General features: G+C 42.4%; 1 protein-coding gene across 1 annotated transcript; it reads left to right on the top strand.

Moving 5' to 3' along the window:
* Positions 1-11,459: 11,459 nt before the first annotated feature.
* Positions 11,460-57,175, top strand: ITK (IL2 inducible T cell kinase). Its single transcript, XM_038739874.1, has 17 exons — positions 11,460-11,646; positions 32,311-32,415; positions 33,694-33,775; positions 36,371-36,499; positions 38,813-38,853; positions 40,097-40,248; positions 41,737-41,802; positions 45,501-45,555; positions 49,451-49,533; positions 50,089-50,222; positions 51,109-51,183; positions 52,093-52,264; positions 53,376-53,592; positions 54,031-54,095; positions 54,188-54,306; positions 55,589-55,746; positions 56,962-57,175. Exons 1-17 carry the CDS (start codon positions 11,509-11,511, stop codon positions 57,031-57,033), a joined length of 1,863 nt encoding a protein of 620 aa, XP_038595802.1. The 5' UTR covers positions 11,460-11,508; the 3' UTR covers positions 57,034-57,175.
* The last annotated feature ends 2,987 nt before the right edge of the window (positions 57,176-60,162 follow it).

Below are 60,162 nucleotides of genomic sequence, written 5' to 3'. Positions count from 1 at the left end.
ATTGATGTCCATCTCCCCACCTCCTTCTCCCCTCCCTCACCCCCCGCTCTCCCACTCTCCCAGACTGTAAGGTTGTCTGGGCAGGGAATGTGACTTTATTGTTGTATTGTACACTCCCAAGTGTTTAGTACAGTGTTCTGCACAGTAAGCACTCAATAAATATGATTGAATGAAGAAGGGCTTTGAATTTGGGGAAGCCAGAGGAAATTCCAGGCAGAAGGGAAGGCAGGAGCAAGAGTTTGGCAGTGGAAGAGAATAAGGCGCAGGGAGTAGATTGGTTTGTGAGGAATAAAACGGATGAGCTGGGGTAGTTGAGGGAGAAGAACAAGGATAAACAGGAGAGACTCCTGATTGTCTCAAAAAGCACTCTCTTCACTAAGCTTCTGAATTCCTTCTCTTTTATTTCCCTTGATCGAAGCATTCCACCCTGAAATATAACTCACATTATATCCTTTAAAGTTTCTTTCCCGAACTTCTTTTAGTTCCTTTTAAGTCAGGAATATGAGACTGGGATGCTGAAGCTTGGGTTTTCTAATGCAACAGTTACAGGGAGTACCCAGCATGATTTTCTTTTCTTTTACCTTACCTTGTACTGAAGCATCCCACTCTGAAGTGTACTTCAGTACTGTATCCTTAACATTTTCTTTCCCAAATCTTCTTTCAATTCCTTTTTAATTGTGGCTGCGATGCTGAAGCCTGGGTTTTCTTAGCGTAGAACTACAGAGCGCACACAGCGGGACAAACTGATGGTACCTTAAAACTTCCAGTATGCTTTAGGTAGACTATTCATTCAGTCATTGTCATATTTATTGAGCACTTACTGTGTGCAGAGCATGGTATTAAGCGCTCGGGAGAGTACACTACAACAATAAACAGACACAGTCCCTGCCCACAGTGAGCTTAAAGTCTAAAAAGGGGGCAAGATAGGATAGGTTTTAATCCCGGTTCCGCCACTTGTCTGCTGTGTGACCTTGGGCGAGTCATTCACTTCTCTGGGCCTCGGTTACTTCATCTGTAAAATGGTGATTGAGACTGTGAGCCCCACGTGGGACAGGGACTGTGTCCAACCCGATCTGCTTGTATCCATCACAGAGCTTCGTACAGCGTCTGGCACATTGTTAAGCGCTTAACAAATACCATTATTATCATTATTATTCTCAAAGGGCCAGAAAATAGAACACCTAATGCAGTACTCAGTAAACTCTCAGTTACAAATGTGGACTAACAAGTGCATTGGCCGGAAACAGGAAGGAAAGAAGATTTTGATCATTTTTTGATCTTTAAATTTCTGGTATTAGATATGAAATAGAGACGAGACTGATCAATGTGATAAGCCGATGAAAAGTTAGTGAGGCTTTGGAACCTCTTAGCTAGGCTAAGCTGCTGGAACAGAAGGTGGATGGAAGCCTGGACCCACTCAATCAATCAGTTTTATTTATTGAGCTCTTACTGTGTGCATAGCACTGTACTAAGCTCTTGGGAGAGTACGACAGAATAGAGTTGGTAGACATAGTCCTGCCCACAGAGAGCACCCACTCATCTTGAGCCTCGCTATGGGCAGGACCTGTTCCTTACGGTCACGAAACCCTTGTCAGAGACACTTTTCATTGGTTCCAAGGTATTAGGCCTCTCTTGGATTCCCTAACACCCTCCCTTCCACAGACACAAAGATCCATGCTTTCAACTGCTCTCTCTCTAAGCTCAACTCCCTTGCTTTCTTGTCTCTCCTCACTTTTGCAGTTTCCCGGCCTGGATCACCTCCACAGATACTTCCTTTACTCCTGCACTTGCAGGAACAGCTGAATCTTGCTGGCATCGTTGAAAACTTAGGCTCTGTTGCTTTAATACCGCCCTTTCATCATCTCGACACTCCTCCTATATCTCCCTCATTGACTCCCATGAGCACAACCCCCAGTGACTTTTTCTTTTAGACTGTGAGCCCACTGTTGGGTAGGGACTGTCTCTATATGTTGCCAATTTGTACTTCCCAAGCGCTTAGTACAGTGCTCTGCACATAGTAAGCTCTCAATAAATACGATTGATGATGAACCCCCAGTGACTATTTCAAACCTTTAGCTCCCACAGTGGTCACATTTTCTCCCTCTCTAAAGGCTGATGACCTTGATAACTACCCTGCTGAGAAGAGAGAGGACATAAATCAAGCATTCAATCAATCAACGGTATTTACGGAGCGCTTAATGTGTACGAAGCACTTGGGGAGTACCACACAACAGAGCTGGTTGGCATGTTCCTTGCCCACAGCAAGCTCACAGTCTAGACATGAACTTCCCCAAGGGCCTCCTTCACTTCTTCAATGTTTTCCCACACCCTTGTCATTCATTCATTCAATCGTAGTTATTGAGCGCTTACTGTATACAGAGCACTGTACTAAGCGCTTGGGAAGTACAAGTCGGCAACATATAGAGGCAGTCCCTATCCAACGACAGGCTCATAGTCTATAAGACAGGCCTTTTCTAGCTGAGTTCTCCTTTAGACTTTTCAAACAAAGTGCCTCTCCTTGCACTTTGATTTTTTTTTTAATGGTATTTGTATAGTGCTTACAATGTGCCTGGCACTGTACTAACTGCTGAGGTGGATACAAGATAATCAGTTTGGACACAATCCATGGTCCATATGGGCCTCACGCCTTAATCCCCATTTTACAGATGAGCTAACTGAGGCACAGAGATGTTAAGTGACTTGCCCAAGGTCATACAGCAGACAAGTCGTCCGGGCTCTTTCCACTAGGCCACGCTGCTTTTCCACCCACTCTTGAGCACTGTACACAGCGCTTGGGGGAATACACTAGAAGCAAAAGGCAAGCTCCCTGCCCTCATAGGGGCTTGAAATCTACTGGGATAGGCAGGCAGACAAGTTATTTACAAATACGATCTCTCTGTCTGTCTCTGTGCATGTGTATGTATATCCATATACATCATCCATATACATGTTTATTTTGTTATTTGTAAAGAAATATACGTTTCCCTAGGTAGAGAAATATGAAAATGTCCCACTTGTGGGCCTTCCCCCAAGTGTAGCCAAGTGTGACACCTTTGTTCCATTCCATGTCTGATATTAAAAAGTGAAAAAAAGTGGGAAATCTGGGAAAAATGTCAGCCTAGTCCACTCTGGCCTCCAGCAAGTCAATCTTCTGAGAAGGTTCAGGGATTTGTCCTTATCACTCCACTTTCGTGCCATTCTGTTTATCATCATCTCTACACGTAGGACCTGTAGACTGTAAACTCGTCTCTAGACTATAAACTTGCATGTGTGGGGAATGTGATTCTGACTCTGTTATACTCTTTCTAGTGCTTAGTATAGTGCTCTGCACACAGTGGGTGCTCAATAAATACCACTGATTAATTGATTGACTTTGTTCACTCTACGTTGTTCTAATAATCAATATTTGAACAGTGGTTCTAACTGGTATTTTTTGAGTGCTCACTGGGTGCAGAGCACCATACCAAGTCTGCGATAATTCTACGAATTACATTTCTGGCTAATTTGAGACAGGGCTTTTTCTTAGCCTTACTCATGCTTCGTGGTAGAGGCGCTCATGCAGTAGGATTGCAATTTGCTTTGCCTTCACAAATTCAGTAGCCCTACAGTTTCCTTTTAAGGATGTGGTCATGGTTCCCTCTGAGATTGGAGAAAGGTCCCCGAGATGAGGTCTTTTTGATTCCACCCAATTTAAGGAAGGCACGTCTCCCCTGCAAAATGAGGCTAGTCCACTTAGCTCACTTTTTTATTTATTAGTCAATCAATCAATTACTCAGTCATATTTCTTGAGCATTTACTGGGTGCAGAGCACTGTACTAAGCTCGCTGTGGGCAGGGACCATGTCTACCAACTCTGTTCCAGTATATTCTCCCAAGCACTTAGAGTAGTACTCTGCACACAGTTAGCGCTCTTGTTAGTATGTTTGGTTTTGTTCTCTGTCTCCCCCTTTTAGACTGTGAGCCCACCATTGGGTAGGGACTGTCTCTATATGTTGCCAATTTGTACTTCCCAAGCGCTTAGTACAGTGCTCTGCACATAGTAAGTGCTCAATAAATACGATTGATGAATACACACTTCCTATGTGCCAGGCACTGTACTTAGCACTGGGGTACATACAAGCTAATCAGGTTGGACACAGTCTATGTCCCACATGGGGCTCATAGTCTTAATCTCCATTTTACAGATGAGGGAACTGAGGCACAGAGAAGTGAAGTGACTTTCCCAACGTCACACAACAGACAAGTGGCAGAGCTGGGATAAGAACCTAGGTCCTTCCAATTCCCAGGGCCGTGCTCTAACCACCAGATCATGCTGCTTCTTAATGACGTATCCCCTTGGGTGCAGACAGAGTCATTCTTAGTTAATAGGAAATAAGTCCATCATTCCCACTGATGCTCCCTGTTGAGGAGGGATAGCCCAGTTCAGCTCCAACCTGGCTGATCCAAAATGACTCGGGGTGGCAAGGAATCTTGAATCTGGAAAAGGAAAGAGTTATATGATTTTGCCAGATCCTGGCAGACTATTCCTCTTCCCGTGGATTCCATCGGCCTACAGTCCTGCTCCGAAAGTACATAGTTGTTGTAGAACGGCCCTCCAGCAAGAATTAGTCACGGTATTTATGAAGTGCTTACAGCGTGCTGGGTAGATACAAACGTTACAAGATACATTACGTTATATTGAAAGATAACGGAAACAACACATTGCAAACAACAAGCGACAGAGTCAATCAATAGTGACCACTATATCAAAACAAGTAAAAGAATGGATCTTGTTGGCGGGAATCTTTAAAGACGCTTTACTGCTCCAAGTGAGCAGTCCTTTGTTGTAGTAATAATATTTATTAAGTGCTTACTGTGTGCTTTGGGAGAGAACACACAGGTGGGGACATGGTACAGTGTCTGCCCCTCATGGGGGCTTCTAATCTAAAGAGACCGGCAGCCTCCCTAGGGTTCCAGTGGTTTGTAATCGGAATCATCTGGCTCGTGGTATCCTGGAGGAGGCTGCTTTGAGCGGTGGTGGCGGTGACGGCAGACTTCAGAACCCCAATCTTAAGGGAGGAACTTATTCCCTGCCCAGCTCCTGTCTGTGCAGAAATGGGGCTTTCCACTGAGCTTTTTTTCCTCAAAAATCTCCAGTGGCTACCAATCAATCTGCGCATCAGGCAGAAACTCCTCACCCTGGGCTTCAAGGCTGTCCATCACCTCGCTCCCTCCTACCTCACCTCCCTTCTCTCCTTCTCCAGCCCAGCCCGCACCCTCCGCTCCTCCACCGCTGATCTCCTCACCGTACCTCGCTCTCGCCTGTCCCGCCATCGACCCCCGGCCCACGTCATCCCCCGGGCCTGGAATGCCCTCCCTCTGCCCACCCGCCAAGCTAGCTCTCTTCCTCCCTTCAAGGCCCTACTGAGATCTCACCTCCTCCAGGAGGCCTTCCCAGACTGAGCCCCTTCCTTCCTCTCCCCCTCGGCCCCCTCTCCATCCCCCCCATCTTACCTCCTTCCCTTCCCCACAGCACCTGTATATATGTATATATGTTTGTACATATTTTTTACTCTATTTATTTATTTATTTGTACATATCTATTCTATTTATTTTATTTTGTTAGTATGTTTGGTTTTGTTCTCTGTCTCCCCCTTTTAGACTGTGAGCCCACTGTTGGGTAGGGACTGTCTCTATATGTTGCCAATTTGTACTTCCCAAGCGCTTAGTACAGTGCTCTGCACATAGTAAGCGCTCAATAAATACGATTGATGATGATGATGATGATGAGCGTGTCCTGCATCGCTGGGGATGACCGTAGTCAGTTAGTCGGTCAGTGGTATTTATTGAGCACTTGCTTATTATTCTGAGATCCAGGCCCTGTATCCACTCGTAGCTCAGTGGAAAGAGCCCGGGCTTGGGAATCGGAGGTTATGGGTTCTAATCCCCGCTCCGCCATTTGTCAGCTGGGTGGCTCGGGGCAAGTCACTTAACTTCTCTGGGCCTCCGTTACCTCATCTAGAAAATGGGGATTAGGACTGTGAGCCCCATGTGGGACAACCCGATCGCTTTGTAACCTCCCCAGCATTTAGAACAGTGCTTTGCACATAACAAGCACTTATTAAATGCTATCATCAGCGCTTAGAACAGTGCTCTGCACATAGTAAGCACTTAATAAATGCCATTATTATTATTATTATTATTATTACTTACTGTGTGCAGAGCACTGTACTAAGAGCTTGGTAGAGGACGGTACAACAATAAACAGACACATTCCCTGTAGTGCAGCCATTGACATCTCAACATTCAAAGAGGAGCAAAGGCCTTGTGCTGCTGTCCCATCTTCAAGTGCTTAGTACAGTGCTCTGCATGTAGTAAGTGATCAGTAAATATGATTGAACGAATTAATGAATCCTCGGTAGCCCTGGGTAAGGGGCTGCTGGGAGTCCTGCATCCTCCCTCTGCCACGATGGAGAAGGGGCTACCGGTAACCCGGATGGGGTTGGGGGTGGGCGGTCTCGCTCTCGAGTGGCGGCCTATTTATTTAATTAAAAACAACACCACACATATAGAAATCTTTGGCTTCATTATTCCAGTAAATCCAAAATAATATAGACAAGATATTTAGGCTTATTATCCACGGGTCTCTGCTTGTGACAACATACCAAGCAGCTGTGTATCCTCACCCATCAACCATGTCTTCCTTGGGGCCAGATTGAGGGTTTTTTCTTGTTCATTCGTTCATTCAATTGTATTTATTGAGCGCTTACTGTGTGCAGAGCACTGTACTAAGCGCTTGAGAAGTACAAGTTGGCAACATATAGAGACGGTCCCTACCCAACAGTGGGTTGTTTTGAATGGTATCTGTCAAGTGCTTACTATGTATCAGACACTGTACTAAGTACTAGAGTAGATACAAGAAAATTGTGTTGGACATCATCATCATCATCATCATCATCATCAATCGTATTTATTGAGCGCTTACTATGTGCAGAGCACTGTACTAAGCGCTTGGGAAGTACAAGTTGGCAACATATAGAGACAGTCCCTACCCAACAGTGGGTTGTTTCGAATGGTATCTGTCAAGTGCTTACTATGTATCAGACACTGTACTAAGTACTAGGGTAGATACAAGAAAATTGTGTTGGACATCATCATCATCATCATCATCAATCGTATTTATTGAGCGCTTACTATGTGCAGAGCACTGTACTAAGCGCTTGGGAAGTACAAATTGGCAACACATAGAGACAGTCCCTACCCAACAGTGGGCTCACAGTCTAAAAGGGGGAGACAGAGAACAAAACCAAACATACTAACAAAATAAAATAAATAGAATAGATATGTACAGGTAAAATAAATAAATAAATACATAGAGTAATAAATATGTACAAACAGTCCAGGTCCCACATGGGGCTCCTATCTTAATACCCATTTTACAGATGAGGTGACTGAGGCCCAGAGAAGTAAAGTGACTTGCCTGAGGTCACACAGCAGACAAGGGGAGAGCAGGGATTAGAACCCGGGTCCTCTGACTCTCAGGCCCATGATCATCATCATCATCAATCATATTTATTGAGCGCTTACTGTGTGCAGAGCACTGTACTAAGCGCTTGGGAAGTACAAATTGGCAACATATAGAGACAGTCCCTACCCAACAGTGGGCTCACAGTCTAAAAGGGGGAGACAGAGAACAAAACCAAACATACTAACAAAATAAAATAAATAGGATAGATATGTAAAGTAAAATAAATAAATCAATTTATGATCTTTCCACAAGACCAGAATTTATTCGGAATTTGGGGAAGAAACATTGCAGTGCTCCCTAGGCTCTAGTCATTGGTGTGGCAGACCTAAAAAGGGTTAGGGGAGAGCAAAGAGAGGAATCGGAGGCTCATATGATTACTGTCCAGTAAGCAGAAGGAGGTGGTGGTGGGCATACATCTCAGCATCTTTGCTGCCTTTCTCCCTTTCTTCTGTTGCACCCCTCTCTCACTTCTAGCGTATCTTCCACCTACAAACCAGCTGAAGAATGGAAACAAAGAGGGGAGGCTGATTATTGCTGATAGCAACAATGGGGATTAAGACTGTGACCCATGTGGGACAGGGACTGTGTCCAACTTGATTAGCTTGGATCTATTCCAGCACTTAAAACAGTGCCTGGGGCAAGTGAGTGCTTAACAAACAACTTTTTTTAAAGGCTCTGTGCCCCCCCTTACCTGCAATTGGTTTTGGGGAAAGCATTTCAGAAGCCTCCACTCCAGTGGGTACTATTTGTAGCAATTACCATTGTTGTGCTACTGCGAATCAGACCTCTCTGTCTACAGAGCATGTCTCCACTGTAGGAGCCATATTGCAATTCCATCAAGAAGGAAGTAGCTAAACCCGCATAGTGCATAGTCACGTCCGCAAATCCTATCAGTTCTACCATCACAACAGCTCTGGACTCCACCCTTTCCTCTCCACACTGCTACCAAGTCGATCCAAGCACTCATCATATCCCGCCTTGACTCAATCCAACCTCTCTCCTCTCCTCAAAATTCTCCATTGGTTGACTCTGTGTCAAACAGAAACTCCTTACTATTTGCTTTAAGGCACTCAGTCAGTTCTCCCCCTCCTACTTATTTACCTCGCTAATCTCCTACTATAGCCCAGCTAGAACACTTCGGTTCTCTAACCTCAAACTTCTCACTGTACCACGATCTCGTCTGCCTCAACGCCAACCCCTTGCCCTCTCCTCCCTCTGCCTGGAATTCCCTCTACTTTTATGTCAAGCAGATCACCATTCTCCTCATCTTCAAAGCACTTATAAAATCATATCTTCTGCAAAAGGTCTTTCCCAACTAACCTCTCATTTCCCCACACTATTCACCTTCCCCTCCGCGTCGTCTGTGCCTTGGCTCGATATCCCTTAAATGCTTTGATTCTCATTCCGCCCCAGCCTTACAGAGCTTATGTACTTACACTCTATTTCCCCCCCACCTATAATTTATTTTATTGTCTGCCCCACCCTCTGGACTGTAAACTCCTTGTAGGCAAGGATCATGCCCTCCAACTCCATTGTATTGTACTCTCCCAAGTACTCTGTACAGTGCCCTGCCCATGGTAAGTGCTCAATAAATACCAATGATTGATTGATTGAAAAGGTTTGTATGGAAAAAGAAATGAAGCAAAAGAGAAAACAATGCCGGGCGCTACGAACATAGAGACAACTTTTTAGTGCTTCCACTGTGGCTGCATTGGCCTTTCCAATCAATCAATCAATCAATCGTATTTATTGAGCGCTTACTATGTGCAGAGCACTGTACTAAGCGCTTGGGAAGTACAAATTGGCATCACATAGAGACAGTCCCTACCCAACAGTGGGCTCACAGTCTAAAAGAGTGGGCTCACAGTCTAAAATCTTTCCAGTCACACGCATAGTCGTAGAGTGGTAGTAGTAATAGTAGTCGTATTTACTAAGTGCTTCCCCTGTGCAGAGCTCTGAACTAAGTGGTGGGAAAGAATTCTCCAGTGGGAACTAGACAGAGCTCCCTCGGGAAGGGCTCACAATCTAAAAATAAAAAGGGGACGAGAGGATTGGAGACAAATACATAAGCAGAGATGAAGCAAAACATTCAGACAGCATAAAGACAGACACGAAGATCAGTAGGGCGCTGTGGCAGAAGAAGCAGAATCTCAGGCTCCTCGAGGCTGAGTCCACAGTCACAACTGCAGCCTCGGTGACGCTTACGGCAGCAGCTGCCACCGTCTTCCCAAGGTTTTGTGGAAGCCTGATGCTACGGCTGTGTTTCTCTTTCTCACAGACGGGGTGGAAAGCAGGTCGGGATGGAGGTTCCTCAGTGATGCGGAAGAGAGCTGGTGCAGTTTCCCAAGGTGGGAGCAGAACCCTGGGAGCTAAGATGGCAGCAAGTTCACTAATAGGAGAATTTCGCCGGCAGTGGGATCTTCTTCCAGCATGGGTGATTCATACATATATGTATATTATTATATGTTAAGCCATGTGGCTGAGCGGAAAGAGCTTGGGAGTCAGAGGTCATGGGTCCTAATCCCGGCTCTGCCACTTGTCTGCTGTGTGGCTTTGGGCAAGTCTCTATGCCTCAGTTCCCTCATCTGTAAAATGGGGATTAAAACTGTGAGCCCCATGTGGGACAACCTGATTACCCTGTATCTACCCCAGTGCTTAGAACAGTGCTTGGCACAAAGTAAGTGCTTAGCAAATACCATCATTGTTATGAGAAGCAGCGTGGCTGAGTGGAAAGAGCCCGGGCTTGGAAGTCAGAGGTCATGGGTTCTAATCCTGGCTCTGCCACTTGTCTGCTGTGTGACTTTGAGCGAGTCATCTAACTTCTTTGTGCCTCAATTACCTCATCTATAAAATGGGGATTTAGACTGTAAGCCCCACGTGGGACAACCTGATTACCTTGTATTAGATTCCCCAGTGTTTAGAACAGTGCTTGGCACACAGTAAGCACTTAACAAATACCATTATTATTATTATTATTATGGTAATTGTTAAGCACTTACTATGTGCCAGACACTGTACTAAGCACTGGGATGGAGACAAGCAAATTGGGTTGGGCACAGTCCCTATCCCTTGTGGGATTCACCATCTCATCTCCATTTTAAAGATGAGGCAACTAGGATATAGAGTAGGGAAGTGACTTGCCCAGGGTCACACAGCAGACAAAGTGGTGGAGTCAAGATTAGAACCCATGTCCACCAATTGTCAGCTGTGTGACTTTGGGCAAGTCACTTAACTTCTCTGGGCCTCAGTTATCTCAACTATAAAATGAGGATTAAGACTGTGTGCCCCACGGGGGAACAACCTGATCACCTTGTAACCTCCCGAGTGCTTAGAACACTGCTTTGCACATAGTAAGCGCTTAATAAATGCCATTATTATTATTATTACTATTATTATGCCCTTCTGACCCCCCAGGCCCGTGCTGTAGCCCCTAAGACATGTGTGTTACAGGTCACTATGGGACACTTTAAATGGGCAATGTGTTGACACATTACATTGTTGTTAGATTACATGCTCCATGAATCTAAGAAAGTAATGGATGGATCAGAAATCTTCTTTCTTTGCATTATGAAGACTCTTCACATTAGCTGGACCAACCAACTGATGGTTGGCCAAATGGTGGAAGATGAGGAAACTAGTGGGCTTTTGTGAAAATCAATCCTTACGATCCCTTTGATCGCGCCGTCGTCTCCAAGTGTGTTTTACTTTTCCAAAACATTTAGCAAAGGGTATTTTTGTTCAGAGTGCACTGCTTACTTTTGTGAATTTTGAAAGGATGTGGTTATTGCCTGACATCAGAGAGGAAGCTGTGCAGAGCTGACTGAATGTAGATAGAGAGATAAAACTGGAGGCACCTATCTTACCTTTGAACTACTCTCTGAAAATCAACTGCCTGCTCTTAACATTCTTTTGCCCGAACTCACTCTGGGTGTTCACATCCCCAGGTTGTGTCGCGGGGTTATGTCTAATTAGAGCAGTTGGCAACCTTCCTTGGACTAGACCATGAATAACTATATCCTCCTGGAAGAGCAGCTGATCAAGAAATCCCAACAAAAAAGAAGGACCTCTCCCTCCAACTTTAAAGTGCGCTTCTTTGTTTTAACCAAAACCAGCCTTGCTTACTTTGAGGATCGCCAAGGGGTATGTCAAGCTCTTCTTTAAATACTTCCAGCTAAAAGTCATGTGCTCATTGGAAAACGAACCTCGTTGGGAATTTGTCTGCTTTGTAGTGACTTTAGAATTCTGGTGAACCGCCCCGACCCCAAAAATAAGAATCTGTTTAAACCTGCGCAGATTTCCCATTGTAATAAAATATCAACCTGGTATTCAGTTGCCAAAATTAGCCAGAACATTGGTTAAGACCGTCAGGTAAACTCTAAAAGACCCACGGGACTTTGGTGTCAGGCAAACTCAGCACAGAATGAAGAAAAGGACTGACAATTTTCTGACTGAATAAAGGAGTAAGGAGTAGACAAAAATACAACAATCCAAATTACCTTTCCCTTAAATGTCGGGAGGAAAGTCATTTCGTTGGTCCACATTATCCAGATTATTGTAGCCATGTAGACAGACTGAACTCGATGTGCGTAAAACCCGGGATCTTTATTTTGATTTTTTTTTGCCTTTTAATTAAACATTCCATTCAAAGGAAGTTTGAATGGTTCCCCGGAGGAGAAGCGTAGCTGGACATGGAGCTAAACTGATTTTGAGGGACATTTTGAACTAGTGAATCCAGGAAAGAAGTCGGGGAGTTAAAGTCAAAGTCCTAACCCTATAACAGTCTTTGTACTGACTTCACTGAATTAGAAAGAAATGAAATACCTGTTTCAGGATAAATGAAAACTTGGCTGAAATTCAGAATTCCTTGGAAATTGCAGAAGGCTGATTATTATGAATTGACCTATGTTAAAGGTTAGATAATGTTGCTTTTTTCAATTAGGTGGATGTTCTAGTTTTATTGTGTTAAAAAATGATTAAAATCTGCACAATTGCAGTCTTTGATGGTCACAAAAGATTGGTAGTACAATTTAAAAAATACTGAATTTATGACATTGAGCAAAGAAAAGAATTACATATCTTGCTTGAATTTTAATTATTGTGAATAGTGTTTTAAAAAATCCTACTTTCATTTGGAAGTTGCAGGTATGGTCTCTCAAACCTTCCTTTTCTTTTCATTCATTCATTCAATCATATTTATTGAGTGCTTACTGTGTGCAGAGCACTGTACTAAGCGCTTGGTAAGTACAAATCGGCAACATATAGAGACGGTCTCTACCCAACAATGGGCTCACAGTCTAGAAGGGGGGTGCATACGTTCCTCACCAGCTCTATTTATTTTCTCTTTATTGCATTCTCTGATTTGGCTAATTTTTTTGTGAAGTAATGTGGTTATGTAATATTTATATGTTAATTATTATGAAGTTTCCAATTAGTTTGAACTCCCAGACCCAAACAGTTAGTGTCAGGACATCTTTTTGCTCTTTCCTTTGGAAAGGTTTTTTGTTGTTGTTGTTTAACTGTTGTTTTTTTCTTCCTTTTAATTATCTAGCTTCTTTAGACGAGCAATCCCCAAATCCCCAGAAGTAAATGTTTGTCCAAATTTTGAAAGTCAGACCTCTGAAGTTTCCTAAAATATAAATGTCTATGCTTCTAAGGGGTTATTGTTTTCTTGCATACACCCAGTATTGCTCTATCTTTGTGCATCAGTATTTGAGAAACTATCCCTTTAAAGATTATGGGAATTTACATTTATAAGTTAAGAAACTTGTCTAAAGGAGTCACAAAGGGCTTTTAGTCAGCACGTGTGTGTTTTTAACCTCTGACCTCATTAAATCATTTGCCACTGCTTAGTCCACACTGATTGATTGCTTTATGAACAGATGACAATAAAGGTGAAACATTGAATTTATAGAGAGCCCCTTTCTTCTAAGGAGATCGATATGTTATGTATCATATTCCTTATAAAGGTAGAATGTCTTTGTGAAATGGCTAAGAGTTTTAATAGCTTCACATTTTAAGTGAGGAACATGAGGTGCAGAAAGGTTTAGGGATACACTCAAGGTCCCTGAGTAAGACATCGGCTCTCTCTCCCGAATCCTAAATCCGGGGATTTTGAGATTCTGTCTGTAAACTTAAATAATAATGATGGTATTTGTTAAGTGCTCACTAAGTACGAAGCACTGTTTTAAGCACTGGGGGGATACAAGGTGATCAGATTGTCCCACGTGGGGCTCACAATCTTAACTCCCATTTTACAGATGAGGTAACTGAGGCACAGAGAAGTTAAGTGGCTTGCCCAAGGTCACACAGCTGACAAGTGGCGGAGCTGGGATTCAAACCCATGACCGCACTGCTTTTCGTGGAATGTGTATTTAAATATGCATTTAGTCTACATAGTATAAAACAAAACATATACATACACATACTCACTTAAGTTTTCAATAATCCAGTTTCACCTGGTAACCAAAGTCATTTAAATTATACAAAGAATGGTATAAGAAGTAATAAATGAGTCTTTAAATGTGGATTTAGTTTTTGTGAACAATGTTGGTTTCTAACCCTAGGATATGAATTTCTCCTTTAAAAGAATAGTTAGCATGCAGGAAACAACAGTATAAACTTTTCCAATCCCTCATGACAGTGGGCTACAAGCATCATCTGGAAGGTCACCACCAGGACTTTTGCTTGGTGCCTTATTGTATGGTTAGGCCAGGGTGGACAGGACATGGGCCTGAAGTTAAACGAAGTTACTAGTTCCTAAAGGGCATCAGGTGTTTGAAGCCAATGAACAGGTTATACTGACTTTAGGCCATAATCAGCACGATGGAAAATGAAATGTGTGCTTTGGCCTGCTTAGTGACTAGGCCTGATAAAGGTCATCGCAATGCTCTGAAACAGGAATCTACAAAATGAAAAGGTCTCGATAATCCGAAAATCACTCAGAACTTGCCCTTGTGTGGGGTTCAAGAAGAAGCTCTTATTGTCACTTTAGGAATTTTGAGAGATCTTTCATTGATTCATTTTTAGGAAAATAAGGAATTTTCCCGGGAGCCCTCAAGGTCACAGAACGGAAATCAGGAAAAGAAATATTCTGGCAGGACTCCGCCAAATGCGTGGCATTAGCTGGTGATGCTGTTGTCATTAAGTCATAGATTTTAAAACTGAAAATGACTTTTCTCCATTGTAACATTGCATTCCTGAGTCAGAAGACTCTTTTGCGTAACCTCCATTAATGCTAATCAGCATTATGCCTGGACATCAATGGAGAAAGGATCCCAAACAATGATGGGCTGTGTTTGCTGAATCACATTATACAGTGCACAATGCCGGGCTTTTTCCAAAATCCTTCTATCAATAAGGCAGCCCTGAAACTAGACCCATGTAAATTGTCTATCATAAGCTCCCACCCACTCCTCGTTTAGCATGTACTTCTCCCACTCAGGGGCAACTCTCTACTTGTGTACTTCAGAAAAACCTTAAGGATCTCTCCTGTCATTTATAGCCTCAACGTCAAGGTTTTCTTTCTAAAACAGCGTATGCCCATATCAGCGTCACTTATATAGCATGGTTTAGCAATTTTGAAGGCCCACTATACTGGGAATTGTTTCGATGATAAATTAGCCATATGATTCATCAATTGATAGTTTTTCTCACAGCAGGATTTCTGTTTCGATTTGGTCCCATCAAATTACTGCATGAAATAAAACGTAATAGGGTAGGGAGGATCCAGGAAAAATCTATCGGATGTTAAAAAGTGAAATCCGAACTACCAGAATGTTCAAACTTGTGACTGAGAAACAGGGAGATGTCTATATTGAAAACGCAACCATGATCTTGAAAAATAAAGTGGTTTCTTTCTACACTTTGGTCATTAGATTCTATCTTTGTTAATATTTAGTCAGACTCTCCTGGGTGCCTATCTTACTACCAGAAGTTCCAGGGAGATAATGGAGTTTGGAAAAGTTAGGCCCCTTAAATTTGCTCATTACTACACACAATTATTTGGGATTAGAGATGGTCACAAGCCGCTTTACAGTGGTGGTTTACCCAGTGAATTCACATAATAGGAATTTTTCTGAAGCTACTGAAGCTACAAAAAGGCCTTGCGAGCATGCTGTTTGAATCCAGCTGTTGACTCCTAGCAGGGAGGGTCTTAGCTGGTCTGTTTCATGGGTATGATTTCTCTCGCCTTGACAATGAAAACACCAGGAAGGAATCACCACACCTTCTTACTTGCCCCGTTCCAGTAGCTAGTTTCATTCCTTGACATAGGCCAAAAGAAGAAGTCAAGAAAGGGATAGAAAAGGAAGTGATGGACTTGTCTTCTGGAGATATATAATAGGGTTCCATCGAATGACCATGATTTTTCTGACTGACTTTCTCAGTAAAAGCCAAGTCTGGTGCTCAGAACCCAGTGAGCTATCACAGTGGATGGGATGTGTAGATCCACAAACTATTTAAAAGAGCGGCAAGAGTTCTATCACCAAGGCTGCCCCAAGCCAAGTTCCTTGGAACCACCTTCTTATTTTTATTCTCCAACTTGGTGTTGGCTTCAGCACAGTGTAAAGAACCCAGTTAGGAAAGTAGTAAGGGAGAGACATTGGGACTTCCAGTACCTTCAAATTAGCAGCTGACAACCGTGTTAAGTCGAGCTAAACCAAGAAACACAATCAGGGAACCAGAAACAAGAGGTTAATTCCTAGTCTCCATTTGCCCAACCTCCTGGTTTCTGTCTCGATGATTATGCTGCACTGTGACAAAAATTCCCATTGAATTGAAAATGAGGCTTAAAATAGGACAGCTTTTGAGTAGCTGCCTGAATGCCGGGGAATCATTTTTATTTTTTCAAATTGCCATGAAGTTTGTCTGGGATATGCAATCATGCTTTGTATTCAAAGATAATGCCCTTCCGGCTACCGGAGAATTTTTTTTTTTTTTTTGTGTGTGTGTGTGTGTGTGATTGAAAAGGCCAATGCCACACTACTGCTACCACACAGTGCACAATGCACACTGAAGACTCCCCTGTTGGGCTGATGTGCTTGCTGTTTGCAGATCCCGGAGCTAGTTTGGGGTTTTTGCCTCCTAGTCTCCTCTAGACTGTGAGCTCCTTGGGGGCAGGGAATGTGTCTACCCGCTCTGTTATATTATACTCTCCCAAGCACTTGGTACAGTGCTCTGCATACAGTAAATGCTTAATAAATATGATTGATCGACCACCCTCCATGGCTTCTTCTGAAGAAGAGCTACGCCTTTCTTGATTGCAGCAGCAGATTAACCTATTCTATCCTGCTGCAGGTGTCTTTCAACATTCCTGTTACCTTGTCAGAGGCTGTTCACTGTATCATTGAAGCACTTCCTCAATAATGAGGATAATCATAATTATGGTATTTGTTAATCGCTATTTGACAAGTACTGTTCTAAGCACTGGAGTAATAATAATAATAATGATGGTATTTATTAAACATTTACTATGTGACTAAGCACTGTTCTAAGCACTGGGGTAACCACGTGGGGCTCACAGCCTTAATCCCCATTTTGCAGATGAGGTAACTGAGGCACAGAGAAGTTAAGTGACTTGCCCAAAGTCACACAGCTGATAAATGACAGAGTCAGGATTAGAGCCCAGGTCCTCTGACTCCCAAGCCTGTGTTCTTTCAACCAGGAATGTGCTTCTGCTTGCTTTCCATTGCCCCATTATTGCTCCCAATAGTGCAGCTGATAATGTAGCCTACTGCTAAATAAGCTTGTTCATTCATTCAATCGTATTTATTGAGCGCTTACTGTGTGCAGAGCACTGTACTAAGCACTTGGGAAGTACAAATCGGCAATATATAGAGACTGTCCCTACCCAACAACGGGCTCACAGTCTAGTCTGTTTATGTAGCCTACTGCCAAGTAAGCTCGTTGTGGGCAGAGAGCGTGTCTACTAACTCCATTGTATCGTACTCTCCCAAGCATTTAGTACAGTGCTTTGCATGCAGTTAAGTATTAAAAAATATCATTGATTGATTGATTTGTTGATTCATTCCATATTTATTCCTGTTCAACAAAGCGGTATCGAGGTGAGCAAAACTTCAGTGATCGGAGACTGGCTTTTTTCCAAGTCATTTCTTCTGGTGATCCGGTCTTGTTGATTTTTGCTCCAGCAATCTGATATGAAACCTGTTGCAGGTCCAGATTCACAGCAGAAGGAAGGTCAGATAGCTCAACGGGTCTTTAGGCTCATTGTGGGCCTATCTACCAACTCTGTTGTATTGTACTCTCCCAAGAGTTTAGTACAGTGCCCTGCACACAGTAAGTGCTCAGTAAATACAATTGATTGATTGATGAAGCCTACAGTTGGGTTTAATGTTTAATGCCACACTGTCCCCACATAATGTCTCAGGACCAGTCATGCACATCTGTCATTATGAGACAACAAGCATTGGAGTAAAACTGCAGAAGGTTCTAAATCTTGGGAAACCTTTAGGTTTGGAAATCACCATTTTGGTAAGAATTCAATATTCTCTGAACAAACAATAGTACTTAAGGAGGTCCTGCTGTGGAATGAGCAGTTCTAAGTTCACAGGGAAGTACAATAGAAGGTAGAAGGCATGAGTCTCTGCCCTTTAGGAGCTTTGGTGAGATGGCAATAATCCAAAGGAAAAAAAATGATAAATTGCTTTAATTTATGCATTTCAATTCAGCCATAAGGAAAAGAAGAGATTTGTTAACCGGAAGATTTAGGATTTTTTTTTAATCTGAAGGAAAATTTTAACTACAGAGAATAAAGAGCCAGGTTCTTATTCTATTATGTCATTCCCCTAAAACAGAACACTTATCTCTTACCCATAATGAACCTCACAAACAAAATTGATTTTAACTATCTTCCCAAATGCTTCATAGGCTGAATATGAAATTTTCCATCATATTTATTGAATGTGTTCATAATACAGTCCAGCATATATCAACCATTTACTTAATTTTTTTCACAAGTATGAACTTAGTGATGTTATTTTCACTCAAGAACTCAATGTCCAATGTGGCATGGGAACTAACTGACACAGAGGTGGCCAACCCTCACGAACTGAAGAGCCACAAACCATAAACATAATGTGACAGATAGAACTCCTATCTGACTTTGTGAACCTTTGGGGCTTCAGAAGTGGTGAGATCTGTGCTAGAAACAAAACCAGTTTCCCATGCATATAAAATTCCTTCATATCAAATTTCTCCCCCTGAAATGTAGTAAAAGCAGCTTTGAACTGTACAGATTAAGGATCAGGTACAGGGTTAGACATTATTGCATTAGTCTAATGAACCTGAATATAATCTCTAAGTAGGCTCATTGGTGTGTTTAATTTCTTTCTGCTGTGCTTTCTTCATGTCTGCTTCATCCAAGATATATTTTCAGCTGCTCTGGCTCCCCATTTTTTTTATGGCATTTGGTAAGCACTGTGCCAGGCATATTACTAAGCACTGGGGTAGACAAGACAATCAGAATGGGTACAGTCCATGTCCCACAAGTCTTAATCCCCATTTTACAGATAACTGAGATACAGAGAAATTAAGTGACTTGCCCAAGGTCACACAGCAGACAAGTGGCGGAGTTGGGGTTAGAATTTAGGTCTTCTGACATACAGGCCCGTGCTCATTTCAGTAGGCCATGCTGTTTTACTATTATTTTGCTATGGCAGTGCCATTCAGATCAATCATCATCATCATCATCATCATCAATCGTATTTATTGAGCGCTTACTATGTGCAGAGCACTGTACTAAGCGCTTGGGAAGTACAAATTGGCAACATATAGAGACAGTCCCTACCCAACATTGGGCTCACAGTCTCAAAGGGGGAGACAGAGAACAAAACCAAACATACTAACAAAATAAAATAAATAGAACAGATATGTAATAAAATAAATAGAATAGATTTGTAGATCAATCAATTAATCAGTGGTTTTTATTGAGCGCTTTATTGGCAAGTACTACACTAGGCACTTGGAAAAGGAACAGTACAGTAACGCGGCACATAGTAAGTGCTTAACAAACAGTGTGAAAAAAATTTGGGGTGTTCTCTGCCCTCAGTGCTTTACACACAGTAAGCGCTCAATAAATAAGATTGAATGACCCAGGAGCTAGCTAGCTCCCTCTCCTGTGGACCTAGGCTGGGGAGGGGTGGGATGCTGATCTCACCCCAATGACTCTGTCTCCTCCCCCCATCAAATCATCAATCATATTTATTGAGCGCTTACTATGTGCAGAGCACTGTACTAAGCGCTTGTCTCCAAGGAACAAATGCTGCCTGCCCCTCTCGTCCACCCCTCCCCGTCCCGATCACTCTCCCCCCGCCCCCCAACTCCGATCTGCGGTTTTCAGTCACGTTATGTTTCTGGTTTGTGGCTCTTCAGTTCGTGAGGGTTGGCCACCTCTGTGTCAGTTAGTTCCCATGCCACATTGGACAGTGAAATGCTCTTCCATCCAGTCCCGCAGAGGGAGGGTATGTGTTTTGGAAGTGGTTTATCTGTGGGAAATTTCCACTCCAATCAGGACTGGAATCCGCCTGGAGCAAATTGAAATTTCAACCCCAAGCCAGTGTTAGAAGAGATCACCCTGAGTAGATGAGGTTGTATATATGTATATCCTGTATATATGTATATATGTTTGCCCTCCCTCTGCCCATCCGCCAAGCTAGCTCTCTTCCTCCCTTCAAGGCCCTACTGAGAGCTCACCTCCTCCAGGAGGCCTTCCCAGACTGAGCCCCTTCCTTCCTCTCTCCCTCGTCCCCCTCTCCATCCCCTCCATCTTACCTCCTTCCCTTCCCCACAGCACCTGTATATATGTATATATGTTTGTACATATTTATTACTCTATTTATTTATTTATTTATTTATTTTGCTTGTACATATCTATTCTATTTATTTTATTTTGTTAGTATGTTTGGTTTTGTTCTCTGTCTCCCCCTTTTAGGCTGTGAGCCCACTGTTGTGTAGGGACTGTCTCTATGTGTTGCCAACTTGTACTTCCCAAGCGCTTAGTACAGTGCTCTGCACACAGTAAGCACTCAGTAAATACGATTGATTGATTACATATTTATTACTCTATTTATTTATTTTACTTTTGCATATTTATTCTATTAATTTTATTTTGTTAATACGTTTTGTTTTGTTGTCTGTCTCTCCGTTCTAGACTGTGAGCCTGCTGTTGGGAAGGGACTGTCTCTATATGTTGCCAACTTGTACTTCCCAAGTGCTTAGTACAGTGCTCTGCACACAGTAAGCACTCAATAAACACGATTGATTGATTGCATATTTATTACTCTATTTATTTATTTTACTTTTACATATTTATTCTATTTATTTTATTTTGTTAATATGTTTGGTTTTGTTGTCTGTCTCTCCGTTCTAGACTGTGAGCCTGCTGTTGGGTAGGGACTGTCTCTATATGTTGCCAACTTGGACTTCCCAAGCGCTCAGTACAGTGCTCTGCACACAGTAAGCGCTCAATAAATGTGACTGAATGAATGAATGAACGAGGTTAATGAGCTCGGAGTCACGTTCCACTGGTTCTTTCTTAGAAACCAGCCCCAGCACTCTGACACGGATCCCCATACCTAGTAGAGAGATAGTAACTAGGGCCTTTCTGCCTCCTCCTCTCCACCCTGTTGCTAACCTAGATATCTCAGTACAGGCCCTGGAGTTCATGCAGCCCGTGGTTACTGGTTGAGGAGAACAGCACAGAGTACGCAACAGATTATGTGGCTAGCTCACAACATGCGATCTTACGGCTCCAGAAATCCATTTGCACAGGGGGAACGAAAAGCTTTCAGTTAATCCAGAAACATTAGGTCATCACTTTTCATCTATCAATCCCTCTTCGGCTGAATTCGACATGTGGCTGGAAACAGATAGGTCACTGTGAATTGAGCATTGGTTTTGTCCTGTGTAGATGTGATCGTTCACTCCATTTTATGATGGGAAAATTTTTCATAAGGTCAAAGAGCATGTCAGTGGAGGAAGGGAGGAGAATGAGCACTCAAGCTTTATCATAGACAGATCATATCATCCAAGAGTTCTTTGGCACACAGTCAACCTGCCAAATTCCCAAGGCAATATGTCATTTTAGTAAACATTCTCATTTAGAAAAATGATGACGCTACTGATGTCAGATCCTGCCCACGCAAGAGAGTGTAGCTGAAAAGAAAGGTACATAATAATAATAATAGCATTTATTAAGTGCTTACTATGTGCAAAGCACTGTTCTAAGTGCTGGGGAGGTTACAAGGTGATCAGGTTGTCTCACGGGGGGCTCACAGTCTTAACCCACATTTTACTGATGAGGTAACTGAGGCACAGAGAAGATAAGTGACTTGCCCAAAGTCACACAGCTGACAATTGGCAGAACCCGGATTTGAACCCATGACCTCTGACTCCAAAGCCCGTGCTCTTTCCACTGAGCCACACTGCTTCTCAACCACCACTCCTACATGACCGACACTCCCTCCCACATGGTTTGCATGCAAAGATAGTTCCTTGATGCGCAGTAGATTTTGTTCCATTTAAGCCCTGCCTCTGTTTTTAAGCATGCCTCAGTATCCCAAACTTTACAAAGTCTTTACTCAGAGGAGAGTAACCCCGTTCTCCTTTGCTGGGATGCATTCTCAACAATTCGCTGCTGTGTCCTATTGTTTGAAGCTGCCCTTCGTCATGCCCAAAATGGTTTATTCAGCCTCTTAGCTTGCATGTGCGCCTTTTTAGTACACCATGCAGCCTAGGCAGAGGTTGCTTGGGTATCCTGTTATCGTTCAATCCCTTCAAAAACCCCAACCAGAGAAACTGTGCCGAGAGAACTGCTTCAGTGCAGGTGAGCTGACTGCATTCCAAAACCACACTTTAGGCTCCTTTGTCCGACCGCTGCTATGGTTTATATCATATGATATGATTTAAACCATATTATATATGGTTTAGGTATGGTTTATAGGTGTCTCTGGTGAACCTGCTCAAAAAGCCAGCTGTGCCTTCAGAAGTAGGGCCGGATCTCACTGCCCTATGCAAGGGTAAAACTTGGGTAAGCAGCTTAGCCTAGTGGATAGAGCACAGGCCCGGGAGTCAGAATAATAATAATAATAATAATAATAATAGCATTTATTAAGCGCTTACAATGTGCAAAGCACTGTTCTAAGCGCTGGGGAGGTTACAATGTGATCAGGTTGTCCCACGGGGGGCTCACAGTCTTAATCCCCATTTTACAGATGAGGGAAATGAGGCCCAGAGAAGTGAAGTGACTTGCCCAAAGTCACACAGCTGACAATTGGCAGAGCCGGGATTTGAACCCATGACCTCTGACTCCAAAGCCAGGGCTCTTTCCACTGAGCCACGCTGCTTCTCCCAGAAGAACCTGGGTTCTCATTCCGGCTCTGCCACTCATCTTTTAGACTGTGAGCCCACTGCTGGGTAGGGACTGTCTCTATATGTTACCAACTTGTACTTCCCAAGCGCTTAGTACAGTGCTCTGCACACAGTAAGCGCTCAATAAATACGACTGATGATGATCTGCTATGTGACCTTGGGCAATACTGTGCGTCCCATGTGGGACTGTGAGACTGTGTCCAACCTGGTCAGCTTGTATCTACCTCAGTGCTTAGTACAGGGCCTGGCACATTGTAAGGGCTTAACAACTACCATAAAAAATAAAAATAAATAAAACTTGCTTATTTCAAGCAAGGCAGGACTTTAGCTCATCATAACTCTGAGAAGCAGCATGGCTCAGTGGGAAGAGCACCAGCTTTGGAATAAGAGGTCATGGGTTCAAATTCCGACTCCACCAACTGTCAGCTGTGTGACTTTGGGCAAGTCACTTAACTTCTCTGTGCCTCAGTTACCTCATCTGTAAAATGTGGATTAAGACTGTGAGCCCCCCCGGGACAATCTGATCACCTTGTAACGTCCCCAGCACTTAGAACAGTGCTTTGTACATAGTAAGTGCTTAATAAATGCCATTATTATTATTATTATTATTATTAGCCTCAGAGGTAACCACAGTGTGAAAAGGTGATGTTGATATTCAGATGGCACAAGTGACTGAGGTTTATGAAGGTGATAGGTCTTAGGGACAGGAGAAAAAAAGAAAGTCAGGAGGGAAGCAGGTTTGGTCAGAACTATGATGTTGTTCGACTTTTAAAATTTGCTTTTTACCTTCTTCAATCTCCTAAGAATTAAGACAGTTTCTGTTGTTGGGTTGAAGATATCTAGAAAACAATATGCCCACACATTAGGAGCAGGATAGCACGGGGCTGATACCTCGATCAACAGTCCTTCTTCTACCAAGTCAGTACAAGACCAAGTCAGCCAAGAAAAAAGGAGAGGATATGGGGTGATGTGGACCAGTAGAGAGTTACTTTTCTTGGATGACTGATGACTGATTTTGGCTCTTTGTACATGGTAGAATTCAGGTAGTTACTAATTTCAGTAACTGATATCTGGTCCTCCTAGGAAAAACCCTGAACTTTCTTCCGGATTCTGGCATCGTTTTTCATTTTCTATCCCCAGATGTGGTGTGCCACTGCTGTGTAACTTCAGTAGTTGAACTTCACTCCAGAAATACAGACTGAGGACTATAAGCTCCTTGTGGGCAGGGATCGCTCCTACCAATCCTGCTGTACTGTACTTTCCCAAGTGCTCTTCCCGGTTCTCTTCAAACAGTAAGATCTCAGCAAATACAATTGATTGAGTGAAATACCTTCATGTGAAGTTATGTGACGTTACATGAAGTTTATAAAATGCTGGGGATAAAAGGATAAAATCACAATCAATCAATCAATGGTATTTAGTGAGCACTTACTACGTTCAAAGTTCTCTACTAAGTGCTTGGGAAAGTACAATACAACAGAATCGGCAGGCACGTTTCTTGCTCAGAACGAGTTTACAGGCTAGAGAGAAAGAGCTTCCAGATTTTGAGGAGCTACTAAAATAACTTGATAAATTATTCCGAAATAACGAAAGGCAATCACTAGCCTTTATTAATTCAGGAACAATGCTGCTAGCTTCCAGCTGAAGAAATTCCAACTTGTGTCTTAAAAAAGAAAGTGAAAAGGAGAGAAAGGAGAGAATGAGAGCTGTGTCCGCATGGGATATTTTGTGAGTGGGCGTTTGCTCTTAGAATAATGCCTCATTTGAATTCTCAGTCGATTTACAAAGTCTCTCCCTTCATTGCTCTGTTGGACTGATTGGTATAATGGTGAAAAGTCTTGCCTCTCAGTGATTGTACATCAGGAACAGACTCTGTAGCTGAATCAGTTTTGTCAAGGAGCTATCTAGAACCCCAACCTTTTCACGCTGGCTGCTGAAAAATTCAACAGAGTGTTCCACAAGGATAGGCCAGCAAGAATCCTGAAAAATAACTGCCTAAAGTGGATGGCGAAAACCACAGTGGCCTACCAAGGCAACTGCCTGCATGTTTGGTTTTGTTCTCCGTCTCCCCCTTTTAGACTGTGAGCCCACTGTTGGGTAGGGACTGTCTCTATATGTTGCCAACTTGTACTTCCCAAGCGCTTAGTACAGTGCTCTTCACACAGTAAGCGCTCAATAAATATGATTGATTGATTGATTATGACATCATGACCCAGAAGCAACACTCTGCTGCTATCATTTCAGGTATATATGTATCCCATATGTAAAAAATAAATCATTATATGTCTTGTAAGTAGTAAAGAAGCATAGGCCGTATGGAAAGCCTATAAAAGAGAAAGAAATTGGATATTTATTTATAAAATCTGATAGTCAAAATAACAAATGCTATGTGGTTGTCAAGCTTTATTTCCTCAGCAACCTATTTGGGCACATTCTGCAATTTCCTTAGTTAGAAATCAATCAATCAACGATATTAATTGAGCACTTACGCTCTGCAGACCACTGTACTAAGTGCTCAGAAAAGTACAATACAATGAAGTTGGTAGACATGTTCCCCGCCCACAATGAGCTTATGGCCTAGAGGGGGAGACAGACATTAATATCAATAAATAGGTTACATAATGGACATAAATGCTGTGGGGATGAGGGTGGGGTGACTATCCAGTGTCTAAAGGGTATGGATCCAACTACATAGATGATGCAGAAGGGAGAGGGAGTCAGAGAAAAGAGGACTAATCAAGGAAGACCTCTTAGAGGAGATGTGACCTTAAGAAGGCTTTGAAGATGGGGAGAGTGGTATTCTGCCGTATATGGAGAGGGAGACAGTTCTAGGCCATGGGGAGGATGTGGGGAAGGGGCCGGCAACTAGATAGATGAGGTCAAGATACAATGAACAAGCTGGCATAGCGGAGCAAAGTGTACTGGCTGAGCTGTAGGAGGAGATCAGTGAGATCAGGTAGGAGGGGGCAAACTGACTGAGTGCTTTAAAGCCAACATTTTATGTGCTCATTTTAGAAAATACCACGGTTACTTCTGGGAGATTACAGTGCAATCAATCTTCCCAAATTCCCAACTGTATTTAACTTCCGGACCATTTCTGCTCTCATCCAAAGCTAGTGAATGAGGCACTTAGTTCGCAGTTGGAAGAAATGGCACTGCATCAGCCGAGTCTTGGCTGATGCCACTAGGTCCCTACAGCTGAAACTCACTGGGATTTGAAGGCAGCATCCAGGTTGTTAGTTATGAAAGAAGGATCCATTGGTGGAATGTTAAGACACTTCAAAAGGCATATCTAGTAATTGTCAAGGAAAGGCTGGGTAGGGATATTCCAGAATGGCAGAGTGTGCCAGGCAAAGGAATGGTTTTCAAACATTTGAGAATTCCCGGTGAGAATCCTACTTCCCAAAGGTAGATTGTCTACGCATCAGGCAAAAACTCCTCACCCTGGGCTTCAAGGCTGTCCATCCCCTCGCCCCCTCCTACCTCACCTCCCTCCTCTCCTTCTACAGCCCAGCCTGCACCCTCCACTCCTCTGCTGCTAATCTTCTCACCGTGCCTCGTTCTCACCTGTCCCGCTGTCGACCCCCGGCCCACATCATCCCCCTGGCCTGGAATGCCCTCCCTCCGCACATCCGCCAAGCTAGCTCTCTTCCTCCCTTCAAGGCCCTACTGAGAGCTCACCTCCTCCAAGAGGCCTTCCCAGACTGAGCCCCCTCCTTCCACTCCTCCTCATCCCCCTCCCCATCCCCCCGCCTTACCTCCTTCCCCTCCCCACAGCACCTGTATATATGTATTTATGTTTGTACGTATATATTGCTCTATTTATTTATTTTATTTGTACATGTTTATTCTATTTTATTTTGTTAATATATTTTGTTTTGTTCTCTGTCTCCCCCTTCTAGACTGTGAGCCCACTGTTGGGTAGGGACCGTCTCTATATGTTGCCGACTTGTACTTCCCAAGTGCTTAGTACAGTGCTCTGCACACAGTAAGCGCTCAATAAATATGATTGAATGAATGAATGAAAGTCTAAGCTTTTAAAGGAATCCTGTGATATTTTTGACCATCCAACAGACTCTTCCCTTCCCTTATTTACGACATCTTTCTAGGCCCTGGTTGAAATCAGTGTTGGTAACCTCTTGGAAGATGACTTAGTCCCGCTGATACCACGATAGCTGGTATTCACTACATTTGTGTACTGATCACAGAAATCCAGAAGATTTTGAAGTGAGAACATAATTCCACTACTCAGAGGATCCTGTCTCACCCCTCTAACTTAGAAGCTGAAAGTAATGGGGAAGATGTTTTGGGGACATTGGGATGCCTCTAATAGTGTTAGAGGCAGGTATGGACCTGCTTCCAACTCCAATTGCAGGGAGGGAGATGATTACATCTGCTGAAACCTGCTTCTTCCCCAAACTCTCTTTTTTTCCTCATGGTATCTGTTAAGCACTTACTATGTGCCAGGCACTGCACTAAGCACTGGGGTAAGTACAAGATAATCAGGATGGCCACAGTCCTTGCCCCACAGAACGCTCACAGTCTTAATCCCCTTTTTAAAGTTGAGGTAACTGAGGCACAAGGTCACACAGCACACAAGTGGCAGGGCAGGAATTAGAACACAGGCCCTCTGAATCACAACATCAGGCCCTTTCCATTGGGCCAGAGGTCATGGGTTCGAATCCCGACTCCACCACATGATGGCTGTGTGACCTTGGGCAAGTCACTTAACTTCTCTGAGCCTCAGTTACCTCATCTGTAAAATGGGGATTGATTGTGAGCCCCACGTGGGGCAACTTGATCACCTTGTATCCCCCCAGCGCTTAGAACAGTGCTCTGCACATACTAAGTGCTTAACAAATGCCATCATTATTATTATTATTCTGTATATAAAGGGAAGCAGCATGGAGAAGTGGATAGAGCACGTGCCTGGGAGTCAGAAGGTCATGGGTTCATTAATTCGTTCATTCGATCGTATTTATTGAGTGCTTACTGTGTGCAGAACACTGTACTAAGTGCTTGGGAAGTACAAGTTGGCAACATATAGAGACGGTCCCTCCCCAACAACGGGCTCACAGTCTAGAAGGGGGAGACAGACAACAAAACAAAACATGTGGACAGGTGTCAAGTCGTCAGAACAAATAGAATTGAAGCTAGATGCACATCATTAACAAAATAAATAGAATAGTAAATATGTACAAGTAAAATAAATAGAGTAATAAATCTGTACAAACATATATACAGGTGCAGTGGGGAGGGGAAGGAGGTAGGGCGGCGGGGGGATGGGGAGGAGAAAAGGAAAAAGGATTTATATATATAGAGAGAGAGGGTTTCCTCTCCCCCTCGCCCCCCTCTCCATCCCCCCCATCTTACCTCCTTCCCTTCCCCACAGCACCTGTATATATGTATATATGTTTGTACATATTTATTACTCTATTTATTTATTTATTTATTTATTTTACTTGCCCCTATCTATTCTATTTATTTTATTTTGTTAGTATGTTTGGTTTTGTTCTCTGTCTCCCCCTTCTAGACTGTGAGCCCACTATTGGGTAGGGACTGTCTCTGTATGTTGCCAGCTTGCACTTCCCAAGGGCTTAGTCCAGTGCTCTGCACACAGTAAGCGCTCAAAAAATGCAATTGATTGATTTATATGTATGCATATGGGTTCTAATCTCAGCTCTGCCAATTGTCTGTTGTATGGTCTTGGGCAAGACAGTTAACTTCTCTGTGCCTCAGTTACCTCATCTGTAAAATGGGGATTAAAACTATGAGCCCCATGTGGGATAGGGACTTTGTCAAACCCAATTCACTCATATTCACCCCAGTGCTTAGTACAGTGCATGGCAAATAAATGCTTAATAAATACCCCTAATATTATTATTATAAAAGTGTAAAGACACCTCTCCAACTCAGTGGGAAAAACAGAAGCACCGGCACCTTGCACTTTGGACTGCCAGTCCATTGGACAGCAGAATCACTTCTCCGCTACCCCACACCACTGTCCCATCACCTCAACCCAGGACCTCGATCTGATTGACCTTATTCACTCGGTAGGAAGGACAGAAGCAGCAGTAGCATGGCACCTCCACAACATGCAGAGCACTGGGAAAGTCCTGCAGTAGTGGCTACTGTGGCTGCAGCTGGGACTTTAGAGTCTGAGCCACATGAAGCCTGAAACTCTGCTCTTCTAGCCACACTACCCTAGGACCTTGTCTAATTCTTCCCTGTGTATCCTTTCCGCTAGTCTGTAAGCTCTTCTGTTTTATTGTACTCTCCCAAGCGCTCCATACAGTATGGTTGTACATATTTATTACTCTATTTATTTATTTATGTATTTATTTATTTTACTTGTACATTTCTATCCTATTTTATTTTGTTGGTATGTTTGGTTCTGTTCTCTGTCTCCCCCTTTTAGACTGTGAGCCCACTGTTGGGTAGGGACTGTCTCTATGTGTTGCCAATTTGTACTTCCCAAGCGCTTAGTACAGTGCTCTGCACATAGTAAGCGCTCAATAAATATGATTGATTGATTGATTGATTGATCTTCACATCTCAAGTGCTCAATAAATACCACTATTTGATTATTACCCTTCTATTAGATTGTAAGCTCCTCCTCTAGACTGTAAGCTCACTGTGGGCAGGGAACGTGCCTACCAACTCTGTTGGACTTCAAGGCCCTACTGAGAGCTCACCTCCTCCAGGAGGCCTTCCCAGACTGACCCCCTCCTTTCCCTCCCCCTTGTCCACCTCTCCATCCCCCCCATCTTACCTCCTTCCCTTCCCCACAGCACCTGTATATATGTATATATGTTTGTACATATTTATTACTCTATTTATTTATTTTACTTGTACATATCTATTCTATTTATTTTATTTTGTTAATATGTTTGGTCTTGTTCTCTGTCTCCCCCTTCTAGACTGTGAGCCCACTGTTGGTTAAGGACTGTCTCTATATGTTGCCAACTTGTACTTCCCAAGCGCTTAGTACAGTGCTCTGCACACAGTAAGCGCTCAATAAATACGATTGATTGATTGTATTGTACTCTAAGTGCTTAATACAGTGCTTTGCACATGGTAAGTGTTCAATAAATACCATGGATTGATTGTAATCTCCTCCTCTAGACTGTAAACTCCTTGAGAGCAGGGATTTGTATCTACCAACTTTATTATAGTTTTAAACTCTCAGAAGTGCTCGCACACAGTAGGAGCTCAAGAAATACTACTGATTGATGGATTGATTTTTCAGTGTTCAGTACAGTGCTTTTTACAGAATAAGGGCTCCATAAATACTATCACTACTACTTTTAAGGCATCCCTCTTAGGGGAGAATTGTCTAAATTTCCAGTCAGGAAACTTGAGATACATAGTGTTTAAGGAATGTGGTGTTGTGGGGAGAAGCTAAAAGATGGGGAATCTTAAGGGAAGAGGATTGGCTGGAAAAGGCAAGGAAAGAAGTAAGTGGAGTGATTAGCATTAGATGTCCTCTCGTTAAAGTTATGTCTTTTTATCTGGCCCTGTAGTTTGGCCTACTGGATAGCACATAGTTCTTGGAGTCAGAAGGACTTGGGTTCTAGTCCCGGCTCCACCACTTGCCTGCTGTGTGACCTTGGGCAAATCACTTCACGTCTCTGTGCCTCAGCTACCTCATCTGTAAAATGGGGATTAAGATTGGGTGTCCCATGTGGTACATGGACTAGGTCCAACCTGATCACCTTGTATCTACCCCAGCACTTAGTAAGCACCTAACAAATATCATTAAAAAAAAGGCACAAGTCAGTAGGAAAGGTAAGCATGCCTATCTGCCTCATCTTGGTCCAAACAGATCTCTGAAAACAAATAGACAACCAAATTGTGGTGTTGGAAACAGGGAGACTGCCAAAGTCTAAATTCTGAGTTTACATGCAGTTGCAGAGGCCGCTGAGAAGTTTCTCTGTGCCAAGCTGTTTTTTGAAAAGATTGCAACTTTCCAAGTTTAACTTTGTGAAAGAGTTATGATTGTGGGTAGAACTTCAGAATTTAATCCCAGCTGTGGATGATTCAAAACAGGAAGCAATTATGTGTCTGAATGGTAAATCGTACTCATAAAGTATAAAGGGAAATAATTCCTTCTTCCACAATATATTGTATCCTAATACTTCCCTTATGTTTGTTTTATCATATAACGTGAGCTAACACTGCTGTCTGATATCCCTGTAGGTGGTTACTTAGAAAGGAAAGGAAAGAAGGAGATACATTAAGGACTAGGGTTCTAATTCTGTCTCTACCACTTGTCCGCTGTGCGACCTTGGGCAAGTCACTTAACTCCTCCATGCATCAGTTACCTCATCCATAAAATGGGGATTAAGACTGGAAGCCCATTCAGGAAAGGGACTATGTCCAACCTGACAACTTTGTTTCTACCCCAGTGCTTAGTACAGTGTAAGCACTTCACAAATACCATAAAAAAATCCAAAACAGTCATTCTGTAGTTTTGAGAAGACATTAGTGATGTCATGCTTCATACTGGCTATATCTATCAAACAGCGACCTATGCTCAATTGTCCAGTCAGTTGATGATGATGATGATGGTATTTGTTAAGTGGTTACTATGTTCTAAGCTCTGGGGTAGATACAAGGTAACCAAGTTGGACACAGTCCCTGTCCCACTTGGAGCTCACAATCTTAATCTTCATTTTACAGATGAGGGAATTGAGGTGCAGAGAATCAATCAATCAATCAATCAGTTGTATTTATTGAGCGCTTACTGTGTGCAAAGCACTGTACTAAGCACTTGGGAAGTACAAGTTGGCAACATATAGAGACAGTCCCTACCCAACAGTGGGCTCACAGTCTAAAAGGGGGAGACAGAGAACAAAACCAAACATACTAATAAAATAAAATAAATAGAATAGATATGCACAAATAAAATAAATAAATAGAGTAATAAATATGTACAAACATATATACATATATACCGGTGCTGTGGGGAAGGGAAGGAGGTAAGATGGGGAGGATGGAGAGGGGGACGATGGGGAGAGGAAGGAAGGGGCTCAGTCTGGGAAGGCCTCCTGGAGAGAAGTTAAGTGACTTGCTTTAGGTCACACAGCAGACAAGTGGCAGAGGTGTGATTAGAACCCAGGTCCTTCTGACTCCCAGGGCCGTGTTCTAACCATTAGGTCACACTGCTTCTCTAGGCCACACTGATTGTGATGGTATATTTGAACCCATGACAATAGCGAACTGTTTATAAGAGGCTTCTTTCTACTGGGGTCCTTCTTTGGATCCTTTCTAAATCAGTTGTTTACATGACTTGAATTACAAGGAGAGAGATCCTCAACCAGGGACGCAAACGAGAATTCTCAGAACTAAAGAATGCCCTGACATAAAATTTTGTGTTTTCACCAATTAAAGTGATTAACACCGTGCTTCTTTCCTCAGAAAAAACGAACACTGAAGGGATCCATTGAACTTTCCAGGATCAAATGTGTTGAAATTGTGAAAAGTGACATTAGCATTCCGTGTCACTATAAATACCCCTTCCAGGTAAGGCAGCCAAGCCAAAGCACAACCAGCTTCTCCTTCTCCGAGCCACAGAGAATGTATTTGATCACTACAATCCCAGAAGGAAGGGAGAGAATGGTTATGTGACTAGCGTGTAAGCTGATTATCTGAGAGTTCTGGGTTCGTTTTCCAACCTTTCCCTCAGTGAACTACTTGATCTGTAGGCAGTCCACCAACTTAGTGGACCTCACAGGATGTACTGTATTTGTGAACTGCTTTGTGACTCCCGGGAGAGAAGAGCTGATTATGGTAAAGAGTAAGCCCCTGAGGATAGCCCTGCAATTATACCTACAGCAGCTCCTGCTATCAGTACTCTAATGCTGCTCCAGTGGAAACCGGGAAATTGAAAAAGGTGATAAACCAATTTCAAATTTACACAAAGGATTTTAGTCTGCCAACCTGAAGATGCAACCCAGTGCTTGTATGACCTTGGACAAGTCACTTCTTTGTGGCTCAGTTTCCTCATCATCAAAATGGGGATTAAATAGTTGTTCTCCTACTCAAACTGTGAACCCTATGTGGGTCAGGGACTCTGCCTGACTTGATTAGCTTGTATCTACCATTCCTGGAACATAGTTAAGTACTTAACAAATATCATTCTTCTTCTTTTTATTGCTTTATTATTAGTAGTAGACATATTAGTAATAACAATAATAATTTTATAATTCTCATTTTCTGATATGTAAGCACCACAGAAAATTTGCCCTTTGAGTTTGGGATTTTATGACCAAACTTGTTCTCTGTCTCCCCCTTTTAGACTGTGAGCCCACTGTTGGGTAGGGACTGTCTCTATATGTTGCCAACTTGTACTTCCCAAGCGCTTAGTACAGTGCTCTGCACACAGTAAGCGCTCAATAAATACGATTGATGATGATGATGATGACCAGCTGGGAAAGAAGTATTTCCACAAATTTTCTATCTGCTATGTTTTTAGCTTATACAGTAATACCTTAAATTTGTTTGGACATCTAGTTTTGCAAGCATTTTCACATCAGTAATTTTACCCCTACAATATTCCCTGGAGGAGAGACAGATATTATTATCCCCATTTTATGTAAGAGGAACATGTATTTTTTTTAACAAAGGCGTTATACATTAACACCTAAAATAATTGTGCTTTCCAAGGGGAAAGAAGAAAGTTTTGTGTGTACTCTTAGTTCTGTCCCTTAGAAAAACAAGAGTGGTTACAAATTTGTAATGATATTTTCAGTTTTTCAGGTTGAATTTACTGATCTTGGTTTACTCTCTATAATTTTCCAGGTTGTTCATGATAATTATCTCCTCTATGTCTTTGCTCCTGACCGAGAGAGTCGGCAGAGATGGGTGCTGGCTCTTAAAAAAGGTAACCAAATTCTTGGCTTCGAATGCATCACTTCAGACAGTGGTTCCCTTCTTCCTCTGACTTGTGATTGACTATCACTGGTTCCCAATTAGTGCTCTACAGTGATATCCCAAGTGTATGCTGCATAATCTAAGTGTCTTTCCATTTTTTTATTTTATTGTGTATGTGCAGATCCATTACTGACCATGCTCATTCACATCTAACACAAGCCCAAGACCTTGTTCATTCAGAGATAGGACTGTACCTGGAGTGGGAAAGTACACCTGAACTTTTCCCTTCAAACACAGTTTTCTTTGTACTTATGCCCTTTGCTATTGATTCTTGTATCCTAAATATTCCATTGTCTGCACCTCATTTATCATTTATTTCTATTTTCTAAGTGTTTGTCCTCCCCAACCTGGATTGTGAGCATCTTGTAAGATAAGGACCTTGACCGGGTTTCATTTATTTTGCATTCACCCCTGCACTTAGTACAGTGCTCAGCAAGCAAGCAAGCACTCAATAGATATCATTACCTCAACTATGTCAAAAATACCCCTCTCTCCCACTTCAGTGGATTTATAATAATAATAATAATAATGATGGCATTTATTAAGCACTTACTATGTGCAAAGCACTGTTCTAAGCGCTGGGGAGGTTACAAGGTGATCAGATTGTCCCACAAGGGGCTCACAGTCTTCATCCCCATTTTCCAGATGAGGGAACTGAGGCGCGGAGAAGTGAAGTGACTTGCCCAGAGTCACACAGCTGACAAGTGGCGGACTGCCTTCACTTAACAGGTTATAACAGGTTAGAGCAGTGGGTGAGGAGAAGCCACTCTTCATATCTTTATAAGTCTTGCTTGACATCCTAGTACAATTTATTCTAACTTTAAATAGAGCTGGTAGAGAAGAAAATACAATTTGTAAATAGCTGGATGGTTCCAAATGTCTCCTTTTAGACTGGGTGTACATGGAAAAACTGAAGTTGAAAACTGAGGCAATTATCTAGAAAATTTGGAAACACCAAAATAAAGACAGCCAGATAATTCAGACAAAATATGCACTGGTCTTGCGATGGACAAATAAATTATCAGGCTCTCCGTATATTCGCCTGAATGTTGGCAGCCAAGTCTTATCTCCCACTGGTGCATTGTGATGACCTATACACAGAAGTAGGAGGGGAAAAAAAACCCTCAGAGGTTGCAAAAATAGGTGAAAATTAACTCTTGAGGAGCCCCTTCCCAAGAGAAAGCTTATCTTTTTAAGGGAACCAGATGCTTATCTCCCCTTGGAATACAGATAATCATGGGGAGGCTGGGGAAAGAGGGAGGATGCTAGTTAACTGAGCAGAAGGAGTCCTTCGATCATTTAAGGTTGGTAGGAACTGAATGATTCTTGGGGACAGGACTCAGGATATGAGGTTCTTTAGGGTGAGGTTCTGAGGTTTGGATACCTGGATAGCAAGTCTCCTGGCCCAGACTGGGGAGAAGCAATCATGGATTGGCAACAGTTTCACCCTGAGACCCTTGATTCATAAGGGAAATATCCAGAGGGAGTGAACCTGAAACCTGGGATTCCCCAAGAGAGAGGCTGAAGGGACTGGACCAGATGAACACTTACACCAGGAAGCTTTCAGAAAGTTAAAAAGGTCCTGTGTAGAGAAAATTGATTGATTAATTGTGGTATTTCTTATGCATTTACTACTTGCCAAGCACTTTACTAAGCAATAAAGTAGGTATAAGATAATCAGGTTGGACACAGTCCCTGTCCCACATGGGGCTTACAGTCAAAGCAGGAGAGGGAAAGGTGTTCGAGAGCAGAGTTCTTTTATTCTTGTTACCAATTTATTTGTAAAGATTATTTCATTGTTTTCTTTTAAAACCCAGTTGGAGCTCTGTGTCTGCATTTGGAAGGGGGCTCAGGTGGCCTCGTTGTCAGAGGGACGTGTTTGTCTGGGAAGCAGAAGGAAGGGAGTTGAGACTCCTTTGAGCTCCCTGGAGCCAACTCTGGGAGCAAGGATATCTGGCTAGATCCCAGATATCCCCTTGGTTTTTGGGGGTGGCAGCAGCTTCAATGGTGGAGGATTAGCATTTGCTTGGCAGAGGTTCCCAATTCCTGCCTGTTCCCACAAGGGAAAGCCGGAGAGCTTTAGAACCAGGCAGAAACTGGGGGCAACTGGATCCTCCCAAGATGGTCTGGGAGCTGCTTTTCTACCAGGAGAAGTGCCGAGGAGACCATGATTTGCCACATGCACATTATGTAATAGATCAGTGCCAACACCATAAGAATTAAGAACATTATGTGTGACTCTTTACAAAGTACCTATCTTCTTTCAGTTCACAATCGAAAACAGATCAAGACAGTGCTGAAGTACTTATGACTTGTGGAAAACAAATAAACAAAATGTGTTATTTTGATTAACAACTGTTCCCAGTTAGGGGGGATTATTTCTTATTCTTGATCTGATAGTATCATTTTGCTGATATTTCTGAAAAAATGGATGATTTTATTCTTGTTACTTCTGATACCAAATTCATGCATAAGCTCTGTGAAGGGAGCCTGATTTTTTTAAGGCTTCTTTGCCTTTTCCTGAACATTTTCCAAACTCTTCCAGAAACCAGGAACAACAACAGTCTGGTGCCAAAGTATCACCCCAATTTCTGGATGGATGGGAGGTGGAGATGCTGTGTCCAGACAGAAAAGCTAGCACCTGGTTGTGCAGAGTACGATCCAACCAAGAACGGTAAGAGAATCAATAAAAAATATTTTCATCCTTTGAAAGGCACTGCAATTATAATTCACTATGGTACTTGTTGAGCACTTACTGTGTCAGGCACTATTCTAAGCACTGATGTAGATACAAGATAATCAGGTCAGGCACAGCCTCTGTTCCACCTGGGGCTCAAAGACTCAAAGACTAAGTAGGAGGGAGATTAAGTATTGAATCTCCATTTTACAGATGAGGAAACTGAGGCACATAGAAGGTAAGTGACTTGCCCAAGGTCACACAACAGGCAAGTGGTGGACCTGAGATCAGAACCCAGGTCCCCTGACTCTCAGGCCTGTGCTTTTTCCCCTAGGCCATGATGCTCCTCAAGTGAAGGCAAGTGAATGCTGAATGAGATTGAATGAGGGATTGAATGAGAACAATTCATAAAGCCTTTCATTTCCCTTATTTCTTCTACTTTCATCACCTGTTTGACTAACGTTACATCCACGCTATCACTTATGATGTCTTTGACCAAAAGTGATGCTTTTGAAGTTGATTTTTGGTGCTTCAGTTGTTAGCACCTGTTGCTCATCAGTTACTCTTTATTTGGTTCAATTAATGAAAGGAGTCCAGGTTGCCCGCGGAGAGTTCTCATTTCTGTTCTTAGGCAGAGTGGCTCAGCAGTGGAAGTAAACGTCGTGCAGGGCAACTGTGAGTGAACTATTTCTCCAACTTCCTAGGCCCAAACACAGTTTGAACATGTTCATTTTTCCATTTCACATCCTATCTATACCTGCGTGGGTAGTGAGAGTGCCTTCCTTCAGTACACAATGTTTCCTATCCTTCAGCAGACAGGACTAAAATAGAGAGACAAAACCAAGGTGTCATATGAAGTGGGATAGGTGACTCATCAGGTAACAGCAAGTCGTCATTAGGGCCGGAGAGATGTTACTTCCGCTGAGATCTTCCCCGTGTTGCCGAGAACTTTGGCCCCCACCATTTGGGGTCATTTAAAGTTATAAACGCCTGAATGTGTATGACCCCGTCTTCTTGTTCTATAACAAATCAATCCATCAATCAATGGTATTTGTTGAGCATTTACCGTGTGAAGGGCACTGTACTAAGTGCTTGGAAGAGTACACTACAACAGAGTTGGTAGACACATTCCCTGTCCACAACAAGCTTACAGTCTAGAGGGGGAGAGCCAGCTCTAGTGTTCATATTTCAGTCAATGAAAATTTCCATTGAGGAATTAGATGAGTTACTCTTAACTTTCTCTTTTCGGACCCGGTGAATTGAATGGTGCTGTTGGGGAAAGACACACTATGCGCTTTATCCTGCCATCTCTAAGTTTGAAGTCTAAAATCCAGGAAATCATCATACTAAGAGATGCCAGTGTTAGCTGAATGCAAACTAAGATCTTGGAGGCAAAGTGAATATGTCCTTCCTCATCCACCTTAGAGGCAAGGGAGCTGAAATCCAGATATCAAAAGATTTTAAGAAACCAACATGGCAACCAGCATCAAAGTCAGGAAGTCACTGATTCACAGTTTCCCCTGAGTCACTGATTTCCATTTCTAGACCACAATTCTTTATTATTATATAAGGGATGAACACTGCCCCATAATGCAAATTCTTGAAGGAATAGGTACCCAGGTTTAAAGAAACTAGACTAAAAAATAAGGCTAGGAGAAATAAAAAGGATTCTGACTTTGTGCTGGATTTTTGTGAAAATCTGTGTCTTCAGGGGAAGTATTTTTTTAAATCCTATTTGCCAAGTGCTCACTATGTGCTAGGTACTGTACTAAGAGCTGAGGTAGATACAAGCTAGTCAGGTTGGACATAGTCCCTGTCCCACATGGGGCTCACAGTCTTAGTCCCCATTTTACAGATGAGGTAACTGAGGCTGAGGCACAGAGAAGTTAAGTAACTTGCCCAAGGTCAAACAGCAGGTAAGTGGCAGAGCTGAGATTAGAACCCGGGTCCTTATGATTCCTGGGCCCATGTTCTATGGGCTGCTATCCATTAGGCCACACTGCAGGCAAATCCTTTTATAGCTCACCCTTGACTAGCGAGATGAGGAACAATAGTGGGAGGTGAAGAAGATTGGTAAAATTGGGTATTGCCCATGCAAATTTTGTAGGCCTCTGAAAAACTTGTGGGCCCAAATAATTTTTTGAACTTCTCCACCAAGCAGTTTTTGTCAATGGCTTTTCTCCTGTTTTTTTTTTTTTTTCCCTTGCTGCCCTTTTCAGTGAAAAGCCCCTGCATGCGGTGACTGTTTGCCTGCTTTCTGCCCAGTTTGCTTTCTGTGTTCATTTTGTTTTTCTTGGTTTCTCATTTCAGCTTCAAAGAAGCCTCTTCCTCCCACTCCTGAAGATAACCGGGTGAGTTCAACTCCCAGGCCCCAGCAAGTGGTTTTTGATCTTGGATGAACTGGAGGCCACTTGAGGTCACTTCTTCTTCCTATTTGGAATGTTTTCTCTTGTACTTCCCCACATCTTTATTTTCACTCCTTTGATTCTGCTGATAGGCCGTTCACCCCAGCATAAAGGAAGAAATGGATTTGTCTAAACCTCTGTTGCCTTTCATCTCTTCACGACCCATTCTTTTCAATAGATCAGCATTAGTGATTTTTGTTCTGGCCTTTTTGAAATCTCCCTTATTTTCTCTAAGGGCTCAGGGAAATTTGTGTCTTGTCTGCTCCTAGAGGGAACACTGTGTTTACAAGAGTTGGGTTCATTTTCCTCCTATTTACACAATGATGTTTCAAAATGGAATTGGTGATTTCCTGAGGGAATAAATTTAGATTTGCAGAATTCTACACCTGAAAGAGAGCTCAAGATGTGGTTGAGTCCCTCTTCCTGCGTTCACCAAAATATTCCAGATAAAGAAGTAGTTACATATTCCTTTAAAGCTTCCGTAGGAATCTTCCCAGTTTCTCTTGGGGAATAAGTTGTAGTGTCTCACAACTCGAGACTAGATAATTCTACCCTGCTAGGCTGTCAGTTCTTTGAGAGTAGGGATTTTCACCTTCTAATTCTCAAGTGTTTTCTCAGTAGAGCGCTCTACAAACAGGTTAGCTCAAGAAATACTTTTGATTGATATGATTAATCAAGGGGCTCTTCCTCCCATTCAGCAGATTCATCTTCTGCTGAAATGTACATAAATTCCCTCACCTATTTTCATTAGAAATTAGAAGCAATTAGAAATGCCAGAAAAATCTGAGAGCTTAGCACTCTGGCTTCAACTTTCCTATTCCAGTTTTTCAGAAGGCAGAATGGATCCTTTTGAAGACTCTGACTGCATAAAGGAGAATAAAATTTCAAATTTGGCCTCTCAAAAAAATCAGTTTCAACATTTCCTTCTTCGAGAATCTTGAATCTCTTAATGTCTTCCTGTTTTCTGTGTGTACCGAACATCTCTGGTTAGTAATTTGTGAGACTATGCTTTGCAAAGGTCTCATTCGCTGTAAAGGAGATAATACAAAAACAGAAGTCAATTCTCCAGATTATTAGGATGCTACATCATGTGGGACCAATCTGTGAGGAGAATTTTTGTCAGAGATAAGAAACTGAATGGCTTATAACTATATGGCATCACTTATCTCTGTCTTTGTCTGCTTTCCAGAAACTACTGCCAGAGTCTGAAGAAAACTTAGTCATTGCTATGTATGACTACCTTACCCAGGATCCCCAGGAACTAATGCTTCAACGTAATGAAGAGTACTATGTGCTCGACAGCTCGGAGATTCACTGGTGGAGAGTCCAAGATAAAAATGGGTGAGGTACTGGGGTTGGAAAGGTTGCCATCAGTTCTGAAAACTATTCCATTGCCACTTTCAATTGGGTAGTTTGTGATTCATCTGGAAAATCCCTTGCCTCCCTGACTCTGTTGTGTGTATTTCTGGGATGGAGGCATGGTGAAGTGCTCATTTAGGGAAGAAAATGTGGATTCTTCAAGTCAATTTTGAGGTAATATTAAGCCATATCCCCAAATAAGCCCTTTAAAATAAAGTCAGTATCGTGGTTCTGGATATATTTGGTCTTTTAGCAAGAACTTCAGTAGAGTGAGAAGAAACAAAGGTGCTACATTAATATACAGGGCCATAAGATTACTTATTAATATCACGGAGAATTCTCCTAGAGTGCAGGGGTCGTTGGAGAACCTCATGTTACGGGAAAGTCATGTTAGAGTAACATGGGGATACGTGGCTTGAAAATATCACCATGACAGACAATTTTCATATAAATTCATATATATTACCGCTATTCTGCCAGTAGCAGAATTCACTACCCTACTGCCACTCATAATTATTTTACTATATTCTTTAAAGTTAAAAAGGGGAAAAAATACAGACTACTATAGAGCTGAGGCATAAGCTGAGAAGCTTGGCGGCATCATGCTGTGACTGACACCATGCACATGCACTGAACAACATCTTTCTAAACATTAGAATGTCTCTACATTGCTGGAAAGATTCTAGCTAGGACACTACTGCCAGGCTCCTGATAAAAACAGTTTCAACTGCAATACCTGAGTTACAGAGTGACTTCAGACTAAAATGTAGGACCAGAGATAGAATACTTGCCAGACAACAAGTAAAGGAAAATGGTAAGAGTAATGCCTCTACAGAAACATTTGACACTTCTAGCAGATCAAGGTTCTGGAAATTGCTAAGCAAATTCAGCTGCCCTGAGAAACTCACCAAAATCCATCGGCTATAACTCAGTAATTTTTTGGGTCAGTTGAATCAGATCTAGCTGCTGTTTCATTTGGCATGGCTTTGACTGTAGAAGTTACTTCCTCAGAAGTCAGAGGTAAGAGGTAGAGAAGCAGCGTGGCTCAGTGGAAAAGAGCACGGGCTTTGGAGTCAGAGGTCATGGGTTCAAATCCCACTTCTGCTGATTGTCAGCTGTTTGACTTTGGGCAAGTCACTTAACTTCTTTGTGCCTCAGTTACCTCATCTGTAAAATGGGGATTAAGACTGTGAGCCCCCCATGGGGCAACCTGATCACCTTGTAACCTCCCCAGTGCTTTGCACATAGTAAGCACTTAATAAATGCCATCATTATTATTATGATCACGCTTTTACCCTTTAGTCAGTTTCCTATGTTTCAAAGGGCTGTCTCCTTATTTATTGAAGGTGGGTTCAGGAATTTACCTATGTAAAAAAATGAATGTTTTAACTTCCCTTCCTCAGTTGAATCCAAAGTTATGAAATGGAAAACAATACTGTAATATTCTAACAGCTAATCATATTTTAACAGGCATGAAGGGTATGTGCCAAGCAGTTACCTAGTGGAAAAGTCACCAAATAATCTGGAAACATACGAGTAAGCTGATTTTACTTCTCCCTTTTAGTGGATTTTGTAATTGGCTAAGTAAATTGGTGCATAATGGTAATACTCTTTGGTATGTTGATAGGCAAAGGAAGAAGAACATTTTTGTCGCACTAGGAACATTTATTGCGTTTGAGAAAGAAAGAAGAAAATGATGTAGTGCACATAAAAACAGAACCTAGAAATTATTCAGCTTCATCACTGTGCAGTGTTTCCAATGCCAAAAAAAGAATACTATGTATTAAATTAGGACTGAAGTATAAATTAGCTCCAGGTATCAACCTAAACCTTAAATCCTACTAAGTAACTAATGAAAAGGGAAATATTACATTTTTATTTATCATATCAGGTAGATTTCCCTTTCCATCTCCTGGGAAGAAGAAGGCATCTTCCCAAATGTACAATTACATCTTAGAAAAAGTGTTTTCCATGGATTTCGCCATCATAAATTTCTTCTGTTACAATGATGATGGGGATGATGAAGATTTAAGTTTCCCATTAGGGAAGTTGGGTGAGCCTTACTACTGAGGCTTCAGGTTTGAGAACCTGCACAGAGGACTGGCTTTTATTGCTAGTGGCTTGCCTTGTACTACTCAGACTTCCTCTCATCTCTGCCAGTCATGTTCACATGGGACATAGAGTGCAAAAAGTGGATAGGCAGGCAAGGGTTCAGGACACTGCAAAGTTGTATATGTGGGGTGTGGGCAGGGAGGCTACCATTCATTCATTCATTCAATCGTATTTATTGAGCACTTACTGTGTGCAGAGCACTGTACTAAGCACCTGGGAGGTACAAGTTGGCAACATATAGAGACGGTCCCTACCTAACAGCGGGCTCACAGTCTAGAAGCGGGAGACAGACAATAAAACAAAACATACTAACAAAATAAAATAAACAGAATAAATATGTACAAGTAAAATAAATAAATAGAGTAATAAATAGGTACAAACATATATACATATATACAGGTGCTGTGGGGAGGGGAAGGAGGTAAGGCAGGGAGGATGGGGAGGGGGAAGAGGAGGAGAGGAAGGAGGGGGCTCAGTCTGGGAAGGCCTCCTGGAGGAGGTGAACTCTCAGTAGGGCTTTGAAGGGAGGAAGAAAGCTAGCTTGGTGGATGTGTGGAGGGAGGGCATTCCAGGCCAGGGGGAGGACGTGGGTCGGGGGTCAACAGCGGGACAGGTGAGAATGAGGCACAGTGAGGAGATTAGAGGCAGAGGAGCAGAGGGTGTGGACTGGGCTGTAGAAGGAGAGAAGGGAGGTGAGGTAGGAGGGGGCGAGGTGATGGACAGCCTTGAAGCCGAGGGTGAGGAGTTTTTGCCTGATGCGTAGGTTGATTGGTAGCCACTGGAGATTTTTGAGGAGGGGAGTAACGTGCCCAGAGCGTTTCTGCACAAAGATGATCCGGGCAGTGGCATGAAGTATGGATTGAAGTGGGGAGAGATAGGAGGATGGGAGATCAGAGAGGAGGCTGATGCAATAATCCAGTCGGGATAGGATGTGAGATTGAACGAGCAAGGTAGCGGTTTTGATGGAGAAGAATGGGCGGATCTTAGCGATGTTGTGGAGGTGAGACTGGCAGGTTTTGGTGACGGATTGGATGTGAGGGGTGAACGAGAGAGCGGAGTCGAGGATGACACCAAGGTTGCGGGCTTGTGAGATGGGAAGGATGGTAGTGCCATCAACAGTGATGGGAAAGCCAGGGAGAGGGCAGGGTTTGGGATGAAAGATAAGGAGTTCAGTCTTGGACATGTTGAGTTTTAGATGGCGGGCAGACATCCAGATGGAGATGTCCTGAAGGCAGGAGGAGATACGATCCTGGAGGGAGGGAGAGAGAGCGGGGCAGAGATGTAGATTTGGGTGTCATCAGCGTAGAGATGATAGTTGAAGCCATTGAAGTGAATGAGTTCACCAAGGGAGTGAGTGTAGATAGAGAACAGAAGGGGACCAAGAACCGACCCTTGAGGAACCCCTACAGTAAGGGGATGGGAGGGGGAGGAGGAGCCCGCAAAAGAAACTGAGAATGAATGGCTGGAGAGATAAGAGGAGAACCAGGAGAGGACAGAGTCTGTGAAGCCAAGGTTGGATAGGCTGTTGAGGAGAAGGGGGTGGTCCACAGTGTCGAAGGCAGCTGAGAGGTCGAGGAGGATTAGGATACAGTAGGAGCTGTCGGATTTGGCAAGCAGGAGGTCATTGGTGACCTTTGAGAGGCCAGTTTCTGTGGAATGTAGGGGACAGAAGCCAGATTTGAGGGGGTCGAGAAGAGAGTTGGCATTGAGGAATTCGAGGTAGTGCGTGTAGACGACTCGTTCAAGGAGTTTGGAAAGGAATGGTAGGAGGAAGATAGGGCGATAACTAGAAGGTGAGGTGGGGTCAAGAGAGGGTTTTTTTAGGATGGGAGAGAGGTGGGCATGTTTGAAGGCAGAGGGGAAGGAACCAGTGGAGAGTGAGCGGTTGAAGATGGAAGTTGAGGGGAGAAGGGATGGAGCGAGAGATTTCATAAGATGAGAGGGAATGGGGTCAGAAGCACAGGTGGCCAGAGTAGCACTTGAGCGGAGGGAGGAGATCTCATCTGAAGATACTGCTGGGAAGTATGGGAGAGTAGCAGAGAGGGTTGAGAGCCGGGGCATTGCAGGGGGTGGGGAGTGACTTTGGGGAGCTCAGACCTGATGGATTTAATTTTATTAATGAAGTAGGAGGCCAGATCATTGGAGGTGAGGGAAGGAGGAGGGGGAGGAACAGGGGGCCTGAGAAGGGAGTTAAATGTATGGAAGAGCTGACAGGGATGATGGGCATGGGTGTGAATAAGGGAGGAGAAATAGTTTTGTCTGGCAGAGGAGAGGGCAGAGTTAAGGCAGGAAAGGATAAACTTGAAGTGAACGAGTTTGGCTTGGTGTTGAGACTTTCGCCAGCAGCGTTTGGAAGCTCGAGCATAAGAGCGAAGGAGGTAGACAGTGGCAGTGATCCAGGGCTGTGGGTTAGTGGTATGTGAGCGGCAAAGGGAAAGGGGAGCGAGGGAGTCGAGCTGAGTAGAGAGGGTAGAGTTGAGAGCAGTAATCTGATCATCAAGATTGGGTAAAGAGGAAAGGGAGGCGAGGTGGGGTGTGAGGTGCTCAGAAAGATGGATGGGGTCCAGAGAGTGGAGGTCTCTGTGAGGAAGAATATAGATTTACAGGGGAGAGGAGTGTGAGTGAGGAGGCAGGTGAGAAGGTTATGATCAGAAAGAGGGATTTCCGAGTTGGTGAGGGTGGAGATAGGCAGTGGTAGGAGATACAGCAGTTGCTGTGTCGACTTTAGAACTACAGGAAAAGAACAGCAGTGGCCATAAATCATTGGGTGCTAGTTGCTAGGGTGATGTAAAAATGGGGCATCCCCCCAAAAGGGCCACTTTGCTTAAGGGGGTGGGGAGGAAAGCGATTCTCCCTTTCCTGCCTGGAACTAGATTATTGGTCCTGCTGGAGGGAAGGAATATAAAGAGGAGAGGGTGGGTGAGAGAGAGAGAGAGAGAGAGAGAGAGAGAGAGAGAGAGAGAGAGAGATCTCACTCAGTTTGGTGTAGGATCAGACTGATTAAGCTTGAAAGTAATTTCTCAAAATTATGAAATGAGGCCAAATGCATTTTCTGGCCTAGTTGTCTTTAAGAGATTATAGTTCATTTTTTCAGTTAACAAGAAATTTTTCAATGCTTTCAGGTGGTACAATAAGAACATCAACCGAAATAAAGCTGAGAAACTCCTTTTAGATGAGGTAAGTGGATTTTCATTTAAATTGGGAGAAAATTAACTGGCAAAAATTTAGGAGCTTCTACTGAGAAGCACAGTGGCCTAGTGGAAAGAGCTCGGGCCTGGGTGTCATAGGACTAGGGTTCTAATCCCAGCTCCATCACTTGTCTGCTGTGTGACCTTGAGCAAGCCACTTAACTTCTCTGTGACTCAGTTTCCTCATCTGTAAAATGGGGATTAAAATTGTGAGTTCCATGTGGGATAGGGACTATTTCCAACCCAATTACCTTGTAGAGTGCCTGACACATAGTAAGTGGTTAACAAATCCCACAATTCTTCTTTGTCTTATTATTATTATTACAGTTGACTTGGAAGGAGTGAGTTGATTTGCTCATTTTTTTCTAAAGTCATAGGGATTTAATTTTGATATATCACTGAGCAGTGCTGTTGGTTAGTATTAGCTCTGACCTTACACTACTTTGACCATAATTCTTTGCTTCACTTGCCCTTCTCTTCCTAGGAGGGTTCATCTTTTTGCAGAATTGAAGGTTGGGGGTGACTTGAAAACTGACACTCCTCAAATGGTGCAAAAGGCTGAGTTTATCCAAAGGTATATGGGGATGGAAAAGGAGAGAGATTTTTCTCCCATATATAAGGTTGTCTTCATTTTTCTAACCGTCTGATCCATCCCCACAAAGGGGAGAATATGGTCCATTTTTTCCCCAGAACCATGGACCCATCTGAGCCTTGCATTGGTGCTGAAGAATTGATCTGGATTAAATGCCTGGAGTGGAGTAAGACTCCCACGACCACCATGGCTCTTGTCCTTTCATTAGCAACAAATTCATGAGATCTTGTGAATAGCACACACAACTTCCATACTCAACCAATTGTAATTCTATTGCTTCCCCCTAAAGAACAGCCAATGAAAGGATGCTCCTGACCCCCATAGCCCAAGATGCTAATACTGAAAAGAAGGGACCCAAATTTACTTCATGACTCTACACTGTCACCCACAAATCTTTTTTTTTTAAAGCATGGGAACTTCCCTGGCTGTTACCAAAAATAAGAAGTTAACTTCTGTTCTTTGCTGTTATGGAAGACACACTTGTCCCAGTACAGAATGTAATACTAATAATAATACTTGTTTAAGCACTTATTATATGCTAACCGCTGTTCTAAGTGCTGGGATAGATACAAGTTGGTCAGGTTGGACACAGTCCCTGTCCCACATGGGGCTCACACGCTTAATCCCCATTTTACAGATGAGGTAACTGAGGCACAGAGCTGTTAAGTGACTTACCCGAGGTCACACAGCAGAAATGTGGCAGAGCCGGGATTAGAACCACAGTGACAGAGGGTGCAACTTCCCCCTTGCACTTATCCATTTCTTTCAGAAAGTGACACTGTAGTGCCACTGGGAACTGAGCCTCCACCTGGATGGCAGGGCTTTGAAAAATAAGGCCATAAAATTCTTTTTCGTTTTTAGTTCACTTCCACAGGAAGTATGCACGTGTCAGATATCAGCCCCTTTACTTACCCCCCAAAATGTGGCTGTCTCTTGCCTCTTGCACTCTATAACCAGAATTTCCTGTCGCCATGACTGACAATCGCTCGGAACAACCACAGGTTGGAGGACAAGGCAGAAACCGCAGTGGGTTATGCACCAAACACAGAGCCTCAGAGGCAAGAGAGGCAGACTTCCTTCATCAGCTAACCAACATTCACACACCTTCCAACAGTGACTGCAACTGTGACTTCCTTAATAATGTATTTTCAATATTCTTCAGGGACAGCTCCCACCTGCCTCAATGGGTCTCTGTGGTTGACAGCCAGTTATAGCCACTGGTCCTCCAGGTCACAGAACAAAGCCCAGCTATACATATTGGTGAAGGATGTGGTTCTTCATCACATAATAGTTAATACATTTCTCAGACATCAAATAGAAACTCATTACTTTATGAACACTGAAACACAATATATCTATGTATCCATATTTAATCATTATACAAACGAGCAAGAGAAAGGTAAGCATGACCCATGCAGAAAAATAGGAACCTCTGGGCATTCTACTTGCTCTTTTATAAGATTCACAGAAAAGAAATCAAGGATCAACCTAGTTTTTTTTCCCCATCACTCATTCATTCATTCAATTGTATTTATTGAGTGCTTACTGTGTGCAGAGCACTGTACTAAGTGCTTGGTAAGTACAAGTTGGCAACATATAGAAATGGTCCCTACCCAACGACGGGCTCACAGTCTAGAAGGGGGAGACAGACAACAAAACAAAACATGTGGACAGGTGTCAAGTCGTCAGAACAAATAGAATTAAGGCTAGATGCACATCATTAACAAAATAAATAGAATAGTAAATATGTACAAGTAAAATAGAGTAATAAATCTGTACAAACATATATACAGGTGCTGTGGGGAGGGGAAGGAGGTAGGGCTGGGGGGATGGGGAAGAGGAGAGGAAAAAGTAGGGGCTCTAAGCTGGGTGACCTACTCCATCTGGAATCAGCTCCACAATTATGCCAAGAAGTGAGAGAGACTAGGCCCCTAGTATAAGAAATAAATACAGGTGTAGCCTTGTGATAGAACAAAGAGTTTAATAACACTCTCTGAAGTACTTGTATCCTGAATGTTTATTAGAGATATAGCTATTCCCCTGGCCATATACCCCAGGAGAGCTTCAGTCAATCAATCAATCAAATGATCATTAGTATTTATTGAGCACTCACTTTGGACAGAGCACTGTACTAAAAACTTGGGAGAGGATAATAAGAGTCAGAAGGCAGGACTCCTGCCCTCAATGATTTTACAAGCTAGCTTTCCTCTGTGGACCCTGCTTCTCTTTTATCCAGTTTTATTTAAATGCAGTAGCTCATATGGATTATTTTTAATTCAAAGAAAAAATAACTCATTTCAATCATTTACCCAAATTAATTACCTAATGGAAGACCTTATGGAAGAAATTCTTTGCTGGAACTGAAAAATGAAAAATAATGAAGAATAATAAAAAATGAAAAGTAATTGGGGAAGTAAGAGCTAAACTTTCATTAATGGTCTTTAAATTTGCTTTACCTTTAACATTTCCCATATGGAAAATCCACCTCTACATGCACTCCTGCTCCGCCACTTGTCAGCTGTGTGACTTTGGGCAAGTCACTTAACTTCTCTGGGTGGGCCTCAGTTCCCTCATCTGGAAAATGGGGATTAAAAACTGTGAGCCCCCCGTGGGACAACCTGATCACCTTGTAATCTCCCCAGCGCTTAGAACAGTGCTTTGCACATAGTAGGCGCTTAAGAAATACCATCATCATCATCATCATCATCACTCCTAAATTGTTTGTACCAATTGAATATTTGGCTATGGTACAAGTTAATTTGAGATCATCTTCCCTTTAGTAGGGTGTTTTGTCTAACTCTAGCCTTATGCTAATGTCCACAGCATGCACAAAGGTAATTATTTATAGTATAAGGTATACCAGTTTCTTTTATTTCTGTTGACCTCTCCCAAGTGCTTAGTACAGTGCACTGCACATAGTAGGTGTTCAATAAATATCCCTGATTCAGTGACAGTGGGCACAGAAATGGATCCCGGACCTAGAAATGCACATTCCCTTAAAGACTTAACAATGACCAATGCAGATTTGCAGGATAAATAGTACAGGGCATGTCCCTTATGAATTCAACAGAAGGTTGAAAAAATTAAGAATTTTCAGACCAATAGATTCAACTGGGGTTGCCTTCTGAGTTTTCTTCCCAATACAGAAATCCTGAAATCGACTTCTCCAGTTTCTGATAGCTATTCTGGCATATCCTTCTGTGCTCTTTCAACAGCATTGAGGAAAGCCAAGCCACACGTGTGCATGCTTTTTTTACTGATGGTTTATTTGTTTCTTCTGCTTCTTTCCTAGGGTAAAGAAGGAGCCTTCATGGTGCGAGATTCTCGAACTCTAGGGACATACACGGTCTCAGTTTTCACCAAGGCGTTTGTAAGGTACAGTCAAGCCTGACTCTGCATCAGGTTGAAAGGAGAGCCATTTCTGAGCATGTTTACTGGTCTCCTCTATTCCAAACTATTTGGGGTCACCTCCCAAGCACTAAGTCCAAAGTTCTTTGCATACAGTAGCCACTCGATAAATACTATTAATTAAATGATCCTACCCACTGGGGTAGAACCACTACCCCAGGGTAGTGACCACTGAGGGGACCACTAAATGGGTTTATGCCACTGGTAATATCACAATGTTCCTTAGCAATGTTCCTCTGTCATTTATAAAGCAAATTATTTCTGTCTTTCCTTCATTCTTCTCTCTTTCTTAAAACTCAAAACTACAACATTTCAAACTACACTTTGGTTGGGATTCCTTCCAAGCTGGCTTTAAGGAGAAGATTGAAGAACTTAAATGTTCTCTTGCACTCTATGGGCTTGGATTTGTGCTATAGTTGATAGCAATTCAATAAGTTGTGGGAATTTCAAACTTCAAATGGCTTTCTAATCTGTGCATTTTATCTAAAACCAATACTTGTGTTTTGTTTTGTTTTTCCCTAGTGATAGTTGTCCAAGCATAAAGCACTATCACATCAAAGAGACAAATGACAACCCCAAGCGATATTATGTCGCAGAAAAGTTTGTGTTTGATTCCATCCCACAGCTCATCAAATATCACCAGCACAATGGAGGAGGTGAGTTCTAGTGGGCAGGAGAAATAGTTTACCAGGAAGTTATCAATCAATCAATCAGTCGTATTTATTGAGCGCTTATTGTGTGCAGAGCACTGTACTAAGCGCTTGGGAAGTACAAGTTGTCAACATATAGAGACGGTCCCTACCCAACAGTGGGCTCACAGTCTAGAAGGGGGAGACAGAGAACAAAACAAAACATATTAACAAAATAAAATAGAATAGATATGTACAAGTAAAATAAATAAACAGAGTAAATAGAGTAAGTTATAGTGAGAATTGAAGAAGAAAGAGGGTTTATGCCCCAATAATAATGATGTCATTTGTTAAGTGCTTACTATGTACCAAGCACTGTTCTAAGCATTGGGGTAAATACAAGGTAATCAGGTTTGTCCCACGTGGGGCTCACAGCCTTAATCTGCATTTTACAGATGAGGTAACTGAGGCACAAAGAAGTTAAGTGACCTGCTCAAAGTCACACAGCTGACAAGTGGCAGAGCCGGGATTAGAACTCACGACCTCGGACTCCCAAACCCATGCTCTTTTCACTAAGCCACGCTGTTTTCCCTATATCTTCCTTAACCTGTAGCCCAGAAAGCCTGTCACTGTACAAAGAAAGCTTCCACATTCTTGGGTATGCCACATTCTGTTACTGTATTCTGCTCAGACACAGAGATTACTATAAAAGGCATAGCATTGCATATCTATACCCTCCAGTACAATGCAAAATAGAAACAACCTCCAAATCAGATTTTCATCTTGATTTTGAAACTGATCAGAGATTCTCTCATTTTTGGGAGAACGTAGGGTGATATCCCTGTGCGGTCCCAGTGATAGAAATAGCTAGAGGCAAAAAAACCAAGGCTACATCTTTGCTCTATTGCTGCAGGTCTGGTCACACGTTTACGACACCCAGTTTGTTCCTGGAGACAAAAGGCCCCCATCACAGCTGGGCTGAGATACGGTGAGTGGGTTTCTTGGAATTATGTTCCTTCCGGTGGGAGGTGATTCTTCCTTTTGTCTGATTGGAGTTTATGATAGCTCTCCAATGCCAATGCCTTTGTTTGAAGCAACCCAGATCTAAAGTAGAAATTTCCAGGAACCAATATCTTTCTTTGACATACGTTAAAGTAAAAAATACCCACATGGTAGACACAGTACTATATATATATATACATATATATATATATATATATATATATATATGTATATATATATATATACACACATCTATATGTGTATATATATATATATATACACACACACATCTCTGTGTGTGTGTGTGTGTGTGTGTGTGTGTGTGTGTGTGTGTGTGTGTGTTCCAGGGAGAGAGAGATGTGTACTGCTCAATGTAGCCTTTTAATTTTTATTGAGAGTACACATCATCTTAGGTCTTTTTTGGTTCCAAAACAGTCAGGTGATAACAAAGTTCCTCCTCTACCACACTTATATAAACCAGATTGGTCCTTCTTGAAGTTATGGCAATAAATCACACATATGCAAACAGAGTTAGAGAAATCATAAAAGGATCCTTAGCTGGATACCTTGAGGTGTCATATCTAAAGTGAGGAACGGCTTGCAAATCCACTGGGCCTCATCCAAAGCAAAGTCTACGTTCTGTTGATTCCCATGAGCATTGATAATCATCATCATCATCATCATCAATCGTATTTATTGAGCGCTTACTATGTGCAGAGCACTGTACTAAGCGCTTGGGAAGTACAAATTGGCAACATATAGAGACAGTCCCTACCCAGTGGGTACTACTAATGATGATGATGGATCAAACTGCTGTATGACTTCCTAACTGGTCTACCTTATGCTCATTGCTCCCTAACATGAATCACTCTTCCTTTTCCCCTAAATTTTCCAGGCAAATGGATGATAAACCCTTCAGAGCTCACTTTTGTGCAAGAGATTGGCAGTGGACAGTTTGGACTGGTGCATCTCGGCTACTGGCTTGAAAAGAATAAGGTAGCCATTAAGACTATTCAGGAAGGGGCTATGTCAGAAGAGGAATTCATAGAAGAGGCGGAAGTCATGATGTAAGTGCTAGGTCTCACGGGTGTACAACATATGGTTTTATACCACAATTTCACAAAATGGTTTGATCCATAGATTGCTTTGGTGGGGAAATATACCCTCAAGGTCTACCTGCCTTTTGGGAGGAGAGGACCCATTTCACAGTGCTCTGCACACAGTAAGTGCTCAATAAATATGACTGAATGAACACCTAGAGATTCTCACCTAGGGGAGGAGTAATTACTGGAGATTTGATTCACTTCCTGTCTACCATTCCTCACATTCTCTCCAACTCTACTCCAACATCTTCTTTCACAGCCCCTTACCTCCTCCTCTTCCTGCTCTCAGGGCAAGGTTGGAGTTGGCTCTGTGGGAGACGCTAATGCAGAGAGCGGGGATAAAAGAAAATATATGTTATTTGATCCTTTCCTTATGTTCTGGATCTAACCAGTCCGTGGCCCAAAGCCGACACTGCTTGCTCAGTTTTCACCTGGGGTAGGGCAAAGGAAAGATAAAATACTGTTGCACATCAATCAATCAATTGTATTTATTGAGCTCTTATTGAGTGCACAGAACTAGCTCTCTTTCTCCCTTCAAAGCCCTACTGAGAGCTCACCTCCTCCAGGAGGCCCTTCCAGACTGAGCCCCCTTTTTCCTCTCCTCCTCCCCATCCCCTCCACCCTACCTCCTTCCCCTCCCCACAGCACCTGTATATATGTTTGTACAGATTTATTACTCTATTTACTTTACTTGTACATATTTACTATTCTATTTATTTTGTTAATGATGCGCATCTAGCTTTATTTCTATTTATTGTGATGACTTGACACCTGTCCATATGTTTCGTTTTATTGTCTGCCTCTCCCCCTTCTAGACTGTGAGCACGTTGTTGGGTAGGGACCATCTCTATATGTTGCCACCTTGTACTTCCCAAATGCTTAGTACAGTGCTCTGCACACAGTAAGCGCTCAATAAATACAATTGAATGAATGTATGAATGAATACTAAGCATTTGGGAGAGTATAACAGATTTGGTAGACACGTTCCTTGCCCGCAGGTGCTTCAAATACATACGATTCTAGTACTTGCTGATTGAGTGACGATTTCTTCCTCCTCCCTTACTTGTTCCTTCAGGAAGCTCTCTCATCCCAAATTGGTTCAACTCTATGGGGTGTGCCTGGAACAAACTCCCATCTGCCTAGTGTTTGAGTTCATGGAACATGGCTGTTTGTCCGATTATCTTCGGAATCAGCGGGGAAGCTTTACCACAGACGCTCTCCTAGGCATGTGCCAAGATGTGTGTGAAGGGATGGCTTATTTGGAGAAAGCCTTTGTCATTCACAGAGACCTGGTAAGTATACTCCCCAAATCACAACCCCAGCTGCTCTCTTCACATATGGAATACTCTGCTGCAGCCCCTTAGGACTGTGAATTCTTGCATTTTAGCCCATTAGATTGTAAGCTCCTAGCTGATTTAGCCCATTAATCTGTAGGTTCCTAGCAGACTGCATCAGTTAGAGTTCATATTGGCAAAGAGGTAGTGTAGATTTTTCTTATTCTAAATAACATCTTGGGAATACAGATGTCACACTAAACTCATTTATACCTTGATCATGAATCTTAGAACACCCTTGGTGGGGGTGTTGGGAGGCTTAATTAACATCTATAAAACTCATTTATGTCCTTTTACAACAAAGAGAATAAAAAGGCAGAATAGTGTCATTTTCCGAGATTTCTTAACTACCAACTGTCAGTAACCATTTCCCTTTTCCTCTGCTTCTCTCTCTAGGCTGCCCGGAACTGCTTGGTGGGAGAATCCCAAGTCATTAAAGTGTCAGATTTTGGAATGACAAGGTAATGGGAGAAGATTTGTACAGTTTTCTCAACAATGGGATCCAAAATCTCCTCTGAGCATGATTTCCAGTCATATTGCTTATCTTTCCTAGGTTTGTCCTCGATGACCAATATACCAGCTCTACTGGCACCAAATTCCCCGTGAAATGGGCATCACCTGAGGTTTTCTCTTTCAATCGCTACAGCAGCAAGTCTGATGTCTGGTCATTTGGTAAGTTTCACCAAGCTAAAGCGGGGATTGTAGCAAGCTTTCTATCCTGAAAAAGATGGAGAAAAGATTTTTCAAGTTTGGACATTCTGGGTAGAGCTCAGAGGTCTTTAGCTGCAGACTCAAACCATGCCACCGAGACCAGAATTGAGATCGCTGCATTTCTCCATATTTTCTGCAAGGTCCCATCCAGCTCTGCTGTGCGGTATGATGGCCAAGTTCTCAGATGACTCTGGTTTACAACCGGGTTTTTCCAAGGACTTTAAGTATGTTTTGTTTTACACGAGATTACCATATGCTTATAGAAATTGTGCTATCTATTCTCAAGCCCTTAGGAGTTTAAACACTTAGTACAGTGCTCTGCACACAGTAAGTGCTCAAGAAATACCAGTGACTGATTATTCCTAAAAATTCCCATTTCTAGATTTTTCTCTTCTCTAGGCCTTCTTACACCAACACTGCCACTGACATCAATTTTTTGCCCTAAAAATACGAAGCAGAAAGTGGAAAAGCGCATTAATTAGGGGATGGGAGCCTCTTCAAAATCCTCGGTGAGACACAGTCTCCCCAGCTATACATTAGGCACTCAAAATACACACATATAATCCTTGAGGTTCAGTATTTAAAAATACCATTATTATTGTTGTTGTTATTATTATTTTTCTTATTATCGTCATCTCACTAAATTGCCATTAAAAGGAGAAAATCTTTCACACTCTCCATTTTAATTTTCTTCTTCCCCAATCATATCCCAACTCCACCTCAACCCTCATGTACCCTCGACTACCCGTAGCATCTTTGTGCTTTTCGATTTATGTGTTCTCCCAATAAAGCACCTATTGGTTCACTTAGACACATTACCATTCCTTTTTCTTCCTATATGTCATAATATTTTGTTGTCCTCATTAGAATGTAAGGTCCTTGAGGGCAGGTATTGTGTTTTCCATCTCTATTATACTCTCCCAAGCACTTGGAACAGTACAGTGCACCAGTAAGGGCTCAATAAATACTATTGCTTGATTTATCCTGCATGGAGTACGATCTCATTTGTCCTCTATCATCAGTGAAAGTGGTAAAGTGTCAGATGAATTCCTCAGAGAGACTATAGGATCTACTTTTAAGGAGATCCTGCAAAATGAGGGAGACTCTTCACCAATCCAGCTTGAAGAATGTTACAGCATTGAGTAGATGACTTTTTCAGGTTCCTTCTAACCCAGCAATGCAGAATTTTAAAGGTATCTCTTATGGCCGTGACCGCTAACCACTCTGCTTTTGCTTCTTGAAGGAGTGCTGATGTGGGAGGTCTTCAGTGAGGGCAAGATACCGTATGAGAGCCGCAGCAACACAGAGGTGGTCGAGGACATCAGTGCCGGATTACGTTTATACAAACCCAGATTGGCCTCCCCAGGCATCTACAAGATCATGAGTCATTGTTGGAAAGAGGTCAGTGCCAGTAATAGATAGTGGGAAGAATTCCACGGGGGCCCTCCTCTTCGCAGTAAGGGGAACTCTTCTCCAATCCCAAAAGGATTGTGATGAGACTTCTAGATGATGAAAAGACTCTGTCAAATCTCTGGGGCATTAGAGGGGAGTCTTTCCAGCTCTCCAAGGAGGAGTTGCACTCCTGGTCAGTGTAGGAACGAACACCCATTAGAGTTTTTGAACCAATCATTCAGCCAATGGTATTTATTGAGTGCTTACTGTGTGCAACGGACTAAACTAAGTCCTTTGGAGAATACAATAAAACAGAATTGTCAGACATACTCCCTGCCCATAATGAGCTCACCATCTAGAGAGGGAGACATTGCATTTTCCTATCTGTCTATTCTCTCCCAGCGCATAGAACAGTGCTTGCACCCAGTAAGGTCTTAATAAATACTATTACTACTTCCTCTAGAGCCATTCAAAGATGGTAGACAAAAACCCAAATTGGGCTGATAGTTGATAGTACGAAATGGCAATTTGATCATTTCTGAAGATCAGAAATTCTGGCCCATCTAGCTGTTTGGATGGGTGACATAAATCCAGGCAAGTCCAGGAATTATTTCCTTTAGATCCTCCTCTTCCTCAGTTGATCACTGAGGGATCTCCAGTCTCTAAAGCCCCACTAAAGCCAAGGGGCTCTCCATGCAGGAAAGGTTTGTCTCTGGGCTCACAATGGAAACAGAATCTCTCTCCATGTGCAGGAATGTCAAAGTTTCCTATAATGGGGAAGTTATGTGAGAGTTCTTTGGATTTGGGAGAAATTGGGGGAGAAGCTTAAAACTAGACAAGCCCCTAGGCAAGAGACATTGCCAGATATTTTTTCCTCTCTCCTCAGTGAATAGCATAAAAGGACCTAGGGTTAGACGAGCGCTTACATGTCGGCTTGGGCAAAGCCCAAAACCTGGGTCAGATTTGCTAGGGAGGTGGTGGGAGTAAATAATTTCAGAAGGTAAGTTGGGCTTTGCAGTGGAAAAAGGCTGCACTATGGAATTGTCGCTCTGCCTCCAGACAGCACCGAATCCTCACTGGGCAGAGTGAGGGACTCAATAACTATATCAAAAAACCCCATGTAGCCTAAGCGAGTGTCCAACTTCTGGCTGCCCTGGCTTGGTGGCTCATTTGGGGAAGGAATTCCTGCTCCCAATAAGTGCTGCTCTGTCATTTTTTCCTCAGAGACCAGAAGACAGACCATCCTTCTCCAACCTGCTGTGCCAGCTGATTGAGATGGCAGAATGTGAACTTTAATTCAGTCATTGCAGTGCTACAGTTAATTATGAACCACGAAGGGGGAATGTCGACTTCCCGCCACAAAGCATTAAAGGCAGAGGCCGGGGATCGCTGGGCATTGGCATCCCAACTAGGAGTGGAATTCTGGCTGCGAGGAGAGTGGCATGCTGGCGTCGGAGAGTGTGGCAAGGAAGTCGGTCAGAATGCTCAATCTGAACTATCTGATCTGAAGGTCCTCCAGAGAGCCACTGGCTTCCCTCACTTCACCTCTTAAGTGGAAGACAGGACTCAATACTCCAGGTTTTGAGCTAAAATTGTTTGTGTTTTCTCTAATTGGGGAATGAGTGAAGGACACCCACTGTCCCCCAAGCCAAGGGAAACTTTCATTTGACTTCACAATTCAATATTCTGTGATGTCCACGCTTATCCACACACCGATTTCTCAGCAGGTCAAGAGTAAGCCCCTTTGGAGGGAAGAGGATGGCTGCCTGAATTAGCCAGATAAAACCTCTCAAAGGAATTGGTTCTCTGCCACCATCAGCCACAAGAAACCATCAGCTTCCCACTTCCTGTGCTGACTGGCCCAGAAGAAGTAGGATGGATCGTTAAGAGGTGGTGATGTCCCTACACATCGAAGGGGAATAATGTAAGAGGAGATGCATTGTGAGAAAGGGTCCAGTATGCAGAGATGTTTGGAAGCGAAACATGTTTCATTCCTTTAAAAATCAACCCAAATTAAAATACCACCACATCACTCGGAGAAGGAAGGGAAAGAAGCTGGGCACTTCTTATATTCTCTTCAGGCCTTTGCCCTCTAGAGACCACATCTCTGTTTCTACTACTTTCCTTTCAAACCTAGTGTTCGGCTAGCCCATCAATGTATATTTAGTCATCCTTTGTATTTGAAGATGACAATGAAATGTATTTATCTGAGTATGAAAGGGAATGAGTATGAAGTTGATAGGGCATTGAAGGAGTGACAATCCCTACCAGTCCATATCCACACAAAGTTGTAAGTATAGTGGTACTTCAAGTAACAAGTTAACAATGTGTTAACTTCCTATAACTGTCTCTCTATTGGAAGAGCCTGAGGGCTTAGTTGGAAACAGGAATAAGGATGAGGAGTTTCTGCGTATGTTTCTTAAGAAGAGCAAAAGTAGTGGAAAAGAATGAAAGGGGAAAGGAAAGAGTTAAAGAAAGAGGAAATAAAAAATCACAGTAAAGATCTTTGGATGAGACAATATAAAATCAGAGCATCATGACTTCCCCATGTGGATTAACATGTTTGTTATCCCAACTTTCTCACAGAAAAAGAGTGGAATTGCTCTTATTTCTCATCCTGGGTCATTCTTGATGTTTTTTGTTTACTTTGTGTCAGTGTGTTATTTAACAATTTTGGAATGCAGCCTGGATTTAGTTGGATGGGTTAATCACTTGACCCCAAAAAGCAAACTCCCTATTAAACCTTTTTAATTATTATTGTATTTGTTAAGCGCTTACCAAGCGCTTATCGAGCAATTTCTAAGCATCATCATCATCAATCGTATTTATTGAGCGCTTACTGTGTGCAGAGCACTGTACTAAGCACAGGGGTAGATACAAGTTAACCAGGCTAGATGCAGTCCCTAACCCACAGGGGACTCACAGTCTAAGTAAGAGGGAGAACAGGCATTAAATTCCCAATTTACAGTTGAGGAAATTGAGGCACAAAGAAGTTAAATGACTTGCCCAAGGCAACTGGCAGAGCCAAGATTAGACTCAGGTCATCTGATTCCCAGGCCTGTGCTCTTTCCACTAGACCTTCGTTACTCCTTTAGATCTTGGAATCTTGTGTGGTTATACCATAGAATAATAACATAAAATGTTCCTAACATACATATTTTTTTCTAATTATCTTTAAGATGCAGCAAATGTAGATTGCAAGGAAATGCAACTGCAATCCTTTCAAACACCTTCTAAGGTCTGAATGTAAAGAGATTCACTTTTCTATTTATTAAAATTCTTCAGGAAGTTGTTAAACTGTTTTTTAACAAATCTTGTAAACTTTGGTGTAATATTTCTATTCTGAAATTCAGATGCAGAGCAGCAATCTGTGGGATCTGTGGAAACCTTGAGTCTTAAGATGAAACAATATACAATTTAGATTTCATTGAGTTTATCCAAAATAATTTATGTGAAAATTTTTTTAGATCACTGTCATCAAGCATTTATTAAGTTCCCAGTATATGCCATTGAACTGGGCATTTTGTACTTTTTTTTAATGTTCTACGATGCTTTTAGAAAGTAGCATCAGAATGTACTATAAATGCCTCTAATGGCCTGATTACTAGTACTGAATTATATTTTTAAAATAAACTTATCGTATTTTTTTTTTTTACAAAACACCTCTCAATACATTGCCTATCCAAAAGATTTTACTTTTCAAGCACATCTTTCCCTCTGGATTTCTGCTGCTGTTATCTCTTTGAACATGGTGCCTTATCCTCATTGAAGGATACTATATTTTCTGTTTTGTGTTATATCTGTATTTTGACTTTGTAATGTTCTCTTGTGAATGTATTTTTATACATAAAAAGATAAAAGTATTTATTAGTTTGTGGGTTATCACAGGGAAAATAAATATCTGATGTATGCCTTCATTCTTTTTCTAATATACAAAAGTATAAGTTTGGTCTTAAGTCAATAAAATCTGTTTATTATACTGTGGGTCATATCATCTGTATAAAGGTTTAAAATTAAATACGAGGGTACTAAAATATCAAATAGCAGATGCTATTGATTATTAAAAAACTATGCAAGGAAACCTTTCAGCTTAAGTATTCTTATAGACTTACAGAAATCCAAAATGGATTTCCTTAAACCATGCTCTTTATCTTTTTTGAGAGTAAAATACGCCTCCCCTAAAACTCATCTTCATCCTCCAAATGATAATTCAATTATTATCAACAGCATTGATTGAGCTAGTCCATTGAACAGAGAACTGTTCTATGTTATTAGAGAATATTAGACGATATAAAATCAAGATTCTACCACCCTCAAAATCTCTGCCCTCAAAAAGTTAACAACCTAGTGGGGAAGCCAGACACACTTAGGATGATGACTGTATAATGTTGAGAAGCTTAGATTAAAACAGCAAGTACAGGAGGA

The sequence above is a fragment of the Tachyglossus aculeatus genome, chromosome X1, assembly GCF_015852505.1.
Source record: "Tachyglossus aculeatus isolate mTacAcu1 chromosome X1, mTacAcu1.pri, whole genome shotgun sequence".
In the NCBI taxonomy this organism is placed as follows: Eukaryota; Metazoa; Chordata; class Mammalia; order Monotremata; family Tachyglossidae; genus Tachyglossus; species Tachyglossus aculeatus.
Note: the sequence above shows the minus strand (reverse complement) of the source record. Positions and strands in the feature narration are given on the sequence as shown.

Excerpts from the sequence above, each read along its gene's own strand:
- ITK (XM_038739874.1), top strand. The coding sequence starts at position 11,509 with ATGAATAACTATATCCTCCTGGAAGAGCAGCTGATCAAGAAATCCCAA. Across the intron at positions 33,776-36,370 it reads GGTGCTGGCTCTTAAAAAAG|AAACCAGGAACAACAACAGT; the intron begins GTAACCAAATTC and ends AAACTCTTCCAG. Across the intron at positions 49,534-50,088 it reads TTCACCAAGGCGTTTGTAAG|TGATAGTTGTCCAAGCATAA; the intron begins GTACAGTCAAGC and ends GTTTTTCCCTAG.